The sequence below is a fragment of the Myxine glutinosa genome, chromosome 7 (genome assembly GCF_964187855.1).
Source record: "Myxine glutinosa chromosome 7, kmMyxGlut1.1, whole genome shotgun sequence".
In the NCBI taxonomy this organism is placed as follows: Eukaryota; Metazoa; Chordata; class Myxini; order Myxiniformes; family Myxinidae; genus Myxine; species Myxine glutinosa.
The window spans coordinates 20186547-20258635 of NC_136267.1; the positions used below are offsets into that span (position 1 = coordinate 20186547).

At 50.1% G+C, this 72089-nt stretch overlaps 1 protein-coding gene across 1 annotated transcript; it reads left to right on the forward strand.

Annotated features, from left to right (window-relative positions):
* The first annotated feature begins 3090 nt into the window (after positions 1–3090).
* LOC144893043 (ATP-dependent DNA helicase PIF1-like) lies at positions 3091–9083 on the forward strand. The gene is made up of 2 exons (XM_078782650.1): positions 3091–3816; positions 9069–9083. The coding sequence occupies exons 1-2, from the start codon at positions 3091–3093 to the stop codon at positions 9081–9083; spliced, it is 741 nt and encodes a 246-aa protein (XP_078638776.1).
* Positions 9084–72089: the final 63006 nt, after the last annotated feature.

Here is a 72089-nt window from a genome sequence, read left to right on the forward strand (position 1 = left end):
GGCCGGCTGCGACACCACCGGTGACTATGAACACTTTATTGGTGCACCGGATGGTGCTGACTGTGCGTAATGGGGTGGTGCTTTTGGTGCTTGGACGGGGTGCTCTGCACATTATTAAAGGCCGTAGGGCCACAGGGCACTTGTGGGTTGGTGTATCGATGCTGGCATGCGTGCTCTCTCTCTCTATGCATAACATCTGCATGTGTTCCTCAAAGAACAGGTCCTGGATCGTAGTGTAAATATCAGTCTTGTATAAATGATGTTCCCTACCGGCTGTATGTTTAGTTTGAGGATGCTTTCCGCGATTCGGTTATCCTGTGGGTGTGTTTCTGTTAGGAGAAGGGTGCAACGTCGCAGGGGGACATATTTACTCATTTGTGAACATCTGTAAAACTGTCGCTCTCAGGGTTGAGTTAATAGTAGAGGGAACTACATCTGAGTACCACACTAATGTAGGTAAAAATTTATCGGGTCGGGACGCCCCGAGGTAGAGAAGGGTGCAATGTTGCGGATATGGGATTTGCATCCATCCATATCCGCTTGTAAATATTCCCCTATTTCCTCAATACTTCCCAACTATCCCCAATCCCCCATTCCCTAGTCCCATTTTCTGTAAACAACACTCTGTAGACCCGACCTCCCCCTATTTCCCCCATTAAATGTCGTGCCCAGGTTCACCGCATCTCATGTAAGACAACTATAGGACATCTTGCTAGTTATTCTTAGTCTATGTCAGTTAATGACTCGTTTCCATTAATTCTGACCCTTCGTTGCACCAGAATGTGATTGTATGGCACCGTTAGGAAGTTTAGGACCTCCCAATACCTCCCCGCAGCTCTTCCTCACGGTTCAGCAACAACAACAACAACAACAGCAACGGCGGCGGCGTGCACAGGGAGTGCGCGTCCTCACTCCGGCTTGGTTGGTAGGGGGTGTTGGGAGGGCATGAGGCCTTCCCAGCGAGCCGCCATCGAACATGTGCTCGACGGGGTTACCAAATAGGGGCTCCCTGTCAGCTCCTCGTCAAGGGCGGAGCCCGGTAACCCCCGCACCCAATGGAAGCGGCGGACCGGTCCCATCTGGGACGGAGCCAACCAGCCGAGGGCGTGTCACTCCCCGCTGAGCATGCGCAGGAAGAGGGAGGTGACGTCAGATGCGCGCTGAGCTTGGAGCAAGCAAGACGTACCCTCCGAGCGCTGTAAGGCCTCCCTGCATCTCTTGGACCGTGTTTGATCCTGTCCCCAAGTCAAGGTGCACCTTGTGCTATCGAACTACCTGTCCTTCCCTGCCATCAATCCCTGTGTAAGTCAGCCTTGTTCCGTTTGTCTGTGGTCTGTCTGGGATAAGATAAGACTGTAATTAAGTGCCTATCTCTTCTGTGCCTTTACCTCACTACCTTGTAATCTACCCCTTTTCTCCACCACTGTAATTATATCCTCCTCCGGAGGTCTTGAGAACTGTACCCCTTGCGTCGTTTCATCTATCCCAGTCGTTGTGTCCTTTCCATCATTGATTTAGCATAGCGCGATTTGGTCAACGTCTGGGTGGAATCGGGGTCTAGTCGGGGAATAACTGTTAGGTCGCGGTAATACACCGCCGCTCGGTCGAAATAATATCTAACCGCGATCCGTAACAATATATAACAAAAAATAATAATAAAAATAAAGTTTAGTAAAAATTTAATAAAAATAAAAATAGATAGAACCCAAAAAAAAGTATATATAACAAAAAAATATATATAAAATAAAACAAAGTTTAATAATAAGTAAATAAATAAAAAGATATATATATATATAAATAAATAAATATATATATATATATATATATATATATGTATATATATATATATATATATATATATAAATACATACATATATATATATATATATATATATATATATATATATATATATAACAGTTTGTGTGTGTGTGTGTGTGTAATGTTACCGATAGACTCCTAAACGGAGAGGCTCACATGCTTGATATTTGGCATAGACATGGCCATTGAGCCTGGGAAGGACATGGCCTACCTAAAAATATTTGACGAGATCCATATTTTTTATTCATATTTACCTCAGCGCATTTCAGCGAGGAATATTATACACGGAATCTGAGCTGGTGGCAGAGCAGCGCGCTGATTCGCTCAGAGCGATCACGTGATGTTCCATCCTTGCCGCCATAAACTCACAGTTACGCGTTCGCACGTAATTCAGAGTGAAAAGCGATTGCGTTTTTTCACATTTCAGCGAGGAACATTGCCATTCACACCACATAGGTTTTTTTTTCTTTCATCTTTAGATCCATATTTTTTTTCAGCGAGGAATATTATACACGGAATCTGAGCCGGTGGCAGAGCAGCGTGCTGATTCGCTCAGAGCGATCACGTGATGTTCCATCCTTGCCGCCATAAACTCACAGTTACGCGTTCGCATGTAATTCAGAGCGAAAAGCGATTGCGTTTTTTCACATTTTAGCGAGGAACATTGCCATTCACACCACATTGGTTTTTTTTTCTTTCATCTTTAGATCCATATTTTTTGCCATAACGTAGCGCATTATGGCTCGCTCGAGCTCGAGTTAGCCAATCACCTGGGAGCATGAAGCCACGTTGGCCACGCCCACGACACAACGCAGAGTTGCAATCTTGCGTTTGCGTCGTTTGTTACCACGTGTAAACGTAAAAGTGAAATAAATTGAATTTGTCTACGAGTGAGTGACTGGAAGACTGACTGTGATAAAGGCAATGGCACCGAAGAAAAGAAATTTATCGCGTTCAACCTCCCGAGCAAGGAAATTCGCTGATCGGAGACTCCATGAAACCGATGAAGATACTTTTCACCATCGACAAGCCAATCAAGAACGTGTCTCTAGATTCAGACAGCAAGAGACAGAAGATGAGACAGAGGCACGTCTAAACGCCAATCAACAACGTCTGGCGAGGGCCAGACAGCGAGAGACAGAAGATCCAGAAGAAGACAGAAGAAGTACAGAAGACAGAAGGCAGACAGAAGTCAGACAGAGGACAGAGGTCAGAGACAGAAGGCATCTCCTCTATGGTCAAAAGTGACGAAGTTGAAACTCAGCACAAACATGCGTGTCACCCTTCATGGAGATGTAGCCGCAGGCACCTTTTCAGCGAAGCTGTTACAGATCGGAAACGGAGATTTGGAGACGTGCCCTGAAGATGGACTGGACATCGTACCATGCGGCAACAATGTCACCACGGCTGACGAACTCAAGGCGAACATCTTCCCCAACATCCCTGCCAACTACCGAAATCACTCCTGGCTCTGTGAAAGGGCAATTCTAGCCCCAAAGAACGATGCAGTGGACAAAATCAATTTGGATCTTCTGCAGACTATTCCTGGGGATCTAAGAACTTACCGATCTGTCGACTCAATCCAAAACGACCACGAGACTGTCCATTACCCGGTAGAGTTCCTCAATTCGCTACAGCCTCCGGGTGTGCCTCCCCACATACTCCATCTAAAGGAAGGTGCTCCAATCATGCTCCTGAGAAATATCGATCCACCAAAACTGTGCAACGGCACACGACTGGCTATCAAAAAGTTGATGCCTCACGTAATTGAGGCCAACATACTTACGGGAAACTATAGCGGGGAACAAGTCTTCATTCCGAGGATACCAATCATACCATCTGATCTGCCATTCGAGTTCAAAAGGCTCCAATTCCCCATACGGCTCAGCTTTGCCATGACCATCAACAAGGCGGAAGGACAATCTCTCAAGGTGGTCGGACTGAACCTTGATTCTCCGTGCTTCTCCCATGGCCAACTATACGTAGGATGTAGTCGGGTAGGACAAGAGAACAATCTATACATCCTATCCGAAAAAGGAAAGACAAAGACCCACTTCCGGGTTCGGTTGCGAGAGGACGCTGGCGTTGCATATTCGCCGCTTCTCCGACTGGATGGATGTACAGGGTCTGCTTCTACTTTTCTGACCTGACATCTCACACCTGTCCTGCCTTTTCACACCCGCACGTGCCGCGTGTTCTCCGGCTGGATAACGGAATCTGCTTTTGATGGTACGGAATACGGAATCGAAAGGCCCGCTCCCGTTGTTTGTGGCCGTGGCCTTGTTTGCCGGTGGCCTTGTGGTCTTTGTGGCCTTGTTTGCCGCTGTGGTCTTGATTAGCGGCTGCAGTCGTTTGCCGCTGCGTTTGCCGCTGCGTTTGCCGCTGCGTTTGCCGCTTTGCCTCCTCGACCTTGGCCTCGTACTCGTCCCTTCGCTCCTGCCTGGCATGGCTCTGAAGTACTCCGCCGCAAGGCTTCTTCTGCTCAATACCCGCTCCACCCCATCATGCATCTCTGCCATCAAATCAAATGGACTCCTCCGACGACCCAGGTACATTCACCGTGGCTCCGGTCGCAAGTTTGTTTATTTGCAATCAGGTCACTCCATCCCCGTCCTCTGGTCGGCTCAGCGCACTCTCACTCTTCGTCCCAGCGCACCTGGTCACAGCAACCCACACGATCGCACCTCTTGCCTACGAACCCTGGCTAAATCACCTGAATTCATCCCTGCTGTTCAAAACAACATCAAGCTCACCCTGTTCAACACCCGGTCCCTCAACAATAAATGCCTCATCCTGAACGAATACATCCTGGATAACAAACTGGACTTTCTCTGTCTCACCGAAACCTGGCAACAACCTCTGGACTACTACACACTCAACCTCACCACACCCAATGGATATTCCTACGTCAATAAACCACGCTCGGAGGGCCGAGGTGGTGGAATTGCCGTTATCCACCGTCAAGACATCAAGACCAACCTCATCTCCATCTCATCTGCTCCATCATTTGAACACCTGGCTTTAAAACTCTCTGGTCACACGCAGTCAGTCATGGCTGTCGACTACCGCCCTCCCAAACCCCACCCATCATTCCTGTCTGACTTCTCCTACTTTCTGACCCAGCTATGTTCCCTCTCCCCCTCAATCCTCCTCCTTGGTGATTTCAATATCCACATGGACTCCACTGACTCCACAATAACCACTGACTTCACTGATTTACTCACCTGCTTTAACCTCACTCAACATGTCGACTTTCCTACCCATATCCGTGGTCACATTTTGGACCTTGTCTGCTCCACTGGATTAAATTTGCACCATCTCTATGGCTCCGACCTCACCCTCTCTGACCACTTAGCCATCACTCTGACCATCAACATCCCCGCCCCAACACCAAGGCATTATCGCACAATCAACTTCCGTAAGCTAAACGCTCTTTCACCTACCTCATTCTCATCCACCCTCTCTGAAAAAATGTCCACTTCTCCCTTCATTGACCTCCACACCCCTTCCGACCTCACTGACTACTACAACCACACTCTCTCCTCCTGCCTTGACCAGCTTGCGCCTGTAAAAACCAAAACAGTTTCTTTCACCCATTCTGCTCCCTGGTTTACCCCTGAACTCCACCTGATGAAAACTCGTGCTCGCCAACTTGAAAGACTCCGCAATAAAACGGGTCTCACAGTTCACTCCCAAGCCTACAAGGACCACATACAACACTACAAAGATGCCCTCTCCCGCGCCCGCTCTGCCTACTACTCTCAAATTATCCACTCTGGCTCCGGAAACCCAAAAGCACTCTTCTCGACAATAAACAAACTCCTCCGCCCCCTGAACACCACCACCCAGTCATTCACAGTAGACAACTGCATCTCCTTCCTCTCTTTCTTCCAACGCAAAATTGACAACATCTACAACAGCTTGACCACCGCCGCACCCGCTCCCCCTCCAACCACCTGCCCCCCCTTGTCCTGCCATCCCCTGTCTCGGTTCTCCCCAATCTCTCCTACTGACCTCTCTGAACTCCTCATAGGAATGAAAACTGCCACCTGCACTCTTGACCCCATTCCCTCCAGCTTTGTCAAAGCCTCCCTCCCTGCTCTCTCTCCACTTATCATTGCAACAATAAACTCCTCCCTGTCTACAGGCATCGTCCCACCTTCCCTCAAAATTGCTGCTGTTACCCCCATTCTAAAAAAACCTGGTCTAAACCCTGACACCCTAAACAACTTCAGACCCATCTCCAACCTACCCTTTCTGTCAAAAGTTTTGGAACGCGCTGTAGCCACTCAACTCAAACATCATCTCTCTGCCAATAACTTGTATGAAACATTCCAATCCGGATTCCGCTCCAACCACAGTACTGAAACTGCTCTCCTCAAAATCACCAACGACCTTCTCCTCTCCTCTGACGCTGGCAACCTCAACATTCTCGTCCTCCTCGACCTCAGCGCTGCCTTTGACACCATCGATCACACTATCCTCCTCACCCGACTTGAATCCACCTTTAACGTCACCGGCACTGCCCTCTCTTGGATTAAATCATACCTCTCTGACAGATGCCAGTTCATCTCCATCAATAACTGCAAATCCCCCACTGCTCCCCTCCCCCAAGGTGTCCCCCAAGGTTCAGTTCTTGGCCCCCTCCTCTTCATCCTTTACCTGTCCCCGCTCGGTCACTTAATCCGCCGTCATGGTCTCCAATTCCACTGCTTCGCCGATGACATCCAGCTTTTCATCTCCACCAAGTCCGTCTCCACCGACACCCACTCTATCCTGACAAACTGCATCACTGAAATAAAATCCTGGCTTCAAATCAGCTTCCTCAAGCTTAACTGTGATAAATCTGAAATAATCATCATTGGCCCAAAAACGCTCACAAAATCCACCCATAACTTTGCCCTCAACATCGACGGTATCCCAGTATCCACCTCCCCTCACATCCGGAATCTTGGCGTCATCTTTGACCAAACCCTTTCCTTCGACAAATACACTAAACAGATCACAAAGTCAGCCTTCTTTCACCTGAAAAACATTGCCCGTCTCCGCTCATCCCTCTCCTCCACGGCTGCAGAAACCCTCATCCACGCCTTCATCACCTCCCGTCTGGACTACTGCAATAGCCTCCTCTATGGTTCACCCTCAAAAATCACCAATAAACTCCAATACATTCAGAACTCCGCTGCCCGTCTACTCACTCATTCCCGGACCCGTGACCACATCACCCCCGTCCTTTACAAGCTTCACTGGCTCCCCATCCCCCAGAGAATCCAGTACAAAATCCTCCTCTTGACATACAAAGCCCTCCATAACCTGGCCCCATCCTACCTGGCTGACCTCCTCTCCAGACACACTCCCACCCGCAACCTCCGCTCTGCTGGTACCAACCTCCTGACCCCCTCCATCCGGACCAAATTCAGATCCTGGGGGGACAGGGCCTTCTCCATCGCTGCTCCCACCCTCTGGAACTCACTACCTCACACCATCAGAGACTCCTCCTCACTCACCACATTCAAAACATCACTAAAGACCCACCTGTTCAACGCTGCATTCAACATTCAACCCACAGCATTTAACCCCTGACTATCTCTTCTCCTTCTCCCTCCTTTTGCTTTAAATATTTCCCTATTGATTCTTGTCTTGTCTTTTTGATTCTTGTCTTATATATATGCCGTATATCGCTGCTGTTTGTTTTCTTGATTCTTGTCTTTTTGCAATTGTTGTTTTCATGTATTGTTATGCATTATGTTTTCCACTCTGTCAAAGCGCCTTTGGGCTTCTGGAAAAGCGCTATACAAAATAAATGAATTATTATTATTATTATTAAAGAACATTGTTTACAAGGAAGCACTGCGTAATTAACTACGTGTCTGGTGTGTTGTGATGATTGTGAGAATATCGATTCTGATTCTGATTCTGATCTGATTTTTATGTGTATTTATGTGTATTTTATGTGATTTTATGTATTTATGTGTATTAAAAAAAACACACAAAAAAAGGCCCGAAGGAAAATAGTTAATTACCCCGACACATTTAGCTGCGGTGATTGAAAAATCACCGGACAATTGTTGCTGTTTTGATGCTTTTTACTGCTGTTTTGATGCTTTTACATTGCTGTTTTGATGCTTTTTCACTGCTGTTCTGATGCTTTTTCACTGCTGTTTTGATGCTTTTTCACAGCTGTTCTGATGCTTTTTGCCGTTTTTTTAAATATAAAAATCTCATTTCAAAAAAAAAAAATCAAAAAAAATCTCACAATGATGACATATAATTCACAGAAAACATTGAAGCAACTGCGTAATATTGCGGTGATGTTTAACTCTGAGTGAGAATAGTTCTAAATTTTAAAAACTTTCATCTGATATTTGTGATTTATTTCAAACAAACTGTATTTCCCATCTACACGGCCATGTATTCCTATTAACGTCATGTAAAGTACATAAATTGTGTGGATTACATCATTTGTGGATGTGATCAATTGCCAGTAACCATCGATATCCCTCCCCTCCCCTTCCCTCCTCCCCCTCCCCCCTCCCTCTTCCCCTCCCCCTCCCCTTCCCCCCCTCCCCTTCCCCCTACCCTCTCCCCTTCCCCCTCCCCTCCCCCTCCCTTTCCCCCTACCCCTCCTTTCCCCCCTACCCCTCCTTTCCCCCCTACCCCTTCCTTTCCCCCCTACCCCTTCCCCTTCCTTTCCCCCCTACCCCTTCCCCTTCCCCTTCCCCCTCCCCCTCCCCCTCCCCCCTCCCTTTCTCCCTCCCTTCCCCCTCCCTTCCCCCTCCCCCCTACCCTCTCCCCTTCCCCCTCCCCCTCCCCTCCCCCTCCCCTTCCCCCCTCTCCTCCCCTCCCCCCCGTTCCCCTCCCCTCCCCTTCCCCCTCCCCCTCCCCTCCCCCGCCCGGCAATGCCAGGTACTTCTGCTCGTATATATATATATATATATAACAAAAATAATAAAAATAAAGTTTAGTAAAAATTTAATAAAAATAAAAATAAAAATAGATAGCTATTTCCACAATAAATGGTCATTTTGACGGACCCTACTTTGAAGTGTATTCTTGACTGGATATGTTGGTCGAAGAATGTGAGCTAAATTCTGTTTGAGAGCACATGTAATAAAGTTATAATGGAAATAAAATCATCGCCGAGTAGTGCCTCGTTTCATTTGTGTGGGAGTGTATTGTATGAAAGAGTGCGATACAGAAAGCACTTTTTGTGTACTGTTGTATTGTACATCATGTTCATGTCTCTCAGGTTGGCCCTGTTTGAAATCTGGGTGATAATTATTTTAGTTATTGTTGAACACTACGGTCAGTTCTTTCAATTCAGTTAGGGTTCAATCTATCTCTGTTTCATAGTTTTTTTGGGAGAGACCGCAAAACTTCATTACCCACGTAACGCATGTCCGTCAAAATATTGCGTAAGACAGCAGAGTTGTAAAATAGTCGGAAGATGTACACATTTTATGCTTGCAACAAAATATGCAGGGGTGCTTATACCTTCCGTTCACAAATGTTAAATAAGGCCTACTTTGTAAAGCGCCTGTTCCATCGTCCGTTACGTGGCGAGATTACCGATGCGGTGAGGATGGAAACCGTCTCTTTTCGTAGTATGGGTAGGGATTTTTTAATGAGATGTAGTGAATTATGGAATGCAGCATATTTATCGTGGTTGAAGAGGACTGGTATGAAACGAGAGCAATGTTTTTGGATGTTTTTACCACTTCCCATTTCAATTTAGGCCATCAATAAAACTCAGTAACATTACTCACGTAATTGCTTACCCCATGTAACACATTGGACAGATCGTAGTGCCGAGATTCCCATGGAACTAGCGATTGTTTTGTGATGCTGGTAGTGGGTAAGCGAGGTCTGCTAAGAAACCGTGTTTCAATGGATTGTGCAGCGGTGCTCACCATGCTTACCGATTTGGGAATGACATGATATTACCCACGTAACAATTTGACGGACAACACACTTACGAATTAGTAACATTTTATTCATTAGTATTTACACTCCCACACAAATGAAATGAGGCACTACTCGGCGATGATTTTATTTCCATTATAACTTTATTACATGTGCTCTCAAACATAATTTAGCTCACATTCTTCGACCAACATATCCAGTCAAGAATACACTTCAAAGTAGGGTCCGTCAAAATGACCATTTATTGTGGAAATAGCCAGATATAACCCCCCAAAAAAGTATATATAACAAAATAAATAAATAAAACAAAACAAAGTTTAATAAAAAATAAATAAATAAAAAGATATTTATATATATATATATATAACAAAAATAATAAAAATTAAGTTTAGTAAAAATAAAATAAATAAATAAAGAAATAACATTTAAAAAAAGAACAAAAAATAAAAATAGTTTAATAAAAATTAAATAATTAATTAAACCTCATATATATATATATATAACCAAAAATAAAAAATAATAAAAATAAAGTTTACTAAAAATTTAATTTAAAAAAAGTAAAAATAGATATAACCAAAAAAAAAAGTATATATAATAAAAAAACAAAATAGTTTAATAATAAATAAATGAAAAAATATGTATATATAACAAAAAATATAAAAATTAAGTTTAGTAAAAATAAAATAAATAAATAAATAATATTATTCCAACGTTTAAATTATTTTTAAATAGTTTTATAAAAATCATATAAATAAATAAATAAATAATATAAAAAAATAGAACAAAAATTAGAAAATAATAAAAAGAAAGAAATTAAATAATAAATAAATAAAAATAAAAATTTTATATATAAATATACTTCATATATATAGCAAAAAATAAAAAATAAAAATGAAGTTTAGTAAAAATAAAATTAATAAATATATATATATATATATAACAAAAAATAAATTAAAGTATATATAACAAAAAAAGTTTAATGATAAAAAAATACAACATAAAAAAATATGAAACAAAAAAAAAAAAAAAAAAAGGTTTAGTAAAAATTAAATAAACAAATAATATTATTCCAACGTTTAAATTAAATTTAAATTAAGTTTCATAAAAATAAAATAAATACATATGCAGAATAAAAAATAAAATAAATAAGAAATAATAAAAATAAAGTTTAATAAAACCAAGTTTAAAAAAAGTTCAGTTTAAATTAAAATCAAATTCTCACCTCGCAATTGCATCAGCAGGTCGGTTAGGATGGAGAGGTAGCGAGCACACTTACCTTGGAACGGTGGGATTGGTGCTTCGCAGGCAGGGCATTGCGTCACGAAGTGCACTGTTCCTCGGATGAGAGTTAAGGTAGTTGTCCGGTCTGCTAGCATTAGCTGGTTGCCCACGGTTGCCTTTCCTGCAAGATCAGCGAGTTATCACTGGCATCCTAAACAAATTACAAATTCCTGTCACCTTTAGTCCAACGTTAGGCCTGCCCAGCCGGTTCGTGAAAGACTTGGGCCAAAAAAAAACTCCTCGAAATGGTGGGAATAGTTGAGGCTGTTTAGACAAGTAATAGTGGAATGCTTTGGGAAGATTCTGGGTTAAAAATCGGTTTCCAAAGGTATTTGGGTTAAGGATGGAATTTAGAAAAACAAGTATTCAAGGAATCTCAGACAGAATGAAGTGATTTGGACCATCATTCCAATGTCTTATTCTAATAACTGAATTTGCACATTTATTTGTTATGTCAATTCCTTCATTCCAATGATTTAAATTCACGGTAATACGTCATACGCAAGGGTTAATGAACTTTAGTTCTTACAACAACAGCATTCAAGGACAGGACTAGTTTGGGCAAAAAGGTCACGTGGGTTGTTAACGAACAACTCATTGCAGATCGAGACAGACATTTCCAAACAATAACAACCACGAAAATATAAATAATTACTCACAATAATGTCATAGTTAAATAGAACAACAAAGAAACAACAAAGAAACAACAAAACCGAGTAACCAATATTAAAATGACTGCGAATCAGAACCTGATGAAACGGATTAATGGTTGTGGGGTTTAAACCCCCACAAAGGCAAAGCGGGGTTGTGGTAAGCCTTTCTCTCGAGTACAAGCTGCAGTTACTTGGCACAGGGTCCATGCAAATATTGCTCTGGACAAGCTCCATGCTCCAAGGCCCAAAACCATTGGCTGCTGGACATGCCCCAAGGCCTGAGACCATTGGCTGTTGGACATGATCCAAGCCCTGAGACCATTGGCTGCTTGGCATGCCCCAAGCCCTGAGACCATTGGCTGTTGGACATGATCCAAGCCCTGAGACCATTGACTGCTGGACATGCCCCAGGCCTTGAGCCCATTGGCTGCTGGACATGCTGCAAGCCCTGACACCATTAGCTGCTGGATATTCCCCAAGCCTTGAGCCCATTGGCTGCTGGACATGCTGCAAGCCCTGACACTATTAGCTGCTGGATATTCCCCAAGCCTTGAGCCCATTGGCTGCTGGACATGCTGCAAGCCCTGACACTATTGGCTGCTGGGCATGCCCCAGGCCCTGAGACCATTGGCTGCTGGACATGCTGCAAGCCCTGACACTATTGGCTGCTGGGCATGCTACAGTAGGAGTTTTTCTATTTTTTTGCAAACCAAGTTGTTGACCTTTAGCCTATGCTGACCCTTTGGCCTATGTTGACTTCCAAAAATTGGTGGTTGCATTCATGGCATGATTTGCAAATACTCTTTAAATTTCAAGTCAATCGGATGAAAATTTATGATTTTAGAAATTCGACAAAGTTGTTGACCTTGACTTTTTTTTTTTTGTATACAGAATCGAGGCTAGTATAAGAGCTAACACATTGAACATAAAAACATGCACAGACACATAAAAACATACAATGAAGGGAGCGGGAGACAAGAGAGGAACAGAGAGGGAAGCACACAAGCACAACGACAGAAGAGAACAGGGATGCCAGTAGATCTGTGGAAGGGGGAGGGCTGGGGGAGGATAGAGGGGTACACGGTACAAAGCAAATTAAAACTTCTATGAACCCCAGGAAAGAAGCTGGGGATTCAAAAGAGGCGGATTTAGGGCGTTCAAACGGGGGTAGAAAAGATCAAGGTTTTGGATTTTTTTTTTTTTTTTTTTTTTTTGTATACAAGATCGAGGCTCGTGAAAGAGCGAACATTAATCACACAGAAAGACAAACAGACACATAAAACAAATAACATCGGGAGTGGTAGACAAGATGGGGAGAGAGGGGGAAGGACACAAACACAACATTTGAGAGCAGGAACCGAGAGACATGGAGACATGGAGAGATCTGAGAGAGGGCGAGGGCTTTGGGGGGGGGGGGGGGGCATGGGAAGGGGGTGGTGGGAGAGGTATAAAACATATGGACACTGCCAGGACTTCCAGGAAAGAAGTTGGAATTTCAAACAAGGTGGATCTGGGGTGAATTAGCGGGGGTAGAAAAGATCAAGGTTTTGGATGGGGGAAGATAAGAGATGGTGGTGAACAGCTGTTTTAAAGACCTGGAGGGAGGAGTGGGATTGAAGGGAGTGAGGGAGTTTGTTCCAGAGGAACTTCTTGGAGAGGATTGTTGAGAAAGTAGATGGGAGGGTTGTCCAGTCGATCTTTTCGGAGAGACATAGTAAGAGTGTGAGATTTGTCAGGATTGAAAGACATGTTCCACTTGTTTGACCAGTCTGTGATTTTGTCCAGGTCTTCAGAGAGTGAGGAGGATGCAGACTGCCGATCTGAGGGAAGAGGAATGGAGCGGCAGAGAGTGGAGTCATCAGCAAAGAGATAGAGAGGATTTTCGAGAGAGTCAGAGAGATCATTGATGAAGACCAGAAAAAGCACGGGGCCCAGAACACTGCCTTGGGGAACTCCAGCCTGAACAGGAAGAGGAGATGAGAGAAACCCATTCAGGGCCACACGTTGACGACGACTAGAGAGGAAGTCCGCCAGCCATGCGTGGAGATTTCCATGGATACCAAAGGAGGAGAGTTTGGTGAGCAGAGCGGGGTGCCAGACCGTGTCGAAGGCACGTGATATGTCGAGGGAGACAGCTCTAATTTCCTGTTTGGCATTGAGGACCTCCATCCATTGTTGAGACAGCAGAAGCAGCATGTCCAGAGTAGAGTGACCTGGTCTGAAACCAAATTGATGATCAGAGATCAAGCCATTGGAGAAGAGGAAAGATTTCATATCCGAAGCAATGATGGATTCCATGACTTTGCTGATAATTGGGAGAAGGCTGATTGGTCTGTAGTTGCTAGGATCTGTTTTTGCACCTTTTATGTGCAAAGCGGTGATGTTGGCTGATTTCCAAGCAGATGGCAGTTGACCTTGAGCAAAAGAGAGTGTGAAGAGAACAAAGAGAGGGTGAGATAGAGCAGCAGAGCAGGATTTTAGGACCCGTGGGCTGATGCCGTCGGGTCCAGTTGCAGCATCAGAGTCGAGGGTTGACAGAAACTTTTCCACCTTGTTAGGAGGAAAGGACACAGAGTCCAGGAGCAGCAGGGTACGACTGGGTATGGTGGGTACAGAGAGGGATGGGTTTGGGACACAAGATTTAGAGGCAAACACAGAGTTGAGGCATTCAGCTTTTTCACGTGCGGAGTCAGCTGTGTAGCCGTTTGAGGTAAGGGAGGGGATGGAGGGGGAACAAACACCAGAAACGGATTTGACCAGACGCCACCAGGATTTGGAAGAGGGAGACAGATAAGAGAGTTCGGTCTTGAGAACGGAGAGATATTGTTTCCTGGCTCTCCTGAGGGTGGACACACACTTGTTTCGGGCTTTGTGAAAGGAAATGAGATTTCCTTCCATTGGATTTGCTTTCCAGGAGACGAAGGCAAGTTGTTTCTGGGCAACAGCCTCACCACAAGATTCCGTGTACCATGGATGGGAGGAAGGGTATGACAACTGAAGACGAGATGGGATAAATCTGTGCATGAGAGAGAGCAATTTACTTTGGAAGAATTCCCAGGATGAGTTGATGTCAGAGGTGGTGGAGATGGGAGACCAGTCCAGATGATTGATGGCTGCTTGAAGACCGTGCCAGTTGGCCTGAGTGAAATGCCAGACTCGTCGATGCTGAGCAGGCTCCCTGAGGATGGTCAGAGAGATGTCCACTTTAACAAGGACATGATCAGATGATCCGATTGGAGCAGAAGAAGAGCAGCAGACATTTTCAGGGAAGTTAGTCATAACCAAGTCCAGAAGAGAAGATGTTCCGTTGACTGAGATCCGGGTCGGGAAATTGACAGATTGTGTCAGTCCCAGTGAGTCGCAGAAGTCCTTTGCTGAGGAGCCATGGCTGGTGAGAGAGGTACCCACACCCAGCCAACTGGCATGATGACAGTTGAAATCACCACATATGAGGAAGAGAGAGTTGGGATGAGTAGATAGAAGTTGGTCCATATCATCAGACAGCGAGATGTAGATGGAGTCATCACTGTTTGGTGGACGGTACAACATGTTGTAAAATCAAGATACAACATCGTCCCAAAAGTAGGTTTAATCGAAATTCGTTCTCAACAGCATCTAGAGAGAAACCAATAAACATTGTATTAATATTACAGGTGAATACAGGTGCGTACAGGTGGTATAACTATAAAGGAGCTTATGATATATATAGCAGAATCGTTACCTTTCTATGGAAGCCCAGAGGAGCTATTGAGTTACATTGCGATGATGGATGTACATCTTCTGTCTGCGCTGAAAGGCAGTCTCTTATATATATATAGGAGCCGCGAAGGTGTCGCGTAGCGGCCATGAGGAGAATAACATCAGTGTCGTAACTTGGATGACGATTTCATCACATTCTCCCCGCGCTTAGAACTTAACTAGGCGGTAATGAACAGCAGACACGTACTGATAATTCAGCAGAGGGATACATAGGAATGCAAAGAACGAAATACATCGGAAGGATGTTACTGCCAGTCGAACGTCCAGGGGCCATCAATCCCGATGGCAGGGTTACTGCATTTCAACCTGTTAGCCTGGTTAGCAATCAATCCCCAGATATAGATGTATCGAGGAGGAAATCCCAATCAAGAAGATATCGAACCAAGCAAGCAGTGTTCATCCCAGGGAGAAGACGATGAGCCCGTGGGTAGCAGTAGTCTTCCAGTGGGGTAGTCGGCACAGTAGCTAGATTAGATAATTTGTACCTCGTCGAACAGGGAGGTAGTCGGCGCAGTAGCTAGATGGATAAGGTGTACCTTTGCGATATGCAACTCATTACATAAGGTGTGCCTTGTCGAAGAGCGAATGTCCATTCGTCGCAAGGCAACACATTACAGGAAGATGTGTCGATGTGGAAGATGTGTAAATCAGTAAGCCTCTTTACAGTAAGCTGTAACAGTAAGTAAGATTACATGACAGGAGGCCATGACAGTGTAAGTCAATTACAGTAAGTCTGTACCGGCCTAGGAGTTGTAACAGTAAGGAAGATTACACGACAGGAGGCCCTTATAGTAAGTCCATTACAGTAAGTCTGTACCGGCCTAGGAGTTGTAACAGTAAGGAAGATTACACGACAGGAGGCCCTTATAGTAAGTCCATTACAGTAAGTCTGTACCTGCCTTGGCTCCCAAGGGTACATGGTCGATCCACATTAGATCCATGTCCTGGAATTGCCGAGGGAGAGAACCGACGAGAGCCATAACGAGAGTTACGCGATACCCCGGAGTCCCCCAGTTTTGAAATCACGAGACTCGAGCGCTCTCTGATGGCAGCGCGTATGGATTACAAGCTCCGGCGAATAGTTTCAAGCAAACGTTTGCCACGGGTGCCCTCCGTAGGCTGCCCGAACGAACGGCATGGCTGATTACGACGACGCACAAAACGACCGGAACGCGCCTCCCCAGCGGAGCGTGCCCCGGATGGAAGGATTGTCTCATTCAAAGCGAATTGAATTGTCCCATTCACAAGCCGAGAGAGAGTCCCGGCTGGACAAACCATCCACGGATGTCCGACCGATCCATCCATTCAACGCCTTCATTGCATGGCACGGATCCAGCCGGATCGCGGGTGGATCGACCAGCCACGGACGCAAAGACTCAGAGACCCAAAGACACCCATCGCCCCGGATGGACTGTCCATCCATGCAAGATGTCCCGGATGGATTGACCATCCACGGATGTCCGACCACTCCATCCATTCAACGCCTTCATTGAATGGCTCGGATCGACCATCCATGGACTCAAAGACTCAAAAGACACAAAGACATCCATGGACGTCATCCTGGGCCCCCACGAGGGGCGAGGTGGGAGGCATGATACCGGACGGCATCCGGGGGAGCAACAATAACCTCCAGGGATCCCACCCCCCCCACCCCCCCACCGAGGTCGCAGCAGCGCGCTGCATACCGAACCGAAGTCAGACGACCTTCACAGTCTGGGTCAGTCTGAGCCACAGTCAGTCTGGGGCAGAGGGAAAATGGAATCAGACGAGGCGTCTCGCAGTCTCGAAATGTGCGTGGATACGAGCCAAGAACTCTGTCCGATAAACAACAAGCCCAGAGTCAAGGGCGAGCAGGCAGTACGGTGCCCCCGTTACTTGCGCAGGTGACAAGGGAGTCGGGCGCGACGCTCAATGTCACCATTTCACGAGGTCACCGTGTACTCCCTAAACGGCGCGGGCGCGCGACCTTGAGGTAGCGCCGCGTTACGTGGTTTACGTCGTTTACGTAAAGGACATTTGGTACGTAGATTACCAAGGTACATGGAAATGTAAACGAATCCCCGATGAGATCGCGTGATGCATGCAATTACGTTAATGACGCTGTAAAGCAAACGCGTGATTCAGTCGATGACGTCATCAATTGGTTCGGGCGCGTGCGGGCGGGTTTGACGGCGAGTTCCAGCTGAGCGGTATCCCCAAACGGAGTAAAGTAGCACTCCGAAATCTAAAGTCTCGCGTCCATTGGGCAGCAGCATTCGAGCGGGCTCGAGATCGGTATACGGAATACGAACCCGGCCGACGAGCGAAAGTATTATCTAGGGCGCACCGCGTACGAGGGAAACCGAAAGTTGAGCTCGGCCCATTGAACCAGTGCGGCTCCGCCGAGTCGAGAGGGTGAGCCCGCCGAGTCGAGGGGCGAGCACGCCGAGTCGAGAGGGCGAGCATGCTTGGCAGCGATAGACTGCACGACCTGAAGTAGCGTCTCGTTTGTTTTGCTGTCGGGTCAAAGGAGCGAATACACATCACGCCCTGAAGTAGCGTCTCGTTTGTTAGCTTCCGGGTCAGAGGATCGAATACATATCACGCCTTGAAGTAGCGTCTCGTTTGTTCAGCTTTCGGGCCGTGTTTTGTCCGGAGTTTTAGACATAGGTAGCCATATACAATACACATGGTATACGATCATCTTATAGAATACACATGGTATACGATCATCTATCATAAGCATAAGCCCGAGTGTCGTGAAAGGCTATGAAGGTCCCGCTCGACGTCCTTAGAAACTCATCCGTGCTGCGACGAGTCCTCGCATGGTGCCAAGCGAGCCTCCATTGAGGCGATTCCGGGCAGCGGTGTTCGCCGGCCTCGCTGAGTAGCCATGCGTAGGTGGGATTCCGACCAGCAGCAAACGGGGTCGCCGGCCTCACAGAGTAGGGCCTGCGAGGGGAATCGCATGCGAAGGGGCCCATCCAGCGAAGATGCGGCGCGCGCAACTGGCGCGTCGTGCATAGTAGGGATTCCATCCAGCGATGGTGCAGCGCGTGATTCGCGCGTAAGAGGGGTTCCGACGAGCAGCGATAGGAATCGCCGGCGTCGCAGAGAGTGCCCGCGATGGGTGCCACGTGTGGCTTCGCGTAGGAGGTGATTCCGAGCAGCAATCGGAATCGTGGGCCTCAAAAGAGTAGTGCACGCGATGGGTGCAGCGCGCACGATTCGTGCGTAGGAGGTGATTCCGACGAGCAGCGATAGGAATCGCCGGCCTCGCCGAGTAGGGCCCGCAAAAGGGAGCAACGTGCGGCTTCGCGGCGAGGAGGTGATCGGAATCAGAATGGAATCGCGGGCCTCCCAGAGTATTAGCATGCGATGGGTGCAGTGCACGACGATTCGCGTGGAGGAGGTGATTCCACCGAGCAGCCGGAGTGAGCCGGCCGTGTGAGGCACGGCGTGATTCCGACGAGCAGTGCGTGATTCGCGTGGAGGAGGTGGTTCCACCGAGAAGCGAGTGGTCAGGGTGAGCCGGCCGTGAGAGGCACGGCGTGATTCCGACGAGCAGTGCGCGATTCGCGCGGAGGAGGTGGTTCCACCGAGAAGCGAGTGGTCAGGGTGAGCCGGCCGTGTGAGGCACGGCGTGATCCCGACGAGCAGTGCGCGATTCGTGCAGAGGGGATGGTTCCACCGAGTAGCGAGTGGTCAGGGTGAGCTGGCCGTGTGGAGGCACAGCGTGATCCCGACGAGCAGTGCGCGATTCGCGCGGAGGAGATGGTTCCACCGAGTAGCGAGTGGTCGGAGTGAGCCGGCCGTGTGGAGGCACGACGTGATCCCGACGAGCAGTGCGCGATTCGCGCGGAGGGGATGGTTCCACCGAGTAGCGAGTGGTCAGGGTGAGCCGGCCGTGTGGAGGCACGGCGTGATCCCGACGAGCAGTGCGCGATTCGCGCGGAGGAGATGGTTCCACCGAGTAGCGAGTGGTCGGAGTGAGCCGGCCGTGTGGAGGCACGGCGTGATCCCGACGACCAGTGCGCGATTCGCGCGGAGGAGATGGTTCCACCGAGTAGCGAGTGGTCGGAGTGAGCCGGCCGTGTGGAGGCACGGCGTGATCCCGACGAGCAGTGTGTGATTCGCGCGGAGGAGATGGTTCCACCGAGTAGCGAGTGGTCAGGGTGAGCCGGCCGTGTGGACGCACGGCGTGATCCCGACGAGCAGTGCGCGATTCGCGCGGAGGAGATGGTTCCACCGAGTAGCGAGTGGTCGGAGTGAGCCGGCCGTGTGGAGGCACGACGTGATCCCGAAGAGCAGTGCGCGATTCGCGCGGAGGGGATGGTTCCACCGAGTAGCGAGTGGTCAGGGTGAGCCGGCCGTGTGGAGGCACGGCGTGATCCCGACGAGCAGTGCGTGATTCGCGCGGAGGAGATGGTTCCACCGAGTAGCGAGTGGTCGGAGTGTGCCGGCCGTGTGGAGGCATGGCCGACATGGGAGTCGTGATCACTCGCGTGGGACTCTCATCTCGGGCCGAGGCACACAAGTCGAGGAGGTTCCGTTGAGGCGATTGACGATCGGAATGCCATTAGCGTTTCCCGCAACTGCGGCTAGACTCGTACCTTCGGCTCCAAGCACGTCCGTCGACCCGGCGGGTTTTCTGCCGCAGGTCATTGCTTTGGCGACGTAGTTCCGAAACAAAATGCTTGCGTGGTTCCGATGCATCCGGTCCCTTCTCCGTGGCTTACGCCAGCTCGACGGGTCCTCCGCTGGGCATTCTTCTCCGAGGCGAGCGTTGCAGGAGCGTGGGCATTATCTCGATTCCGAGCGATGTCAGGAGAGGAATTTCGATTAAGTGTTGTAAAATCAAGATACAACATCGTCCCAAAAGTAGGTTTAATCGAAATTCGTTCTCAACAGCATCTAGAGAGAAACCAATAAACATTGTATTAATATTACAGGTGAATACAGGTGCGTACAGGTGGTATAACTATAAAGGAGCTTATGATATATATAGCAGAATCGTTACCTTTCTATGGAAGCCCAGAGGAGCTATTGAGTTACATTGCGATGATGGATGTACATCTTCTGTCTGCGCTGAAAGGCAGTCTCTTATATATATATAGGAGCCGCGAAGGTGTCGCGTAGCGGCCATGAGAAGAATAACATCAGTGTCGTAACTTGGATGACGATTTCATCACACAACACACATATGAACAAGAGGTGGGAGCGAAGGGGAAGCCGTAGCCAGAGGTATTCCTGGGGGTGAGGTGGAGAGAGTGCAGTGCAGGGCGAGTGAGGAAGAGAGTTTTTGATAAAGATAGCAACCCCGTCTCCAGGACGAGGCTCAGGTCTATCATACCGGAGGAGGGAGTAGCCCGGGAGAGATACTAAGGAATCAGAGACATCATAAAGGAGGAAAGTTTCTGTTAAGCAGATCACGTCTGGTTTGACAGAAGCAACCTGTATGGAGAGATCAGTTAAGTTTGAACGAAGGCCCCAGATGTTTGAGGTCCATACCGTTAATGAAGAGGAAGGGGGAGCATCAGATACAGAACAGGGGGGAGGAGGGGTAGGGTAAGATGTGGAAGAGGTGGAAGAGGTAGGGAGAGCTGTTGAAGGTGTGTCAGAGATTTCAGAATAGCTCGGAGAAAGGGAAGGATGGGGCGGACAAAAGGTTTGATGGTGATTGGGTGAGCCACAATGAGGTGTTATTTGAGGAGGGGGAAGAGCGAGGCAGAAGGTTGGGAGAGATGGAGGTGAGAGTTTGAAGGGGGAAGAAGCGGGGAGGACGCTTTGAGGAGGGGGAGTGAGAGGGGGGAAATTGAGAAGCAATGAGGGTTTGGGAGATTTGAAGGGGAGGGGTGAGGGGGGAGTTTGGGAGGGAAGGGACAAGGGGAGGGATTTGAAAGGGATGGGATATGGGGGAGATTTGGAGGGGAGGGGTGAGGCAGGAGTCTAGGAGGGGAGGGGCGAGGGGGCATCTTGGCGGGGAGGGGTGAGGGGGTAGTTTAGGAGGGAGGGGGCAAGGGGGGAGATTTGAAAGGGATGGGTGATGGGGAAGATTTGGAGGGGAGGGGTGATGGGGAAGATTTGGAGGGGAGGGGTTATGGGGAAGATTTGGAGGGGAGGGGTGAGATTGGATTTTAGAAAGTGTACGATTTATGGGAAACGAACATTTATTGCAAAATGAGTTTCTTGTGACCTTCGAGTTAAAAATATGTTTAAGGACGCTGGATGGAGGATGGAGTGCAGGAGAGTTTAGGGAATGTAGAAAAAAGGCACTATAGGAGATGGATATTTTTTTTGGGATGAATTGATTTGGTGAGCAAGTCGAAAGCAGCCTTTTAAAGAAGAAGAAGAAAGTGTTATAAAATATGACGGAATACATAACTTGAGGGGAAAGTGTAAACATTGAAGGTTAATAAGTGAAAACTATCTGGGGAAATGGGGGGAGAAACACGTGGTCGAAGAACGAACGAACGAATAAGACTGAATGAACGAATGAGAACAGAGAAGGAAATGTTTTTTTTTTTTTGTTTTTTTTTGAGTTGAGATTTACACAAGGAAGTAGGCTATGGGTGAAAAGCCTAGGAATACAGAGAACAAAAGTTATTGGATCACAAACGATGGACCGCTGAGAGAAAAACAAAGCCTCAAGGTTGTACAGTGCACACTGTACAAGGCCTCAAGACACGACACGAATTAACACGATTTTCAATACAGGTATGAAAGATTTGCACCGAAAAATCTTCGTCGGGACACAATATACGTACAACACCATAAATAAATACAGTTTTAACGAAAATACAAATGGGAACAATCACTTAACTTCGATTTCAAATCGTTCGCAACGCGGCAAAGGCCTTGCTCGCGACACGGCAAACAGACGATCAATTTATGAAAGATAAACACCGAGAAACAACCAAAGTTGCACACAATAACTTCACACACCGAAAGATAAATACAGTTTCGACAAAATACAATTGTGAACAGACTTAACTTCGAAAAACGTGGAGACCGTGTGGAGCTTCGAAAATCCCTCCCACCGTCTCCGAGATCTCGCGAGATCCACGGGTTGCTGACAGATCTTGTGCGGGTTGCTGACAGATCTTGTGCGGGTTGCTGACAGATCTTGTGCGACCTGAAGGAATATTTGGGGGACAGAGCACAGACAGGGCTGGGGGAGCTAGGCCGGAGAGGAGTCGGTTGAAGACAGAAAGACCACCTACCTGCCTGCGGTTTTTTTTTGGTTTTTTTTGTTGTTTTTTTGTATACAGAATCGAGGCTCGTGAAAGAGCTAACATTTATTTCACAAACAAATCAAACAGACAAACAAAATATATAAAAAGAGGGAGTGGTAGACAAGATGGGGAGAGAAGGGGAAGCACACAAACACAACATTTGAGAGCAGGGACATCGGGAGATGTGTGGGAGGGAGAGGGCTTGGGGGGAGGAGGCGTGGGAAGGGGGGTGGGTGGGAGAAGTACAAAACACAAGGACACCAAGGACTTCCAGGACAGAAGTTGGTATTTCAAAAAAGTGGATTTGGGGTGAAATTAGCAGGGGTATAAAAGATCAAAGTTTTGGATGGGGGAAGATAAGAGATGGTGGTGAACAGCTGTTTTAAAGACCTGGAGGGAGGAGTGGGATTGAAGAGAGTGAGGGAGTTTGTTCCAGAGGCGGGAGAAAAGAGGAATGAAGGAGTGAAGGTGAGCAGAGAGTCTTGATTTTGGCAGTTTAACCATAAGAGGGTTGCAGGCAGATCTTGTGCGACCTGTAGGAATATTTGGGGGAGAGAGCACAGAGAGAGCTGGGGGAGCAAGGCCGGAGAGGAGTCGGTAGAAGACAGAAAGACCACCAACCTGCCTGCGGTGAGTGACTGAAAGGCCCACGGAGTTAGATTCAAACGGAAGATTCCAATGATTCTGAACGCTTTGGTTTCAACAGCGTGAAGACGAGCTAGGTGTGAGGCAGGAGCACCGGCCCAGAGGAGAGAGCAGTATTCCATTGAGCTGCGGATGAAAGCCTTGTATGTGGCGAGGAGCTCAGGTGTGCCAAGGAAGGACTTCGCACGATGGAGGATGCCCAGTCGGCGACTGGCTTTGGAGGCCAGATTTGAAATGTGGTTTTCCCAGGAAAGATCATGGCAGATAGTGAGACCCAAAAGCTTGAGTGACAGAACTTCTTGGAGAGGATTATTCAGAAAGTGGATGGGAGGGTTGTCCAGTCGGTCTTTTCGGAGAGACATCGAAAGAGTGTGACATTTGTCAGGATTGAAAGACATGTTCCACTTGTTTGCCCAGTCTGTGATTTTGTCCAGGTCTGCAGAGAGTGAGGAGGCTGCAGACTGCCTATCTGAGGGATGAGGATTGGAGCGACAGAGAGTAGAGTCATCAGCAAAGAGATAGAGAGGATTTTCAAGAGAGTCAGAGAGATCATTGATGAAGGCCAGAAAAAGCACAGGGCCCAGAACACTGCCTTGGGGAACTCCAGCCTGAACAAGAAGAGGAGATGAGAGAAACCCATTCAGGGCCACACGTTGACTACGACTAGAGAGGAAGTCTGCCAGCCATGCGTGGAGATTTCCATGGATACCAAAGGAGGAGAGTTTGGTGAGCAGAGCGGGGTGCCAGACAATATCGAAGGCACGTGATATGTCAAGGGAGACAGCTCTAATTTCCTGTTTGGCATTGAGGACCTCCATCCATTGTTGAGAAAGCAGAAGCAGCATGTCCAGAGTAGAGTGACCAGGTCTGAAACCAGATTGATGATCAGAGATCAAGCCATCGGAGAAGAGGAAAGATTTCATATCAGAAACAATGATCGATTCCATGACTTTGCTGATAATTGGGAGAAGGCTGATTGGTCTGTCGTTGCTAGGATCTGTTTTTGCACTTTTTTTGTGCAAAGCTGTGATGTTGGCTGATTTCCATGCAGATGGCAGATGACCTTGAGCAAAAGAGAGGGTGAAGAGAACAGAGAGAGGGAGTGAAAGAGCGGAAGAACAGGATTTTAGGACCCGTGGGCTGATGCCGTCAGGTCCAGTTGCAGAATCAGAGTCGAGGGTTGACAGAAACTTTTCCACCTTGTCAGGAGGAAAGGACACGGAGTCCAGGAGCAGCTGGGTACGACTGGGTATGGTGGGTACAGAGAGGGATGGGTTTGGGACACAATATTTAGAGGCAAACACAGAGTTGAGGCATTCAGCTTTTTCACGTGTGGAGTCAGCCGTGTAGCCGTTTGAGGTGAGGGAGGGGATGGAGGGGGAACAAACACCAGAAACAGATTTGACCAGGCGCCACCAGGATTTGGAAGAGGGAGACATATAAGAGAGTTCGGTCTTGAGAACGGAGAGATATTGTTTCCTGGCTCTCCTGAGGGTGGACACACTTGTTTCGGGCTTTGTGAAAGGAAATGAGATTTCCTTCCATTGGATTTGCTTTCCAGGAGACGAAGGCAAGTTATTTCTGGGCAACAGCCTCACCACAAGATTCCATGTACCATGGACGGGAGGAAGGGTGTGACAACTGAAGACGAGATGGGATAAATCTGTGCATGAGAGAGAGCAATTTACTTTGGAAGAATTCCCAGGATGAGTTGATGTCAGAGGCGGTAGAGATGGGAGACCAGTCCAGATGATTGATGGCTGCCGTGCCAGTTGCCAGTTGGCCTGAGTGAAATGCCAGACTCGTCGACGCTGAGGAGGCTCTCTGAGAATGGTCAGAGAGATGTCCACTTTCACAAGCACATGATCAGATGAGCCGATTGGAGCAGAAGAAGAGCAGCAGACCTTTTCAGGGAAGTTAGTCATAACCAAGTCCAGAAGAGAAGATGCTCCGTTGACTGAGATCCGGGTCGGGAAATTGACAGATTGTGTCAGTCCCAGTGAGTCGCAGAAGTCCTTTGCTGAGGAGCCATGGCTGGTGAGAGACGTACCCACACCCAGCCAACTGGCATGGTGACAATTGAAATCACCACATATGAGGAAGAGAGAGTTGGGATGGGTAGATAGAAGTTGGTCCATATTCCAGACAACAAGATGTAGTTGGAGTCATCACTGTTTGGTGGACGGTACAGCACACATATGAACAAGAGGTGGGAGCGAAGGGGAAGCCGTCGCCAGAGGTATTCCTGGGGGTGAGGTGGAGAGAGGGCAGTGCAGGGCGAGTGAGGAAGAGTTTTTTTTATAAAGATAGCGACCCCACCTCCAGGACGAGGCTCAGGTCTATCATACCGGAGGAGGGAGTAACCTGGGAGAGATACCAAGGAATCAGAGACATCATGAAGGAGGAAAGTTTCTGTTAGGCAGATCACGTCTGGTTTGTCAGATGCAGCCTGTATGGATGAGATCAGTCAAGTTTGAGCGAAGGCCCCGGATGCTTGAGGTCCATCCCGTTAATGAAGAGGAAGGGGGAGCATCGGATACAGAACAGGGGGGGGGGGGGGGAGGGGTAGCGTAAGATGTGGAAGAGGAGGAAGTGGTAGGGAGAGCTGTTGAAGGTGTGTCAGAGATTTCAGAATAGCTTGGAGAAAGGGAAGAATGGGGTGGACAAAAGGTTTGATGGTGATTGGGTGAGCCACAGTGAGGTGTTATTTGAGGAGGGGGAAGAGCGAGGCAGAAGGTTGGGGGAGATGAAGGTGAAAGTTGGAAGGGGGAAGAAGCGGGGAGGACGCTTTGAGGAGGAGGGGTGAGAGGGGAGTCTAGGAGGGGAGGAGCAAGGGAGAGTCTTGGAGGGGAGGGGTGTGGGTGGAGTTTAGGAGGGAAGGGGCAAGGGGGGAGATTTGAAAGGGATGGGTGATGGGGAAGATTTGGAGGGGAGGGGCAAGGGGGAAGATTTGAAAGAGATGGGTGATGGGGAAGATTTGGAGGGGAGGGGTGATGGGGAAGTTTTGGAGGGGAGGGGTGATGGGGAAGTTTTGGAGGGAAGGGGTGATGGGGAAGATTTGGAGGGGAGGGGCAAGGGGGAAGATTTGAAAGGGATGGGTGATGGGGAAGATTTGGAGGGGAGGGGCAAGGGGGTAGATTTGGAGGGGAGGGGTGATGGGGAAGTTTTGGAGGGGAGGGGTGATGGGGAAGTTTTGGAGGGAAGGGGTGATGGGGAAGATTTGGAGGGGAGGGGTGATGGGGAAGTTTTGGAGGGAAGGGGTGATGGGGAAGATTTGGGGGGGGAGGGGTGAGATTGGATTTTGAGTGAGCGAGAGAAAGGCCCTCAGAATTAGCTTCATCGCGGGAGATTCAAAACTTTTTGTTGAACGTTAAACATTGTTAAACGTTTGTTGAATGTTTTTATTAAACGGGCTTATGTTGAACTGCGATCCGGATCCGGGTGCCGGTCCGGATGCCGATCCGGATGCCGTTCGGTATAACGCCTCCCACCTCGCCCCTTGTGGGGACCCAGGATGGACAATCCATCCGCGATCCGGATGCCGTTCGGTATAACGCCTCCCACCTCGCCCCTTGTGGGGACCCGGGATGGACAATCCATCCGCGATCCGGATGCCGTTCGGTATAACGCCTCCCACCTCGCCCCTTGTGGGGACCCGGGATGGACAATCCATCCGCGATCCGGATGCCGTTCGGTATAACGACTCCCACCTCGCCCCTTGTGGGGACCCAGGATGACGTCCATGGATGTCTTTGTGTCTTTGAGTGAGTCTTTGAGTCCATGGATGGTCGATCCGAGCCATTCAATGAAGGCGTTGAATGGATGGATCGGTCGGACATCCGTGGATGGACAATCCATCCGGGACATCTAGCATGGATGGACAGTCCATCCGGGGCGATGGCTGTCTTTGGGTCTCTGAGTCTTTGCGTCCGTGGATGGTCGATCCATCCGCGATCCGGCTGGATCCGTGCCATGCAATGAAGGCGTTGAATGGATGGATCGGTCGGACATCTGTGGATGGCCAATCCATCCGGGACATCTAGCATGACAATCATCTCGACATCTAGACAATCCATCCGGGACAACGCTGAGACAAACAAGGTTTGTCCAGCCGGGTCTCTCTCTCTCGGTTTGTGAAGGGGACAATTCAATTCGCTTTGAATGGGACAATCCTTCCATCCGGGGCATCCTCTCGGTAGCCGGTATAGCCGATCTTCTCCGATCCTCCGAGCGCTGTACTGCAGGACGGGATTGCCGTATGCATCGCGGAGGTTCTGCACGCTTCGCTGGGGAGGCGCGTTCCGGTCGTTTTTGTCGTCCATCCGGGACGTTCTCTCGGCAGCCGGTAAAGCCGATCTTCTCCGATCCTCCGAGCGCTGTACTGCAGGACGGGATTGCCGTATGCATCGCGGAGGTTCTGCATGCTTCGCTGGGGAGGCGCGTTCCGGTCGTTTTGTGCGTCGTCGTAATCAGCCATGCCGGTCGTCCAGGCAGCCTTCAGAGGCCGCTCGTGTCTCGTGCGAAGGATCGCTGCCAACGGTAGATTCACGTGCCGAAACAAGAGTTTGTAATGCGTATGAGCTGCCGTCAGAGGACGCTCGAGTCTCGTGATTCAACAGGGCCGCTGCCGGTGTCGAGTAACTCTCGTTATGGCTCTCATCGATTCTCTCCCTCGGCAATTCCATGACATGGACCTAACATGGATCGACCATGTACCCTTGGGAGCCTAGGCAGGTACAGACTGCAATGGACTTACTGTAATGGCCTCCTGTCATGTCATCTTACTTACTGTTACAGCTTACTGTAATTCCATGACATGGACCTAACATGGATCGATCATGTACCCTTGGGAGCTTAGGCCGGTACAGACTGCAATGGACTTACTGTAATGGCCTCCTGTCATGTAACCTTACTTACGGTTACAGCTTACTGTAAAGAGGCTTACTGATTTACACATGTGTTGCATTGCGACGAATGGACATTCGCTCTTCGCCAAGGTACAACGTATCCTATCTAGCTACTGTGCCGACGACCCCGCTGTAAGACTAGACTATTGTGACCCACGTGACCGTCCCTCCCTTTGCCTGATACACCCCTGCCTGAAGCAGTGAAGGCACTGAGGTGCCCCTCCGACACCTGCCTCCAGCGGCTACTCCGAAGCAGGAGGACTCCGGGCTTGGGGATGTCGTACCCGGGAGTTTCCGACCCTGTGTTGGCAGGGTAATTTCGCCATCCTGACCGCTATGGATGGACCGACTGACTTTATAGGGAAATATGTCTTTAACATCCCAATAATAAAATGATGACTTCCTCAATCCATTAATGCTGACGCGCACTCGCTTCCTGCCGAGCGGCAGTATAGTTCTAACGGTGGGGAGAATGTGGTGAAATTGTACCAAAGTTGAACCCAGGTGTGGCGCTCCCTTAAACCGCTGGGCGGTGTCTGTAAGACCTCGGACGTCCGCGACTCGAGGCCACTCCTGCGACATCATTATACAATGCCATGTAGAATTGAATGGTATGTACCCGCCTATATTCTAGGTTTGCTTGCATAGACTGATATATTCAATCTTTCTCATATGATGCCTAGATCCTGACATGTATGTTGCATGATGTACTTTACAGGATGATGTACAGATCTGATTGAGATTAAACCATACATATGGAACACGTTGTGAATCTGGTTGATTTCCACAACAGGGAAGTTTTGGAGGGAAGGGGTGATGGGGAAGATTTGGAGGGGAGGGGCAAGGGGGAAGATTTGAAAGGGATGGGTGATGGGGAAGATTTGGAGGGGAGGGGCAAGGGGGTAGATTTGGAGGGGAGGGGTGATGGGGAAGTTTTGGAGGGAAGGGGTAATGGGGAAGATTTGGGGGGGAGGGGTGAGATTGGATTTTGAGTGAGTGAGAGAAAGGCCCTCAGAATTAGCTTCATCGCAGGAGATTCAAAACTTTTTGTTGAACGTTAAACGTTGTTAAACGTTTGTTGAACGTTTTTATTAAACGGGCTTATGTTGAACTTTTGACCTAAAAATCAATAGGCTTCTTGCTCATGAGCAATTCTATCATTTCGTGAAGTTTTGTGAAGATTGGTTTAAAATTGTGACCTGTAGGTGATTGACATACAGACAAACAAACAAAGAGACGGACAGACAAACAAACAAACAAACAGACAATGAAAATCACTCATAAAGCGACACTTGGTAAAACAGAACAAAGCAGAATGGCAGTCAGTAGCGCATCCTTTTGACCTCACAAATAATTGGTGGTTAAGTTCAGTAAACTGATATGCAAATCGTTTTCAAATTAAGTTATTCAGATGAAAATTGACAATTATTAGAAATTTGGCCTATGTTGACCTTTTGGCATATGTTGACCTCAAAAATAGTTGGTCGTTGAATTCAGTTCGCTGATATGAAAATCCTATTCAAATTTCAAGTCAATCTGATGAAAATTGAGGATTTTAGGAATTTAAAGAAAAGTGGTTGACCTATGGCCTATGTTGACCTTTTGGCCTATGTTGACCTCAAAAATAGTTGGTCGTTGAATTCAGTTCGCTGATATGAAAATCATATTCAAATTTCAAGTCAATCTGATGAAAATTGAGGATTTTAGGAATTTGAATAAAAGTTGTTGACCTTTGGCCTATGTTGACCTTTTGGCCTATGTCGACCTCAAAAACAGTTGGTGGTTGAATTCAATTAATCATTAATAGATATGAAAATCCTATTCAAATTTCAAGTCAATCTGATGAAAATTGAGGATTTTACGAATTTGAAGAAAAGTGGTTGACCTTTGGTCTATGTTGACCTTTTGGCCTATGTTGATCTCAAAAATAGTTGGTGGTTGAATTCATTTCGCTGATGTGTAAATCCTATTCAAATTTCAAGTCAATCTAATGAAAATTGAGGATTTTAGGAATTTGAAGAAAAGTGGTTGACCTTTGGCCTATGTTGACCTTTTGGCCTATGTTGATCTCAAAAATAGTTGGTGGTTGAATTCAGTTCGCTGATATGAAAATCCTATTCAAATTTCTATTCAATCGGATGAAAATTGAGGATTTTAGAAATTTGAAGAAAAGGGGTTTGACCGCTGACCTTTTACCTTTTGACAAAATTATTAATTTGTCTTCTCCATATTCTCATCATAAAGCTTTGTTGAAAATGTGATGGCAATAGCTCAAGTGGAAAAAAAAGAAGTTACGGCCCGGACAGACACACAGACAGACACACAGAGGTGATTGCAAAACCTCGTCTCCGGTCTCCCGCTGCGCGGGGGGCGGGCTAAAAATGACGTCATCCGATGTTCCACAACATTGTGAAGGATGGTTGTGGACGCCTAATACTTGTTATAATTTACCTAACTATACTGGGCCAGCAGAGGTAGCGTTCTTCAACTTACAGGGAGGAAATTAAATATGAGGAAATGCAATCATTTGGAGTCCTGGATCACATCACACAGAAGAGAATTACACTACCTCTGAAACACCGCGATGACACTTTACAGAAGAAGAAGAAGAAGAAGAAAAAACAAGGCAATTATAATTATTTTTAGTACAGCATAACGATTACAATTTGTCCTTGTACTATCTATAACGGTACAAACCCCACCACCCCACGTACGTACGCACCATCTGATGCTCCGCATTCCGTGCGTACGTAATAAATAGATGTACCTTAAATAGCTACTAAATATTGACGTTGATACCGATTCGTTTCTCACGAGATGCCAGCTCAGGTTTTCAACTTGGTTATGTAGATTCCTTGGACCTGGATTGCGAAATTGCCCAGCTGGTCACATCTACATCGACATAATTGGCAAATGTTATGACCGCACTTGCAGTAATTTCATAAACGTTCTTGTTTTCTCGTGTTCAAGAATAGTCCGGGTGTAAAACTGGACTGGCGGGAAGAATCCACTGGAGGGTCATTATTCATGTTCACGACCCCTTTCCCCCAGACGTAAGTGTGGTCGCATGCAAATCACACATTCGGATGTCGAAGCAATATGCTGTATGCCTGTACGCACCCCGATGTACAAATCCCTCACTTGCTATTCTTGTCTTTTCCAACTTACACCACCCGTGCTGATCTCTGTCGACTGGGGCTCTCATCTCCTCTCTTCTCTCTCTTCTCTCTCTTATCTCCTCTCATATATATCTCTCTCTTCTCTTCTCTTCTCTTATCTCTCTCTCTCTCTCTCTCTCTCTCTCTCTCTCTCTCTCTCCTCTCTCTCTCTCTCTCTCTCTCTCTCTCTCTCTCTCCTCCTCTCCTCCTCTCCTCCCCCCCCTCCTCTCTTGTTTGGTCTCTCCCCCTCCATCTGTCTCTCTCTCTCTCTCGCGCCCCCTGCTGGCTGTTTGTGTGTTGGGTGTGGCAAGATGGTGGCTGTGAATGTGTGGTGAGGTGCGAGCTGCTCCGACTTTCGATCTTTATACCACCCCCCTCCTCCTCCCCCTTTTTTGGTCGTTGTTCTCACCTTTCCTTTCCATTTTTGTTTATTTTCACATTGTGTATTCTGTGTCTCCCCCCACCACTCCATTTTCATCAAACCCGGTACCACAACCCTCGTCCTCCCTTCCCATTTTCCCTCCCCCCACCTCCCAGTTCCACGCCCATTCCCCCCGCTCGGTCTTCCCTTCCTCTGACCGTTCCCCTCACCCCCCTCGTCGTCCCCCCTCTAGTTCTCCCCCCCACTCGTTCCCCTCCCCCCCTCCACTCGTTCCCCTCCCCCCCCCCTCTCGTTCCCCTCCCCCCCCTCTCGTTCCCCTCCCCCCCCCCTCTCGTTCCCCTCCCCCCCTCTCGTTCCCCTCCCCCCCCTCTCGTTCCCCTCCCCCCCCTCTCGTTCCCCTCCCCCCCTCTCGTTCCCCTCCCCCCCTCTCGTTCCCCTCCCCCCCCCCACTCGTTCCCCTCCCCCCCCCCACTCGTTCCCTCCCCCCCCCCCACTCGTTCCCCTCCCCCCCCCACTCGTTCCCCTCCCCCCCCCACTCGTTCCCCTCCCCCCCCACTCGTTCCCCTCCCCCCCCCACTCGTTCCCCTCCCCCCCCCCCACTCGTTCCCCTCCCCCCCCCACTCGTTCCCCCCCCCCCCCCCCCACTTCCCCTGAGATACAGAGAGAGAGAGCCCACACCTTTCGGTGAGATCGAGGGGTGAGTCCATTACATGGGCACTCTGACGGGTTGTCGTGGTTTCTCGCCCTTTTCCTGATTGAGCGGTGTGTTTCCTCGCGATAGTTTCGCTCGTGCTGGTGTATGCCGAGTAGCGCTTTCCCCTTTTTTCCTCCCTACTGGTACAGAAAGCTGTCCACCCTCCCCAAATCCATCTCGGCTTAGGCCGAGGGTTTTCCGATCGCCGTAATGTCGGCATGTTCCCGCTACGCTGCCTTTGACTTTGAGGGCTTGACGCGGAAACATGGCGTGGTTTGCTTTCCCCCTAACGAGGTCACCATGGAAGCCATCGTTATTGCGGTGGGTAACACTAACATAATCGGGCTCGAGAAAATCCGTGCAGCTTCACGGATAAACAAACGCCTGGTTATATTCGTAGCTGAAGAGCAGCTCGTACATTAAATTGTGGCGACCGGTTTGTCTACCGAGAATGGACATTTTGTCCTGGTCTCCCCACTGGACACCCCAGCCGTGAAAGTCTTGACATCAAATTGTCCCCCATTCCTGAAAAATGATTTAATTTTAAAAGAGCTTTCTCGGTATGGTACAGTGGTGTCGGAGATCACGATGTTATCTCTGGGGTGTCGGAGATCACGATGTTATCTCTGGGGTGTCGGAGATCACGATGTTATCTCTGGGGTGTCGGAGATCACGATGTTATCTCTGGAGTGTCGGAGATCACGATGTTACCTCTGGGGTGTCGGAGATCACGATGTTATCTCTGGGGTGTCGGAGATCACGATGTTATCTCTGGGGTGTCGGAGATCACGATGTTATCTCTGAGGTGTCGGAGATTACGATGTTATCTCTGGAGTGTCGGAGATCACGATGTTACCTCTGGGGTGTCGGAGATCACGATGTTACCTCTGGGGTGTCGGAGATCACGATGTTATCTCTGGGGTGTCGGAGATCACGATGTTATCTCTGGGGTGTCGGAGATCACGATGTTATCTCTGGGGTGTCGCAACGAGCAGGCTAAATACATCATGTCCTTCCGGCGGCAGGTGTACATTGTGTTTCCTGCATCCAATGTGGACAAGGTGCTCAACGCGGTATTTACGTTTCGTGTGGATAATCAAGAGTACCAGGTATATGCGTCCACGAAAACGTTAAAATGTTTCGGCTGTGGGAACTTTGGGCATCTAAAACGGTTTTGTCCACAAATTGTCCCCGCAATAGCTGAGCAGCCAAAACCCCCTGAAACTGTGACAGAAAACGTACCATCGACATCGAAAACCTCCGAAAATTACAATGTTTGGGATGGTTTTACACTCGTCTCCTCTTTGAGAAAGAGGAAAACACCTTGGAATGTCCCTCCACCCCGTAAGGAAAAGAAGGTGGTGTTAGACTCCGATGCATTGGACTCAGTACCACCTGATAAAACATCGATGAATAAATCGATATGGAGTATTGCTAAATGTGAATGCAGATCCTCTGCCTGCTGCCGATATGGATCCTCAGCCTAATGTGGAGGAGTTGAATGCGCTACCTCCAGATGAGTTTGGAGTGCAAACTACGTTAAATCCTTGTGCGGATTATGACAAGTCCGGTCGAGATTCGACTGGGGGGCAAATAGGGCAAATTTCGACCCCTCAGTGTTCCAACCTCAGTGCACCTGATGGCGACCTTTCAAATCAAATAGTCGTTGTACCGGCCAATTTAGAAAATGTACCTGAGCACAATGATTGTCCTGAGGAAGAACCTCAAATTGTGCAACAGGTTGCAGAATCGCCCCTCACCCCCCACATTACCCGGGGTTCTGGTGGAACCTCTCCCTCGACCTGGTCCTACAGAAACAGGGCAGGATGACACCTGCACACCACAGAGTATTCTGGTGTCTCAAGAGCCAGGGGTCCCAGATAGTGCTTCTGACATGTCTGAGGAGGAATCCTATGACATTGAGGAATTCCCCACATACAGTGATTCCAACGTCTTACCATCGCAAATACACAAGTTTCTGAACCAGACTTTTAGAAAAAGATATATTGAAATAAAGGATCATTTTTCTGATCTCCATGGGTTTATTGAAACGGCAAGGTGTATTATTCGCCCACCCAGTGACCACAATTTCACGGAACCCCAATGCAGTAGGCTTAAGAAACACATTGTTAAGGCAAAAAACGAACTAAAAGGATGATATGCATATTTCCCTTTCCTTACCTCTTTTACATCTCTATGACTATTTTTGGTAGCCTCAATATAAATGGTGGTGCGAGCCAGTCTAGGATGCTCCAAGTGGTCAACCTTGTAAGTCAACGGAAACTAGATGTGGCTTTCTTACAAGAAACCCACTCTACTCCATCATCTCACGCAATATGGAATCGAATGATGAAAAAGGCCGGCTAGTTTAGCGATTCAAGCGCTCGTACAGCAGGAGTTGCCTTTCTCATTAATCCCCATTTTTGCCCGCTCCAACTCTCATTTCAGGAAATAATCCCAGGTCACTTAGCTTCGCTGGATTTTGTTGATGGAGACATAAATTTTACTTTAATAAATGTCTACGCCCCTTCAAAGGGCACAGACCGACGAACCTTCTATAACAGGTTACGACTCCACATGATGCAGGTAGACTTGCATAAGCGCATCATAATGGGGGGTGATTTTAATTGCACCCTGCAACCTGAGTGCGATCGGAATGGTGCAGAACCTCACCCCGGACCAGCCAGACTGTTATCTAAAATAATAAGAGATTTTGGTTTTCAAGATATCTGGCGGACACAAAATCCAGGCACCCATCAATTTACCTGGTGCGAGGTTGCCAATAATCAAGTGGCCCTTGCCAGACTTAATAGATTTTATATAAATTTGCCATTTGTCCACCTCTCCCCCACCACTGGAATTTCCCCGTCTGGTTTCTCTGACCATCACCTCATTACCATGAGTTACCGTGTAGGGTTATCTCCAAATCGCCACTCTTTTTGGAAACTGAACATTTCCATATTAGATAACCCCTCCTTTAGGAATGCCTTTGAGAGGGTGTGGTCCAAACTGAGAGGCTCCAAATCCAGTTTTAAGGACCAGCAATTGTGGTGGGACAACACAAAGGTCCAAATTAGAAGTTTTTGTCAGCAGTTTTGTTTTCTAAACACACAGGTAGAACGCAAAATGAAAGTGGAGCTGGAGAAGGAGATTCTCCAGATTCAAACAAATACAAAAACCCATCCTACCCCCAAAAATAAACTAAGACTATGTGAGAAGAAGTCTCTTCTTAATAATATAATTTCTAATCAAACCGAAGGAGCGCCAACGAGATTACGCTTTCAGCACTTTTACCTCCTGGATTCTCCGACCCGGTTTTTCTTTGATTTTGAAACAAAATTTCCTCATTCCCAAATTACTGCTTTGAAACGTCCTGATAATTCAATCACGACGAACCCTGTGGAAATTAAGAAGGATGCAAGACTCTTCTTCTCTACACTTTACCAGGCAACAGATGTCGATGCAGAACTTGTTCCGAACTTGTTTGATGGTGTCGGTACACTAACTCCAAAGCAAAGAACGGATCTGGAGTCACCGCTCATGCTTGAGGAACTTTCTGTTGCCCTTAAAAGCCTGGACAGAGGGAAATCACCTGGCCTGGATGGTCTGCCAGTGGAGTTCTTCGAGAAATTTTGGGACTTGATTTGCTCTCTCTTCCCTCCTCCCCCCCCCCCCCCTCTCTCTTGTTCAGTCTCTCCCCCTCCATCATTGTCTCTCTGTCTATCTGTCTCCTGTCTTTTTTCTTTCTTTCTCTCTTCTCTTCTCTTCTCTTCTCTTCTCTCTCTCTCTCTCTCTCCCTTTCACGCTTGCCCTCCCTCTTCTCCTCCCTCCCTCTCCCCCTCTACATCTCCGACGGACATTCCCACGGGAGGACCTTTTTGTTTTTGCTCAACATAGCGATTGATAAGTCCTTTAGACCTGTCACATTAATGAGGAGCTTCGTACGGTTGTTCTTTTGTCAATTTTCAGATGTTTAGTCTATTGCTATCTATTTAACTAATCAAATAATTTAATCAGTATGCTCAATGACCGCCGTTGGACAATACACGCAATTCAAACGCAGCCGGAGCCCATCTGTCATGATCTTCACGATGATGTAATCATGTTTGTACACAAACACTCAAATCACTTGAAGCAAAATGAACCCACAATTCTAGCTCATTGCCTCGACGTTCCAAGACAGGTGCCCTCCGTAAGTATTGGAACAGTGAAGTCAAATTTGTTATTATTGCTGAATACTCAAGAAATTTGGATTTGACATCAAAAGATGAATATGAGGCAACAGTACAGAAGATCAGCTTTTATGTATTGGTATTTATAAGCATATACAGTGCATTCAGAAAGTATTCAGACCCCTTCACTTTTTTCACATTTTGTTATGTTGCAGCCTTATACTGAAATCGTTTGAATTAATTTTTTCCCTCATCAATCTACACTCAATACCCCATAATGACCAAGAGAAAACAGGATTTTAGAAAGTTTTGCAAATTTATTAAAAAGAAAAAACTGAAATATCACATTGACATAAGTATTCATACCCTTTGCTATGACACTTTAAATTTAGCTCAGACGGAAGCCTCTCCTCAGTGAAAGACACATGAAAGCCCACTTGGAGTTTGCAAAAAAGGACCTAAAGGACTCTCAGACTGTGAGAAACAAGATTCTGTGGTCTGATGAAACCAATATTGAACTGTTTGGCTTCTGTCTGGCCACTCTGCCATAAAGCCCAGATCGGTGGAGTGTTGCAGTGATGGTTGTCATTCTGGAAGTTTCTCTCATCTCCACACAGGATCTCTGGAGCTCAGCCAGAGTGACCATCGGGTTCTTGGTCACTGATATTACCAAGGCCCTTCTCCCCCGATTGCTCAGTTTGGCCGGGCGGCCAGCTCTAGGAAGAGTCCTGGTTGTTCCAAACTTCTTCCATTTAAGAATTATGGAGGCCACTGTGCTCTTGGGAACCTTCAATGCAGCAGAATTTTTTTTGTCGGCTTCCCCAAATCTGTGCCTCGGCATAATCCTGTCTCTGAGCTCTGCAGGCAGTTCCTTCGACCTCATGGCTTGGTTTTTGCTCTGATATGCTTTGTCAGCTGTGAGACCTTATATAGACAGGTGTGTGCCTGTCCAAATCATGTCCAATCAATTGAATTTAGCACAGGTGGACTCCAATCAAGGTGTAGAAACATCTCAAAGATGATCAAGTGAAATGGGAGGCACCTGAGCTAAATTTCAAGTGTCATAGCAAAGGGTATGAATACTTATGTAAATGTGATATTTCAGTTTTTTCTTTTTAACAAATTTGTAAAACTTTCTAAAATCCTGTTTTCTCTTTGTCATTATGGGGTATTGAGAAAAAGACTGATTTCATGCATTTTGATTCCAGGTGAGAAGGCAACAAAAGGTGAAAATTTTGAAAGTGGGTGTAGACTTTCTATATACTATATATATGTATGTACATATATATATATATATATGTATATATATATATATATATATATTTATATATATATATATATATATATATATATATATATATATATATATATATATATATATATATATATACAGACGGCATTTAATATGGAATTTTTTTTTTTCTTGACTTGGGTTTACTTTCTGAACTCGGTGTATCAATCTGGTGAGTTTCTTTTACGCTTCGGTGATTTCTTTGTTAAAATAACAATGTCACTGATTGTCTGTCGCAGCAAGAAGTCAATCACAGGATTATATCACAGGTGGCGTGACAAAATGTACGGACAGGTACATTTGACGATTGGCTTCACAATCGGGTATATAAGGGTTGTTGCATTTTGTATTAGTGGAAAACAACTGCTGCACGTCTACAAAAGTTATTGCTGCTTCCCCTGGAGATGGTCCGTCAACTCGACAATGCTGTTTGTCATGGAGTGGTGGCTTTACGAAATTACGGCATGAAACAGCGTGCTATTGCTCGGCAGTATGGCATCACTCAAGGTCAGGTGTCAAAGATCCTGAAACGAAATGCTCAGAGGGGTGTCCCTATTCCAATACCGAGGTCAGGACGTCCCCGCAGAACCACAAGGAGGGATGATCGCCAGCTGCACTGGTTAGTCCACAATGGCCGTACCAAGTCAGCTAATCGGCTAAGGGCTGAGTGGCAGCAACTGACAAATGTGCCTGTATCCAGAAGGCTAGTCAAACAATGACTGGTTCAAGCAGGCTATCGTGCCAGGCGTCCCCTGAAAAAGCCACGTCTGATCAGACAACACCGCCAGAGCCGATTGCAGTGGGCCAGAGAGCACCGTCAATGGCAGCCAGGACACTGGAATCACGTGATCTTCAGTGACAAGTCTAGATTTCTTGTCTATCGTCAATATGGCCCACGTCCGAGTGCGCAGACAAGTGCATGAAGCCTACAACGAAGATTGTATAGTGCTAAGAGTCCAAGCTGGAGGTGGTGGGGTGACCGTTTGGGCTGATTTTCATGCAGGGGGCAAAACTGACCTGGTTGTTCTGAATGGAAACCTGAACCAGTTCAAGCACAGGGCCATTCTGGAAGAAACATTGCTTCCATTTGTTCGTGCAGCCTTTCGAGGAAATTTTGTCTTCCAAGATGACAATGCACGGCCTCATCGTGCTCGCATGATCCAACACTTTCTTGCTGACCGTGGTGCAGAGCATATGGAGTGGCCTGCCATGTCCCCGGATATGAAGCCGATAGAGAACTTGTGGGCAGAATTAACGCGCCAAATCGACAACTTGGACCAGCAGCCTGCCTCTGTGCGTGAATTGCAGCAGGCTATTGTAACTGCCTGCATGGCAAGCGATTCCTGTCCAAACCTTGGCAAATCTCGTGAACAGCATGCCTCAACGTGCACGTGCTCTCCTAAATGCTCGTGGGGGTTACACGAAGTACTGAACTGTAATTTTACTGTCCGTAATCCCAGTCGTAATTTAACTTTTGTTTTTGTTAAAAAAAATTTTGGCTAATGTGCAAAATAAAGAGATACTTCTGGAAAACGCACAGAAGTTTAACACAGTACTGTCCGTGAATTGAGTTCGATATCAGTTTACATCACTTTCAAGGATCAATTTATTTGCTTCGAAATGTCAAATGTGGTTATTGTTTCTTTTAAAGGTCACATTAACAAAATCTAGAATAATTTCAACATAATTCCAATGAACTTTTCGTTCTAAGTCATCTTGAAAAGTAAGTTCACCCCCACAAAAAAAATATTCCATATTAAATGCCAAGTCTGTATATATATATATATATACATATATATATACATATATGTACGTATGTATGTATGTATGTATGTATATATATATATACATATATATATACATATATGTACGTATGTATGTATGTATGTATGTATATATATATATATGAATATATATATATATATATATATATATATATATATATATATATATATATATATATATGTATATATATATGTATATAGATGAAGGTCACCCACATTACCCCACCTCTCACTCCCACCATAGTTTCGGTGATTTTGCAATTTGAATGATGTCAAAATGTGTAAATTTTTCCTTGTGTAAATTTTCAGCCTTTCGACACGGGCCTGAAGTGCCAATGCCAGGGGATGGCTTGGCAGTTCATGATCGGTTCATGCAGACATCTGGCTCCAACATTCCGCAAGCGGTCTTTGCTCATCAGGTTGGACCTACAAAGCTTGCAAACACCCAAAGCTGCAGCCCAAGACGAGAGGCGAGCTGGGAGAGGCCATGGGGCGAGATCGAGGTTCTTGGAATTATAATAATGCCACGGCTGAGTGGCAAAGCACCAGGCGACGACCAAAGAGGGAGTTGAAGCCAAGTTTCCATGCAGCACATGCTGCGCCAGTTTCAGGGATGTGCCAGGATGAGAGGCATGTTCATCATGCTGAGGAAAGCTATAAATGGTCGACAGGGTCGTGCAGAGGGAGGGGGGAAGGGGTTATGTGCAGTGCAACACACATTTCAAGGTGGTTTTGGAAGATGGTGTCGGTGATAAAGTTCCATAAAGGGGGGTTTTTAATCGGCTTCAGGCTGCTCTGGCAGGAGGATACAACTAAAGGAGGGTGAAGACCCAGGGTAAAATAGAAGAGGAGAGGAGCTGCTGCGATGCTCCTGACGTCCGCATGAGATTTCTTCTCCCGAACCCATGTCTTCTCACCCATGTTCGGCATATGCATTTTAACCATCTATTACGGCCGCCTCTGGTACAATGAATTCCGATTACGGAAGGAAGCGATTGGTTGGATCCTTGCGGAGGACAGCTCACAATATCTCCATAAGCGCTCCATTAAGTATCGCAAACACGCGGGCCCTGTGGGAGGGGTGGGGGTGGGGGTGGGTTGGGGGTTAGGCTGGCATCTGTTAAAAAGCCCACAGGGCCAACCTCGTGTGCACCTGCACCTGCAGGAAGACGTCAAGTTGTCTGTATCCTCTTCGCTTCATATCACCTCGTATAACGTGTGCAATGACATGTGTGGAACATGACCCAATTACTGTAGGAAACGTGGTAATGATCACGAGCTCTTATCGATATATACGTGTATTGTCTCTTTCAATCGATCTCAGGTCCATCAAAGCACTTGCACATAAGTCACATTTCGGACAAAGATATTCGTAATCAATATATTGTGGCGGGCACAAGGGGTAATAATTCCGCGCACCAGTGGGTGGCGCGAGCGCCCAGGCGGGGACCGATGGTACATGCCCCGCCCTTCGACCGAGCGGCCACGCCCGGGGACTAGGCGTGGCCTCGGCACATATATGCGGGCTCTTAGCTCGAGCCCGCTCAGTGCTGCAGTTCGAGCTTTCGTAATAAAGACTCTTTTGGTTTTAACAAACGCGTTGTGGTCTACCTCTTTGGCAAGCAAGTTGTGTGCGCAGCACCACACTTCACTGGTGACCCCGATTGGTTCAGCCGTTGCTGACCACCGAACGCGCCATGGCCAACAACACCGTCGCAGTAAAACTCCCAGAGTTTTGGGAAGCACAGGCCGATGTGTGGTTCGTACAGGCCGAAGCACAATTTCAGCTTCGAGGCATAACGGCGGACAAGACCCGTTACTACCACGTGGTCGCCGCCCTTGGGCCCGGCACTGCCGCCTGAGTCGTGTCCATCCTGCGGCATCTGCCGGTCGACCACAAGTACGGGGCGCTCAAACGTCTCCTCATCGCCACGTTCGGCCTCACGGAGATCGAATGGGCCGACCGCCTCCTGGACCTTCCCGAACTCGGCGACACACGACCATCCGTGCGGATGGATTATATGCTGTCGCTGCTGGGTGACCAAGCCCCGGATTTCTTATTCCGGGCGCTTTTCCTAGGCCAGCTACCTCTACAGGCATGCCTCGTGCTGGCCGGTTCCAAAATAAGGGAACCCCGCGCCCTGGCCGGAGAGGCCGACAAGTTCTTCGCGGCTTGCGACACGCGGTCGAGTTACGGTGCTGCCGTCGTGGATCCCGAGGCAGATGCTACAGCGTCCCTCGTGGCCGCTGCCGTGCCCCGCCCACCACCACCACCACCACCGCCGCCGAGAAAACCGCGGCCGCCCCCGCCGCCGCAAGCCTGGTGCTATTTCCATGCCAGGTTCGGCCACAAGGCTCGGACGTGTCGCCCGCCATGCTCTTTTCACAAGTCGGGAAACGACCAGGCCGGCGCTCATTAGCGGCCCTGAGCGTCGGCCATTCCGGCAGCCTCCTATTCATTACGGACACCTTGTCCGGGCGCCGTTTCCTCTGCGATACAGGAGCGCAGGTAAGCGTCATCCCCGCCTCCACGTCCGACAAGCGAACCGCGGGCCGGGGCCCCGCGTTGCTTTCCGCCAATGGTACACCCATCCGCACATTCGGGAAGCGCTGCCTCTCCCTGCGGTTCGGAGGGCAGCGCTTTCAATGGTCGTTCGTGACCGCCAGCGTGCCAATGGCATTGCTTGGTGCGGACTTCCTATGTGCGAATGGGTTGTTGGTCGACGTGAAGCGCAGACGGCTCGTCCAGGCCGAAACCTTTAGCTCGCGCGCTTGTTTGCTGAGCGGCTCGTTGAGCGGCTCACTGAGCGGCTCACCGAGCGGCTTGCCAAGCGGCCTGCTGGAGGGTTCCGTCCCGGCGAGTTTAGTTTGCACGCTTCCTGCAGCGGACGACTTTACCCGCCTCCTCGCCAGTTTCCCGGCCCTCACACGGCCCACCTTCTCAGCGGTGGCAGTTAAACATGGGGTGGAGCACCACATCCCCACGGTCGGGCCACCGGTCTATGCCCGGGCACGCCGACTCGAGCCCACGAAGCTCGCGGTGGCGAAAGCGGAGTTTGCCACGCTGGAGCGGCTGGGGATCGTGCGGCGCTCCAACAGCGCTTGGGCTTCTCCGCTGCACATCGTGCCGAAGCCCGGCGGGGGATGGCGGCCGTGCGGGGACTACCGCCGGCTCAACGATGCCACCACCCCCGACCGCTACCCCGTCCCACACATTCAGGACTTTTCCGCCCGGTTGGCCAACACGACCGTGTTTTCTAAGGTGGACCTCATCCGGGGCTACCATCAGGTCCCCGTCCAACCGGACAACGTCCCGAAGACGGCCGTCATCACCCCTTTCGGCCTCTTCGAATTCCTCAGGATGCCCTTCGGGTTGGAGAATGCGGCTCAGGCGTTCCAGCGGCTCATGGATAGCGTCTTGTGCGACTTACCTTTCCTGTTTGTCTACCTGGACGACATCCTAGTCGCGAGCGCGCCCCGGGAGGAGCACCTGCTCCACCTCCGCACGCTTTTCGAACGCCTGGGCCAGCATGGCCTAATCATCAACCCCGCCAAGTGCCGTTTCGGCGTCGCCACCAACGACTTCTTGGGGCACCGCATCACCGAGCACGGGGCCGTCCCTTTACCGGCCAAGGTGGAGGCGGTCAGGGATTTCCCGTGGCCCCGCACGATTAAGGGGCTCCAGGAGTTCCTCGGCATGGTAAACTTTTACCACCGCTTCGTGCCCCACGTCACCCAGCTCCTCCGCCCCTTGCACGAGGCCCTTCGGGGCAAGCCGGGCAAAGGTGACATCGCATGGTCGGAGCCGATGGCCGCGGCGTTCGCGGGCGCAAAGCTGGCTCTGGCCGACGCCACCATGCTGGCGCACCCGGCGCCCGATGCACCGATCGCCCTCACCACTGACGCGTCGGACTACGCGGTGGGCGTGGTGCATGAGCAATGGGTGCGTGGTGCTTGGCAACCGCTGGCGTTTTTCAGCCGGCAGCTTCGCCCGCACGAATGCCGGTACAGCACCTTCGACTGCGAGGTGCTCGGGCTCCACCTGGCGGTCCGACACTTCCGCCATCTGCTGGAGGGCCGCCCGTTCACGGCCTTCGTTGACCACAAGCCCCTTGTGTTCACGATGGCCAAGGTTGCCGAGCCATGGTCGGCACGGCAGCAGCGCCACCTCGCTGCCGTGTCCGAGTACACGACGGACATCCGTCACGTGGCGGGTAAGGACAACCCGGTGGCGGATTGCCTTTCCCGGTCCGTCGTGCACGCGGTCCACCTCGGGGTCGACTATGCCCGGATGGCGGAGGCCCAGACCGCCGACCCCGGCGTCCAGGCCTTGCGGACCGCCGTCACGGGCCTCCGCGTCACCGAGGTGCCGTTCGACGCCGCGGGCACGGCCCTCCTATGTGACGTCTCCCTCGGCCGGCCTCGCCCCATCGTGCCCGCTGGCTGGCAGCGCCCAGTGTTCGACGCCATCCACGGCCTGTCCCACCCTGGCGCGAGGGCATCCCAGAAACTCGTCGGGGCGAAGTTCGTCTGGCATGGCCTCAGGAAGGACGTCCGCGACTGGGCCAGCACGTGCCTCGCGTGCCAGCGCGCAAAGGTCCACCGCCACACCCAGGCACCGTTGGCCCCGTTTACGGTGCCCGAGCGGCGGTTCGACCACGTGCACGTCAACTTGGTGGGACCTCTGCCCCCCTCGCGAGGGTTCACCCACCTCCTCACCATGGTCGACCGCACCACACGGTGGCCAGAGGCCGTCCCATTGGCGGCGACGTCTGCGGCTGAGGTGGTGCAAGCCTTTATCGCCACTTGGGTTGCCCGGTTCGGTGCCCCCTTGGACATCTCGTCCGACCGCGGCCCCCAGTTCACCTCGGAGCTCTGGGCCGCGGTGGCGCAAGGGATCGGGGTGAAGCTACACCACACCACGGCCTAGCACCCCCAGGCCAATGTGCGAGCGCTTTCATCGCTCCATGAAGGCCGCGCTCCGGGCCAGCCTCCGCGACGGCGGCTGGGTCGACAGGCTCCCCTGGGTCCTGCTGGGCCTCAGGACGGCGCCCAAGGACGACCTGCGCGTGTCCTCGGCGGAGCTGGTCTTCGGGCAACCACTGCGGGTACCGGGTGAATTTATCCCCGACTCCACGACTCCTTGGTCCATGGCGCAACAGCGCTCCACCCTTCAGGAGACCGCCCGGAGGTTCGCCCCGGTGCCAACGGCACACCACGGTTGCCCGCCTTGCCACGTCGCCCCGGAGCTTCGCACGGCAAAGTACGTGTTCATCCGGCACGACGCCCACCGGGCACCGCTACGGCCCCCGTACGACGGGCCCTTCCGCGTGCTGGAGACCGGGGTCAAATTTTTCACGGTCGACATCGGCGGTGCCCCGGATCGCATTTCCGTGGACCACCTCAAGCCGGCCCACCTCGATCCGGACCACCCCCCGCCAGCAGCTCTGCCTCCGCATCCGGGCCGCCCCCCGGCGGTCGGACCCCCAGCACCCCCGCCAGCAGCTCTGCCTCCGCGTTGAGGCTGCCCCACGGCGGTTGGACCCCCGGCACCCCCCAGCCTCGCCGGCCCGCTACCCCCCAGCCCTGCACCCATCGTCAGGGGGCGTTTCACCCGGGTCATCCGGCTTCCCCGCAAACGCACCCTTCAGGTGCGCGGGAATTCTGGGGGGGCGCGTGTGGCGGGCACAAGGGGTAATACTTCTGCGCACCAGTGGGTGGTGCGAACGCCCACGCGGGGACCGATGGTACATGCCCCGCCCTTCGACCGAGCGGCCACGCCCGGGGACTAGGCGTGGCCTCGGCACATATATGCGGGCTCTTAGCTCGAGCCCGCTCAGTGCTGCAGTTCGAGCTTTCGTAATAAAGACTCTTTTGGTTTTAACAAACGCGTTGTGGCCTACCTCTTTGGCAAGCAAGTTGTGTGCGCAGCACCACACTTAAATATATATATACATATATATGTATATGTGTGTATATATATATATATATATTGTTGCGGATATGGGACTTGGCCTCCATATCCGCTTGTAAATATTCCCCTATTTCCCCAATACTCCCCAACTATCCCCAATCCCCCATTCCCTAGTCCCATTGTCTGTAAACAACACTCTGTAGAACCGACCTTCCCCTTCTTCCCCCATTAAATGTCGTGCCCAGGTCCACCGCATCTCACGTAGACAACTTTCGGACCTCTTGCTAGTTATTCTTAGTCTATGTCAGTTAAGGACTCGTTTCCATTAATTCTGACTCTTCGTTGCACCAGAATGTGATTGTATGGCACCAGTAGTGAGTTTAGGACCTCCCCATACCTCCTCCCATCTTCCTCCTGAAACAATAACAACAACTACAACCACAGCGGGGGCGGCGCGGCCGCGGTGCGGGGAGTGTGCGTCCTCACACCGGCTTGGTTAGCCGCCATTGCCATGTGCGCCCACGGGGTTACCACGAAGGGGCTGGCTGTCAGCTCCTCGTCAAGAGCGGAGCCCGGTAACCCCCGCACCCAATAAGAAGCAACGGGCCGATTCCATCTGGGGCGGAGCTAACGAGCCGAGGGCGTGTCACTCCCCGCCGGATATACGCAGCGACTTACCGGACGTGACGGGAGATGCGCCTCAGCCACGAAGGAGAACCAGACGCCACCCCCGAGCGCTGTGACACCTCCCTGCATCTACTGGACTGTACTGTATCCTGTCCCTGAGCCAAGAGTGCACCTTGAGCCATCGACTACCTGCCTTCCTTGCCATCAATCCCCGTGTGAGTCAGTCTTGTCCCGTTTATCTGTCGTCTGTCGGGGCTAAGATAAGACCGTGTTTAAGTGCCCACCTTTCTATGCTGTCTCTCTTGTCTTTGTAATCTAACATTCCGCACTATTATAACCTCCTCCGGAGGTCTTGAGAACCGTACCCCTGGTGTCGTGTCATTTTAATCCAGCCGTTGTGTCCTTTCCTTCATTGATTTAGCATAGCGCGACTTAGTCAACGTTCGAGTGTAATCGGGTAACTTGTGCGAACACGGCGGCCATTCCGCTCGGCCCAGCATAACATCTTAATAAGTCGTGTCCGTAACAATTGGTGTCAGGAGTGGGATTCGGACCTGGGACTAAATTTGTTAGGCCCAAATTTTGGAACACCAATTGTACCATTAGGGTACCAATTGGTGTTGGGAAGTAGAATTCGATCCGGAGCGCGTTTCACGCGCTCGAAATTATAACGGCGAAATTTGATTTTGTTTTACGAAAATAAAACCCGAATTTTGAAAGTCGCGCTATGGCGGATCAAGACAGCTGGGTTCCGGTAGAGGAGAGTGAGGCAGGGTCGATCCAGGACCAAATTGAGGGACATGAGGGACAGGAGGAGAGCGAAGCAGTGAGGGCGGCAGGTTCGCAAAATGGCGGCCTCGCACAAATGGTTATTGTGGCGCCAAATTTAGCCGCGCCCGTGACCGTAGAAGCGCCGCCGATGGATTGGGGCCTATTTATGGAACAAATAAAGGCGCTCATGGTCCAGACAAGTGAAGACCTGAGGAATGACTTGGGAAACCAAATGGGGGTAATGGGGAAGCGGATGGATGCTCAGGGTGAGCGATTGGAGGGCCAAATGGGGGTAATGAGGGACGAAGCGAGGAGTACCGGTGAGGGGTTAGACAATAATTTTAAGGGATTAGACAAGAAATTTGGGAAGTTAGACGACAAATTTGAGGGGTTAGACAACGGGATAAAAGAGGTGAAAAATGGGTTAATGGGGGTAGAAAACAGAATGGCCGCTCAAGAGAATCAAATGGAAGGGATGCAAAAGGGGTTAGAGGGGTTAGAAAACAGGATGGAAGGCAAATTGAGGGACATGAGGAACCAAGCGGAAAGGGAAGTTAAACAAATGGGGCAGCAGATAGAGGGGGTCAGAATGGGGGTAGAAACCAAACTGGATGCTCACAGGGAGGAAATGGAGCAGATGAGGGTGGCATCTGGGCAGGAGATGCAAGTGATGGGAGAGGAGATCAGAAGAGGTGTGAGTGAGGAGGTCGGAGGAGTGCGCGAGGAGGTGAGGCACTGTAAGGAGCACATGGAGAAGGAGGTGAGAAAGGGGACTGTAAAATTACAAGGGGGCATAGAGGACCTGACGCAGGAGGTGGAGCAGCTGACGGTGGGACAGACGGAGTTAGTGGAGCAGGTACAAAGGAACACTGCGGTAATAGGAGGGTTAAAAGCGACACAAAATGACCTAAAAAATGACTTGGTAGCGACGAAGAGGGAATGTCAGATGGTACGTGAGGGATTGACAACGAGGTTGGACGAGGTGATAGAGGTAATGGAGACGAAGGACCGGCAGGTGAGGACGCACATGGAAACGGTCAAGGTAGCCTTGGAGGACGAGCTTGAGGAGACGTACCGGGGAATAAAAGAGGTGAAGCAGAAACTAGAAGAAGTGGAAGAAGGGATGAGTGAATTAAGAAGCGACGGAGAGGGGACAAGAAAGAGATAAAAGAGGAGATAAAAGAATTGGTCCGAAGTCTGTGTTTGGATCGTGATGATGTGCTCATTAACCGGATGAGGGATTCGCAGGTGATGGAGGAGAAGCGAAGAGAAAGAGGACCCGGTGTAAGTGGTGACCAATATGGTCGTGCGTATGATGCGCCAGGGGATTTAATAAGCTTGGGGGTCGAGATGGACCCGGGTGTTCGTGAGAGGCCGTTGGTGAAGTGTGCGACAGGTCTGGTGTGCGAAAGAGGAGGTGTGCGAGAAAGTCCGACTCTGGGGTGTGTGAGGAAAAAGTGCGTTCCAAGGAGTGAGGGTGCTGGCGAGAGTGAGTCGGTCGTAGCGCGTGTGCGAGGGAGCACATGGAAGCGCGGTGTGGTAAGTGTTACAGAGGGTGTGACGGGAGAGTGTGCGCAAGAGTGTGCGCGAGAAAGGTGTGTGACGGACAGGTGCATGGGGAAAGAGTGCGCTGTCAAAGGTAAGGAAGAATGCACGCCTGTGGTGAGCGTTACAGAGGGTGTGACGGGAGAGTGTGCGCAAGAGTATGCGCGAGAGAGGTGTGTAACGGACGGGTGCATGAGGAAAGAGTGCGCTGTCAAGAGTAAGGGTGAGTGCGCTGTCAAGAATGGAGGTGAGAGTAGTGAGAGTGACAAGGAGCGTGAGTTGGTTGTGACAGGTGAGAAAGGATGCACACCTGGAATGGTAGAGCGTGAGTGGGAATGCACGCTGGAATTGGTAGTGAGGCACGTAGTTGGGTGTGCGAATGAGAGCACACCTGTGATTGTCACAGAGGAGGTGACAGAGGAGGGGGCGCGAAGAGGTGTGTTGGTGAGGTGTGCAACCAACGAATGTGTGCCAAAGTGTTCGGTGGTCAGGTGTGTGACCAAGGCTGTGAGTGGAATGAGAGTACCGAGGTGTGTAAGGAAAGGTACGAGGAGCATGGAAACGGCTGGATGTGTGAGCAAGGAACGGGCTGCGGGGTGTAAGCGTCCAGGTGAAGCATCGACGGTAACCGGTTTAGAGGTTAGGTCGACTTTTAGCCGAATCGGGCCCTCGGTGCGTGCTGGGCCTCACTTTGAACGGCCGCGTCCGTGCTCCACGAGGCGGAGCGGGCAGCCCGATAGAAAGGGTCGTCATGGCGACCACTTTTTGTTGAGGCAGTCCGGCAGGTCGAGATCGGGACATTGGATGGCTCCACGCCGAGATGGTGCGTGGGATCTCGGCCCGGGTAAGCCCCCGTCCCTGCACCGAGTGCCGGACGCATCCAGCCGCTGGCACAGAACAACCCGCATTCATGGCTTGGCTGTACGAAGCCGAGCTTTAGAAGTAAATTGGCGCACCGAGAGGCATTAGTAAGTAGACGGGTTATGAGGATAGTGTTTTGGCCCCAAAATTAGAGAAAAACAAAATTTGATGATTGGCAAAGGATTGGCAGTAATGATTGGCAGATGATGAGTAGGATTGGCAAATTTTTGATTTGTTGAAATTTGATGTGCAAAATTGGTAGTGAGCGATGGGCCCGGTGGGTAAGGGTGGCATCCCTGCCACCCTTCCCATGGTGGGGCAAAGGAGCAATAGATTATGGGGTGTATGGCAGTGAAAACTAGCCCGGGTGGGTTAGGATATTGATAGGGATCTAGCGAAGATGACATTAGGTGACGTTAAGATTAGTTAGTGACTGATACCTGTAGTGGGGACGCAGGTAGATTAGTGTGGATTATAATGACGAGGGAGCGCAATAGTTTAAAGGGACGACTGGGAAGCGCAAGTTTCAGAGGGGAGTAGTTAGATGAGATGATGCTGTGTGAGAGCTGGAGCAGTGTGGAGCAGTGTATGAGTAGTGAGTGTGTGGATCAGCGCGAATGCGCTTGGGGAGAGAAGGGTGCAGGTGGCACCAGGTGTGAGAGCACAGGTGTGCAAGTACAGGTGTGTGGAGAGAGTTGGAGTAAGTGGTACGGAGTGGTGTGCATGGTGCGAAGGTGTGGATGGGGGAAGAGTGGACCCCTTTCACGAGTACCCGGGGCGGGTAGTGTAAGTGTTAGGTAGAGGGTATAGGTAAATTGTGGTTGGATATTGGCATTTGTGGTGCGGTTGCAGAATGGTATTGTGGATGGGTGCATTAGTGTTGTGGAAATGGCTGGGCGTGTAGCCTGTTAGTGTGTGTAGTTGGTTTGGGCACTCCACCACTGTGAGGATGTCGGCCAGGTGAGGCCGCAGGTGGGCTCTGGGAGCCGGTAGAGTTGTGGATGGGGCCCGAGGATCCGGGGGACGGACCCGGGTAGCCCAGTGCCAGAGAGGGCACCGAGTGGGGAGAGCGCCAGAGGGCCTTCCCCAGGTAGTTAGGTTAGGGTAAGGAGCAGGTAAGCTCAGAGGCAACTGCAGTGGTGGAGGTGTGCAGGTGGGTAGACCCGCTGGGAGAGGTACACGCCACAGCCCAGAAATTGTGCGAGGGCACCGGGGGATGAATCGGGGGAGTGAGACCCCAAATTGAAAAGCACCACAGTTTGGTCAATGGGAATTGGTTTTTAGAACCCATACTGTAAGTTGGCCAATGGATTGGCAGGAGAAAGACCCCGGGTAGTGTAAAGAGTGTTAAAGTCATTTAGGAAATAGTTAGGATTGATGAACCTGTCGCACCATACGCAGCCACTTACCTGTGGTGATGATGACTCCACACCTGTGTTTTCTTTGTTGTGTTGCAGGAAGTAAGGATTGCTGTTGGATTTGTGAGACGCATCACGACGTGGATGAGACATTGGGGTGATTCCATCTCTCCCTCCCTCGGAGGGACTGATGATGAATTGGTGATGGCAAATTATGATGTTGAGTTGGAGATGGCAAATTTTGATGAGAGTTGAAAATGGCAAATTTGATTGGTTAGGAGGGAGAGAAGACGAATTTGGTTTATGGGAGGAACGGGGAAGACAGTAGGGACGTTTGTTGATTTGTAAAGTATATGTTTATGGGTAGTGTTGTGTTTTGTGGATACAGTAAGGGGTAAGGGAGGGGCCATGTAGGTTACCTGGTGGGGGGGGGGGCGTACGGTAGGAACGTACCTGTCTCACCTGGTTCCCATGTGCCCCCAGTGTGCATCATCTTATATTGCATGCACTTTTGCGCCCTTACCACCTTACTCACTTGTCTGCTTCTTTTGTCTTCCACCTCCGAGGATCTGGCTTTGGGGCAGAGAGAGAGGAGAGAGAGGTGCTGGCTCGGCAGTTGTGGGCCTGCACTTTCGCTGCTTGCTGCCTGGATCGATACACCATATGGACCGCAATTTTGGTGGCCACCCACAATGGACCGCAATTCTTTTGCGGCCAAGCACCACCCGTGGATGGACCTATGGGTCAACGTGGCACCTATGCCATACAGGTGAACCACTTATAGTTGGCCCCCTGACGGCCACAAATTAGAAATGGACGCGGTTGGCGCCTTTCTTTATTTTTGAAGGAAGCAAGAAGGCCAAGTGCACCACACGAAGAGCAAGAGACACCTGCAGGGTTAGGGGTTGTTGTTTTTATTTTAATGAACAATGGTGACTGCACCGATTGGTGCTGGGGTGGTGCTTTTGGTGCTTGGATGGGGTGCTCTGCACATTATTAAAGGCCGTAAGGCCACAGAGCACTCGTGGGTTGGTGTATCGATGCTGGCATGCGTGCTCTCTCTATGCATAACATCTGCATGTGTTCCTCCAAAAACAGGTCCTGGATCGTAGTGTAAATATCAGCGTAGTCTTATGTAAATAATGCTCCCTACCGGCTGTATGTTTAGTTTGCGAATTCTTTCCGCGATTCGGTTATCCTGTGGGTGTGTTTCTGTGAGGAGAAGGGTGCAACGTCGCAGGGGGACATATTTACTCATTTGTGAATATCTGTAAAACTGTCGCACTCAGGGTAGAGTTAATAGTAGAGGGAACTACATCTGAGTGCCACACTAAAATAGGTAAAAATTTATCGGGTCGGGACGCCCCGAGGGTAGAGAAGGGTGCAATGTTGCGGATATGGGACTTGGCCTCCATATCCGCTTGTAAATATTCCCCTATTTCCCCAATACTCCCCAACTATCCCCAATCCCCCATTCCCTAGTCCCATTGTCTGTAAACAACACTCTGTAGAACCGACCTTCCCCTTCTTCCCCCATTAAATGTCGTGCCCAGGTCCACCGCATCTCACGTAGACAACTTTCGGACCTCTTGCTAGTTATTCTTAGTCTATGTCAGTTAAGGACTCGTTTCCATTAATTCTGACTCTTCGTTGCACCAGAATGTGATTGTATGGCACCAGTAGTGAGTTTAGGACCTCCCCATACCTCCTCCCATCTTCCTCCTGAAACAATAACAACAACTACAACCACAGCGGGGGCGGCGCGGCCGCGGTGCGGGGAGTGTGCGTCCTCACACCGGCTTGATTAGCCGCCATTGCCATGTGCGCCCACGGGGTTACCACGAAGGGGCTGGCTGTCAGCTCCTCGTCAAGGGCGGAGCCCGGTAACCCCCGCACCCAATAAGAAGCAACGGGCCGATTCCATCTGGGGCGGAGCTAACGAGCCGAGGGCGTGTCACTCCCCGCCGGATATACGTAGCGACTTACCGGACGTGACGGGAGATGCGCCTCAGCCACGAAGGAGAACCAGACGCCACCTCCGAGCGCTGTGACACCTCCCTGCATCTACTGGACCGTACTGTATCCTGTCCCTGAGCCAAGAGTGCACCTTGAGCCATCGACTACCTGCCTTCCTTGCCATCAATCCCCGTGTGAGTCAGTCTTGTCCCGTTTATCTGTCGTCTGTCGGGGCTAAGATAAGACCGTGTTTAAGTGCCCACCTTTCTATGCTGTCTCTCTTGTCTTTGTAATCTAACATTCCGCACTATTATAACCTCCTCCGGAGGTCTTGAGAACCGTACCCCTGGTGTCGTGTCATTTTAATCCAGCCGTTGTGTCCTTTCCTTCATTGATTTAGCATAGCGCGACTTAGTCAACGTTCGAGTGTAATCGGGTAACTTGTGCGAACACGGCGGCCATTCCGCTCGGCCCAGCATAACATCTTAATAAGTCGTGTCCGTAACAATATACATATACATATATATATATTACAGAGAGATTATATACAGAGATTTATTTGGTCCTCATTGGTTAGATTTTTTGCAGTATGCCGTCCTGACGAGGGTTAATAAGCCCGAAATCTGGATTGGCGGGTCTGCTTGATGTTTAGCCAATGGGGACCAATGAATAAATCTCTGTCTGTTGACAGAGTGGCCGGGCTGAAGCCTCCAGAAGACCCTTTGGGTCGGAGGTGACGCTTTGGTCTAGGACTTCGGTCCACAGGAGATCGGACAGCGCTCGTCACGCTGTTATGTTCGTTGATATATATATATATATATATATATATATATATATATATATATATATATATATATATATATATATATATATATATATATATTGTTACAAATCGCGGTTTAGATGTTATTATGACCGAGCGGTGGTGTATTACCGCGACCTAACAGGATCCCCGACTCACCCGATTCCACCCGAACGTTGGCCGGATCGCACCGCAGCTAGTCAATGAGGGAAAAGACGAAAACGACGCAATGCAAAGAGGAAACGAAGGCAAAGAAAGGTTTGGAAATACTACTGAATTTATTGACTATTTACACACAAGCAAAAAGAAAGCAGTCACGTTTATTTACAAGCACATAAGACGCAGGTGACACAGGGAAAATACTAGCTTACCTACAGTCTTAATTAACCCAGGACAGAACAAACAAAAGACAGACTCACGCGGGGAATGACAGGAATGGCAGGAGGTGGATGGCTGGAGGTGAACGCTTGGTGGAGCCAACGCGGAGCTTGGCGGAGCTTTGGTGGAGGTGAACGCTTGGTGGAGCCAACGCGGAGCTTGGTGGAGCCTTGGTGGAGGTGAACGCTTGGTGGAGCCAACGCGGAGCTTGGTGGAGGTGAACGCTTGGTGGAGCCAACGTGGAGCTTGGTGGGGCCTTGGTGGAGGTGAACGCTTGGTGGAGCCAACGCGGAGCTTGGTGGAGCCTTGGTGGAGGTGAACGCTTGGTGGAGCCAACGCGGAGCTTGGCGGGTTGGTGTGACGGGTTCTCTCTCCTTCCCTCACAAGCTTCAGGACTCTTTCTTGACGACCAACTCTTTGTGACCAACTCTTTGTGACCAACTCTTCACGGACCCTCTACTGGCAACCGACTCTCAACCAACTCAGACCAACAACTTCCTCTCTTGCTTAGTCCAACTCAAGGCCTTCCTGTCTTCTGATCTCCTCCCTCCTCGACTCCTCACCGCAACCAACTGACCACCGACTCCACTGCCTGACTCTTCACGACTCTCTCTTGACGACCAACTCTTTGTGACCAACCCACTCCAACTCTTTGTGACCAACTCTTCACGGACCCTCTACTGGCAACCGACTCACTCTTCACTTCCTGCGTGCGCGCCTTTATAACGCCTCCGGCGATTAAGCCGCCGGCCTTCAGGACACGCCCATCGGGGTGCTCACCTCGGCCCTGGTTGGTCATGCGACCCTCTGGCTCCGCCCTTGATGACGACGGGCGGGCACGCCTTTCTTCCCCTCTATGACGAGGTGGAGACACGCCTTTCTTCCCCGACTCGAGCCTCGTGGTCAATGGCGGTTATTGGAGGGGAGGTAATTGAAAATCGAGGGCTCAGCAATGACGAAAGGGGATGTGATAGGAAATGGAGGTTTTGGGGATGGGAATGAAAGGGGATCTATTCTCTTTCACTGGTGCAATGGAGTACTTCAATTAATGGGAGACACAGCCTTACCCTAAAACACAGAATAAGAGATAACTATCAACAGGGGTATTCTATTACTTGGCTGACGTGTATGCTTGTGGACTAATTATGGGATGCCCTTTCACCTTTACACAGCTCCGGAAGTATGGGGGCGCAGAATAAACAATAATAATAATCATACAGCACACAATCAAAAAAATACAGTCCTCATCTCCGCAACACTGCACCCTCCTCCTCTTAGGCACGACCCGGGCCTACAACTTTTATTTTTAGTGTGACACGTAGGTGTAGTTCCCTCTATTGTTAACCTGACCCTGAGTGCGACAGTTTTAAAACATAAATAAATGTGTCCCGCTGCTCCATTGCACCCTGCCTAACAGACTTACGCCCACAGTTAACCGAATCGCGGAATGGTCTTCAAACTATACACTGACGGTGGGAAGCATTATTTACAATTGACGCTACTTTATTTACAAGACTAACCCAGGACCTGTGATTGTTCTTTCTGGGGGGGAGACAGTCTGCTCTGCATCGACGCACCATGAAAGCACCCAAAAACGCACCAAAGCACCCTCAAGCACCAATCGGTGCACAGTCATCACTGTTCATGAATAAAAATAACCAAACAACCCCTAACCCTGCAGGTGATCTCTTGCTCTTCGGCTCCCTCTGCTGGTGATTATTATTTGTTCTTCCAGATGTTGTCATTCTTTTGCTTTGCTTACTGGCGGCCTATTTGTATTAAAACTTGCACCCAATGTGTCCTTTTTATTTATTTTATTTATGGCCCACAGGGCCGACTAGTGTGGTTCACCTGTGGGGCATCAGTGCCCTGTGGCCAAGGTCCGCCAGCAAGATTTCGGGCCCTCATGGCCGGTTCCAGCAGAGGGGCCATGCCCCAACCCATGGGGTCCATAAGTGGTGCTCGGCCACAGACATGTGGTCCATAATGTGGTGCATCGATGCAGACAGCTGGTTCTGGGAATTTCGGGCGCACAATGGCCGACCCACGCACGCTCCCCTCGGCACCCAGTGGCACACAGGTCATGTGGGAGACAAAAGGGGAAAGACAATTGAGCGAGGGGTAAGGTCACAAGGGTACACATCAATAAGGCAATGCAAGGCGAAATGCGTACGGAGGGCGAAGTGAGAAAGCTCGTCCCTACCGTACGTCACCCCCCTGTCACCTACACTACCCTTGCCCTTACCCCATATTTACAAAATCTACCCATTTACAAATTCGTCACTACTGTCACGTCTTCCCCATATTTCCTCTACACCAAATTCGTCACCACAATCCCTCTACTTCGAAATTTGCCATCACCAATTCATCATCAATCCTCATAAGGAGGGAGAGATGGAATTACGCACAATGTCACACCCACGTCATGATGCGTCTCACAATCCAAACATTTGCATCAAAAATAATTAAACATGGCATGGTGCGGAGTACCTGTCACCTCAGGTGAGTGGATGCAGATGGTGTGAGGAGATCCTTCTTCCTAACTATCCTTTAAATGACTTTAACACACTTTACACTACCCGGGGTCTTTCCCTGCCAATCCATTGGCCAACTTACACTATGGGTTCTAAAAACCAATTCCCATTGACCAAACTGTGGTGCTTCTCAATTTGGGGTCTCACTCCCCCGATTCATCTCCCGGTGCCTTCGCACAATTTCTGGGCTGCGACGTGTAGCTCTCCCAGCAGGTCTACCCACCTGCACACCTCCACCACTGCAGTTGCCACCCGAGCTTACCTAGCTCCTCACCCTAACCTAACTAACTGGGGAAGGCCCTCTCCTGGCTCTGTCACCCCTTGGTGCCCTCTGGCACTGGGCTACCCGGGTCCGTCCTCCGGATCCTCGGGCCCCATCCACAACAACTACTACCGGCTCCCAGAGCTCACCTGGCCGACATCCTCACAGTGGTGGAGCGCCCAACCAACTACACACACTAACAGGCTACACGCCCAGCCATTTCCACAACACTAATGCACCCATCCAAAGACCATTCTTTCACCCGCACCACAGATGCCAATATCCAACCACAATTGACCTGTACCCTCTACCTAACACTTACACTACCCGCCCCGGGTATCCGTGATGGGGGTCCACTCTTCCCCCATTCACACCTTTGCACCATCCACTCCACTCCACAATTTCCACCATACTCACTCCACGACCATCCATTCCAATACTCCAGATATTCCACACTACCATTTATTCCACACAGCCACATACACCTGTTGTTGCACACCTGTGCCCTCACACCTGGTGCCACCTGCACCCTCCTTTCTTCCTGGACCATTTGGTCAACACAACACGCAATCACCACTACTCCCTCATACACTGCTCCACACACCTGTTCAGTTGCACACCTGTGCAATCACACCTGTTCAATCACACCTGTTCAATCTTCAAACACACGGCATCATCTCAGCTAACTACTCCCCTCTGAAACTTGCGCTTCCCAGTCGTCCCTTTAAACTATTGCGCTCCCACGTCATTATAATCCACACTAATCTACCTGCGTCCCCACTACAGGTATCAGTCACTAACTAACCTTAACGTCACCTAATGTCATCTTCGCTAGATCCCTACAATATAACCTAACCCACCCGGGCTAGTTTTCACTGCCATACACCCCATAATCTAGTGCGCATTTGCCCCCCCCCCCCCCCCCCCGTCTGTGAGGGATGGTGGATTTGCCATCCCACCACATCAGGGGTCCTACTATCAATTTCGCACACCTAAATCCAACCAATCAAAAATTCTGCCAATCATCGTACTGTTGCGAATATGGAATTTGGCCTCCATATCCGCTTGTAAATATTCCCCTATTTCCCCAATATTCCCCAACTATCCCCAATCCCCCATTCCCTAGTCCCATTGTCTGTAAACAACAATCAGTAGAGCCGACCTCCCCTTTTTCCCCCATTAAATGTCGTGCCCAGGTCCACCGCATCTCACGTAGACAACTTTCGGACATCTTGCTAGTTATTCTTAGTCTATGTCAGTTAAGGACTCCTTTCCATTAATTCTGACTCTTCGTTGCACCAGAATGTGATTATATGGCACCAGTAGTGAGTTTAGGACCTTTCCCATACCTCCTTCCATCTTCTTCCCCAAACAACAACTACAACTACAACTACAACTACAACTACAACAACAATTACAACAACAACGACGCTGCACCGGGGGAGTGTGCGTCATCACACCGGCTCGGTTAGCCGCCATTGACAATGCGCGCCGGACCATGCGCTCCACGGGGTTACCACGAAGGGGCTGGCTGTCAGCTCCTCGTCAAGGGCGGAGCCGGTAACCCCCCCGCACGCACCCAATGAGAAGCAACGAGCCGATTCCATCTGGGGCGGAGCTAACGAGCCGAGGGCGTGTCACTCCCCGCCGGATCTACGCAGCCACTTGCCGGATGTGAGGTGAGATGCGCCCCCAGCTTGAGCAGACAAGACGCCATCCGAGCGCTGCGACCTCCCCGCATCTCTAGACCGGACCGGGTCGATCCTGCCCTGAGCCCAGGTGCACCTGGAGCCATCGATAACCGCTTTCCCTGCCATCAATCCCCGTGTGTGTCAGCCTTGTCCCGTTTATCTGTCGTCTGTTGGGAATAATATAAGATTGTGTTTAAGTGCCCACCTTACTATGCTGTCCCTCTGGTAGTTGTAATCTAACCTTCCGTCACAATATAACCTCCTCCGGAGGGCTTGAGAACTGAACCCTGGGTGTCGTGTCATTTGAAACCCAGCGGTGTGTCCTTTTCCTTTATTGCCTTTATTGACCTAGCGTAGCGCGATTAGTCAACGTTCGAGTATAATCGGGTAACTTGTGCAGACGTGGTCATACCAAAACCGCTCGGTAAATAACATCTAAGCCACGTCTGTAACAATTGGTGTCGAGGAGTGGAATTCGAACCCGGGACTAAATTTATTAGGCCCAAATTTGTAACAAGTAGAATCGATTCGGAGAGCGTTTCCCGCGCGTTATTAGGCCCAAATTTGTAACAATTAGAATCGATTCGGAGCGCGTTTCCCGCGCGAAATTATAACGGCCGAAATTTGTTTTGTTGTATAAAAACCCGAATTTTGAAAGTCGCGCTATGGCGGATCAAGACAGCTGGGGTCCGGTAGGGGAGAGTGAGGCAGGGTCGGTCCAGGACCAAATTGAGGGACATGAGGGACAGGAGGAGAGCGAAGCAGCGAGGGTAGCAGACGCACAAAATAGCGTCGTTGTGCCCGACATTGCGGGAGCGCAAAATGGCGCCTCGCTGATCACCGCGCCCGCGACCGTGGCAGCGCCCCCGGTGGATTGGAACTTGTTTTTCATACAAATGAAGGCCCTTATGGCCCAGAATAGCAAAGAAATGGAAAGCAGAATGATGGGGGTAATGGGGAACCGAATGGATGCTCAGAGTGAGCGATTGGAGGGCCAATTAGGGGTAATGGGAAACGAAATGGGGGTAATGAGGGACGAAGCGAGGGGTACTAGTGAGAAGGTAGACAAAAATTTTGAGGGGTTAGACAATGGGATAAAAGAGGTGAGAAATGGGTTAATGGGGGTAGAAAATAGAATGGCTGCCCAGGAGAATCAGATAGAGGGAGTGAAAACTGGGTTAGAGGGGTTAGAAAACAGAATGGAAGGCAAATTGAGGGACATGAGGGACCAAGCGGAAAGGGAAGTTAACCAAATGGGGCAGCAGATAGAGGGGGTCAGAATGGGGGTAGAAACCAAACTGGATGCTCACAGGGAGGAAATGGAGCAGATGAGGGTGGCATCTGGGCAGGAGATGCAAGTGATGGGAGAGGAGATCAGAAGAGGAGTGAGTGAGGAGGTCGGAGTAGTGCGCGAGGAGGTGAGGCACTGTAAGGAGCACATGGAGAAGGAGGTGAGAAAGGGGACTGTAAAATTGCAAGGGGGCATAGAGGACCTGACGCAGGAGGTGGAGCAGCTGACGGTGGGACAAACGGAGTTAGTGGAGCAGGTTCAAAGGAACACTGCGGTATTAGGAGGGTTAAAAGCGACACAAAACGACATAAAAAACGACTTGATAGCGACAAAGAGGGAATGTCAGATGGTACGTGAGGGACTGACAACGAGGTTGGACGAGGTGATAGAGGTAATGGAGACGAAGGACCGGCAGGTGAGGACGCACATGGAAACGGTCAAGGTAGCCTTGGAGGACGAGCTTGGGGAGACGTACCGGGGAATAAAAGAGGTGAAGCAGAAATTAGAAGAAGTGGAAGAAGGGGTGAGCGAAATTAAGAAGCGACGGAGAGGGGATAAGAAAGAGATAAAAGAGGAGATAAAAGAATTGGTCCAAAGTCTGTGTTTGGATCGTGATGATGTGCTCATTAACCGGATGAGGGATTCGCAGGTGATGGAGGAGAAGCGAAGAGGAAGAGGACCTGGTGTAAGTGGTGACCAATATGGTCGTGCGTATGATGCGCCAGGTGATTTAATAAGCTTGGGGGTCGAGATAGACCCGGGTGTTCGTGAGAGGCAGTTGGTGAAGTGTGCGACAGGTCTGGTGTGCGAAAGAGGAGGTGTGCGAGAAAGTCCGACTCTGGGGTGTGTGAGGAAAAAGTGCGTGCCGAGGAGTGAGTGTGCTGGCGAGAGTGAGTCGGTCGTAGCGAGTGTGCGAGGGAGCACATGGAAGCGCGGTGTGGTAAGTGTTACAGAGGGTGTGACGGGAGAGTGTGCGCAAGGGTGTGCGCGAGAAAGGTGTGTGACGGACAGGTGCATGGGGAAAGAGTGCGCTGTCAAAGGCAAGGAAGAATGCACACCTGTGGTGAGTGTTGCAGAGGGTGTGACGGGAGAGTGTGCGCAAGAGTGTGCGCGAGAAAGGTGTGTGATGGACAGGTGCATGGGGAAAGAGTGCGCTGTCAAAGGCAAGGAAGAATGCACGCCTGTGGTGAGTGTTGCAGAGGGTGTGACGGGAGAGTGTGCGCAAGAGTGTGCGCGAGAAAGGTGTGTGACGGACAGGTGCATGGGGAAAGAGTGCGCTGTCAAAAGTAAGGAAGAATGCACACCTGTGGTGAGTGTTACAGAGGGTGTAACGGGAGAGTGTGCGCGAGAAAGGTGTGTAACGGACAGGTGCATGGGGAAAGAGTGCGCTGTCAAGAGTAAGGGTGAGTGCGTTGTCAAGAGTGGTGGTGAGAGTATTGAGAGTGACAAGGAGAGTGAGTTGGTTGTGACAGGTGAGCGAGGATGTACACCTGGGATGGAAGGATGCACACCTGGAATGGTAGAGCGTGAGTGGGAATGCACGCTGGAGTTGGTAGTGAGGCACGTGAGTGGGTGTGCGAATGAGAGCACACCTGTGATTGTCACAGAGGAGGTGACAGAGGAGGGGGCGCGAAGAGGTGTATTGGTGAGGTGTGCGAGCAACGAATGTGTGCCACAGTGTTCGGTGGTCAGGTGTGTGACCAAGGCTGTGAGTGGAATGAGGGTACCTGGGTGTGTAAGGAAAGGTACGAGGAGCATGGGCACGGCTGGATGTGTGAGCAAGGAACGGGCTGCGGGATGTAAGCATGCAGGTGAAGCATCGACGTTAGACGGGATAGAGTTTAGAACGACTTATAGCCGAATCGGGCCCTCGGTGCGTGCTGGGCCTCGCTTTGAACGGCCGCGTCCGTGCTCCACTAGGCGGAGCGGGCAGCCCGATAGGAAGGGTCGTTATGGCGACCACGTTTTGTTGAGACGTGCCGGCAGGTCGAGATCGGGACATTGGATGGCTCCACGCCGAGGTGGTGCGTGGGATCTCGGCCCGGGTAAGCCCCCGTCCCTGCCCCGAATGCCGGACGCATCCAGCCGCTGGCACAAAACAACCAGCATCCATTGCTTGGCTTTACGAAGCCGGGCTTTGGACAGGGATTGGCGCACCGAGAGGTATTAGTGAGTCGACTGGGTGATGAGGTTAGTGTTTTGGCCCCAAAATTAGAGAAAAACAAAATTTGATGATTGGCAAGGGATTGGCAGTAGTGATTGGCAGATGATGGGCAGTGATTGGCAAATTTTTAATTTGTTGAAATTTGATGTGCAAAATTGGTAGTGAGAGACCCCCGATGTGGTGGGATGGCATCCCTGCCACCCTTCCCATGTGGGGGCAAAGGAGCAATAGCTTATGGGGTGTATGGCAGTGAAAACTAGCCCGGGTGGGTTAGGTTATATTGATAGGGCCCTAGAAGATGACAGTAGGTAACGTTAAGTTTAGTTAGTGACTGATACCTGTAGTGGGGACGCAGGTAGATTAGTATGGATGACAATGACGAGGGAGCGCAATAGTTTAAAGGGACGACTGGGAAGCGCAAGTTTCAGAGGGGAGTAGTTAGCTGAGATGATGCCGTGTGGTTGAGAATTGAACAGGTGTGATTGCACAGGTGTGCAACTGGACAGGTGTGATTGCACAGGTGTGCAACTGGACAGGTGTGTGGAGCAGTGTATGAGTAGTGAGTGTTGTGGATCAGCGCGAATGCGCTTGGGGAGAGAAGGGTGCAGGTGGCACCAGGTGTGAGAGCACAGGTGTGCAAGTACAGGTGTGTGGAGAGAGTTGGAGTAAGTGGTACGGAGTGGTGTGCATGGTGCGAAGGTGTGGATGGGGGAAGAGTGGACCCCTTTCACGAGTACCCGGGGCGGGTAGTGTAAGTGTTAGGTAGAGGGTACAGGTAAATTGTGGTTGGATATTGGCATTTGTGGTGCGGTTACAGAATGGTGTTGTGAATGGGTGCATTAGTGTTGTGGAAATGGCTGGGCGTGTAGCCCGTTAGTGTGTGTAGTTGGTTGGGCACTCCACCACTGTGAGGATGTCGGCCAGGTGAGGCCGCAGGTGGGCTCTGGGAGCCGGTAGAGTTGTGGATGGGGCCCGAGGATCCGGAGGACGGACCCGGGTAGCCCAGTGCCAGAGAGGGCACCGAGTGGGGAGAGTGCCAGAGGGCCTTCCCCAGGTAGTTAGATTAGGGTGAGGAGCAGGTAAGCTCGGAGGCAACTGCAGTGGTGGAGGTGTGCAGGTGGGTAGACCCGCTGGGAGAGGTACACGCCACAGCCCAGAAATTGTGCGAGGGCACCGGGAGATGAATCGGGGGAGTGAGACCCCAAATTGAAAAGCACCACAGTCTGGCCAATGGGAATTGGTTTTTAGAACCCATAGTGTAAGAGGGCCAATGGTTTGGCCGGAGAAAGACCCCGGGTAGTGTAAAGTTGTTAAAGTCATTTAGGAAATAGTTAGGATTGATGAACCTGTCGCACCATACGCAGCCACTTACCTGTGGTGATGATGATGACTCCACACCTGTGTTTTCTTTGTTTTGTTGCAGGAAATGAAATTGCTGTGTGGATTGTGAGACGCATCACGACGTGGATGACACATTGGGGTGATTCCATCTCTCCCTCCTTAGGAGGGACTGATGATGAATTGGTGATGGCAAATTATGATGTTGAGTTGGAGATGGCAAATTTTGATGAAAGTTGAAAATGGCAAATTTGATTGGTTAGGAGGGAGAGAAGACGAATTTGGTTTATGGGAGGAACGGGGAAGACAGTAGGGATGTTTGTTGATTTGTAAAGTAGATGTTTATGGGTAGTGTTGTGTTGTGTGGATACAGTAAGGGGTAAGGGAGGGGCCATGTAGGTTACCTGGTGGGGGGGGGGGGCGTACGATAGAAACGTACCTGTCTCACCTGGTTCCCATGTGCCCCCAGTGTGCATCATCTTGTATTGCGTGCACTTTTGCGCCCTTACCACCTTACTCACTTGTCTGCTTCTTTTGTCTCCCACCTCCGAGGATCTGGCTTTGGGGTAGAGAGAGAGGAGAGAGAGGTGCTGGCTACGTAGTTGTGGGCCTGCACTTTCGCTGCTTGCTGCTGGGATTGATACACCATATGGACCGCAATGTTTGTGGCCACCCACAATGGACCGCAGTTCTTTTGCGGCCAAGCACCACCCGTGGATGGACCTATGGGTCAACGTGGCACCTATGCCATACAGGTGAACCACTTATAGTTGGCCCCCTGACGGCCACAATAAAGAAATGGACGCGGTTGGCGCCTTTCTTTATTTTGTTTAAAAGAAGTAAGAAGGCCAAGTGCACCACATGAAGGCAAGACCAGCGGCAGAACATCGGCCGGCTGCGACACCACCGGTGATTTATAAACACTTTATTGGTGCACCGGATGGTGCTCACTGTGTGATGGGGTGGTGCTTGATGCTTGGAAGGGGTGCTCTGCACATTATTAAAGGCCGTAGGCCACAGAGCACTCGTGGGTTGGTGTATCGATGCTAGCATGCGTACTCTCTCTATGCATAACATCTGCATGTGTTCCTCCAAAAACAGGTCCTGGATCGTAGTGTAAATATCAGCGTAGTCTTGTGTAAATAATGCTCCCTACCGGCTGTATGTTTAGTTTGAGGATTCTTTCCGGATTCGGTTATCCTGTGGGTGTGTTTCTGTGAGGAGAAGGGTGCAACGTCGCAGGGGGACATATTTACTCATTTGTGAATATCTGTAAAACTGTCGCACTCAGGGTAGAGTTAATAGCAGAGGGAACTACATTGCGTGCCACACTAAAGTAGGTAAAAATTTATCGGGTCGGGACGCCCCGAGGGTAGAGAAGGGTGCAATGTTGCGAATATGGAATTTGGCCTCCATATCCGCTTGTAAATATTCCCCTATTTCCCCAATATTCCCCAACTATCCCCAATCCCCCATTCCCTAGTCCCATTGTCTGTAAACAACAATCAGTAGAGCCGACCTTCCCCTTTTTCCCCCATTAAATGTCGTGCCCAGGTCCACCGCATCTCACGTAGACAACTTTCGGACATCTTGCTAGTTATTCTTAGTCTATGTCAGTTAAGGACTCCTTTCCATTAATTCTGACTCTTCGTTGCACCAGAATGTGATTATATGGCACCAGTAGTGAGTTTAGGACCTTTCCCATACCTCCTTCCATCTTCTTCCCCAAACAACAACTACAACTACAACTACAACTACAACTACAACTACAACAACAATTACAACAACAACGACGCTGCACCGGGGGAGTGTGCGTCATCACACCGGCTCGGTTAGCCGCCATTGACAATGCGCGCCGGACCATGCGCTCCACGGGGTTACCACGAAGGGGCTGGCTGTCAGCTCCTCGTCAAGGGCGGAGCCGGTAACCCCCCCGCACGCACCCAATGAGAAGCAACGAGCCGATTCCATCTGGGGCGGAGCTAACGAGCCGAGGGCGTGTCACTCCCCGCCGGATCTACGCAGCCACTTGCCGGATGTGAGGTGAGATGCGCCCCCAGCTTGAGCAGACAAGACGCCATCCGAGCGCTGCGACCTCCCCGCATCTCTAGACCGGACCGGGTCGATCCTGCCCTGAGCCCAGGTGCACCTGGAGCCATCGATAACCGCTTTCCCTGCCATCAATCCCCGTGTGAGTCAGCCTTGTCCCGTTTATCTGTCGTCTGTTGGGAATAATATAAGATTGTGTTTAAGTGCCCACCTTACTATGCTGTCCCTCTGGTAGTTGTAATCTAACCTTCCGTCACATTATAACCTCCTCCGGAGGGCTTGAGAACTGAACCCTGGGTGTCGTGTCATTTGAAACCCAGCGGTGTGTCCTTTTCCTTTATTGCCTTTATTGACCTAGCGTAGCGCGATTAGTCAACGTTCGAGTATAATCGGGTAACTTGTGCAGACGTGGTCATACCAAAACCGCTCGGTAAATAACATCTAAGCCACGTCTGTAACAGTACCAATCATCAAATTTCGCCTTTTTCTAATTTCGTGGCCAAAACACTATCCTCATCACCCGTCTACTTATTAGATCCTCTCGGTGCGCCGTGACATCATTAAACTCGGTTCGTAAAGCCGAGCAATGAATTCGGGTGGTTTGGTCGCCTGCAGGTTGAATCCGTCCGGCTTTCGGTTCAAGGGAGGTGGTTTGGTTGGACCGAGGTTCCACGCACCATCTCGGCGCGGCACCTTGTGGTCCCGGGCCCGATGGCTCAATCTCCCCCGGTCGGAACCCCGTCCCCACGAGGGGGCACCGTTCCGCTTCCTCCCACTCGCCCTCGAACCGGACCGGTCGCCTCGCCCGACAAAGCCCGGACTCGCCCGTGCGGGGCGGGGCCAAGCCCGAATCGGCAACGACGCTTCGAAGAGAAGCGACGCAGCATCGATCCGCGCCGGGCCTCGTACCCAACAAAGCACCCCGCGCCCCGAGTGCTCGCATCGGCTATCCGTCGCCCTAACCACTAACCCGGTTACCGTCGATGCTTTACTTGCATGCTCACACGCATACGCTACCCCTTTCACCCTCACAAAACCCGGCGTTCCAACGCCGTCCGTACATTCCACCAACGCTCTCCCTGTTACACACCACACCTCTCGCGCACACTCTTGCGCACACTTTGGTCCACACCTCTCCTCCGTTACGTCCTCCGTAACACTCACCATGGGCGTGCACTCTTGCATCCACCCACTAACGCGCTCACATGGGCTCTCCCACACCCGCGCCACCACCAATTCAGGTGTGCTTTCTCGCACACGTTCCACCACCACCTTACTCTCTGTGTCACACTCCGTACACCCCGACGTGCATTCTCGCTCGCACTCGGTTTCACACTCGCGCTCCGATGTGCCCTCTCGCACCTGCGCCATCACCAACTCAGTATTCGTGTCACACTCCGTACACCCCGACGTGCATTCTCGCTCGCACTCGGTTTCACACTCGCGCTCCGATGTGCCCTCTCGCACCTGCGCCATCACCAACTCACTATTCGTGTCACACTCCGTACACCCCGACGTGCATTCTCGCTCGCACTCGGTTTCACTCCCACACTTTATAACACACCCACTCGCCGACGCACACTTTTTCCTCCCACGCGTGCCATTTCCACTCACACGGGACCCTTCACCAACGCCCGGATGCTTCCTCGATCCCAAGCGCGCGAAAATTCTTTTGTCGCTAAACATCCTCCTGCAAAATCTACCCGCACAATATACAGCACGACTCACCTGGGGGAGCCTTTTCTCCACGCGAACCTGCAAACTTCCATTCGGGTTAAGCACAGCATCGTGATGTGAGCAGGGACTTTGTACATAATCCATTTCTCCCTGCAATTCCCGGGCTACCTCCGTCATCTCTTCAATTTTAATTCCCAGCACTGCTTTTTCTTTATTTACCTCGACGACCGCTGGCTTTAATAAAACACCCTCTACCTCATCGGTCGCCGGCTTTTCCAAACCCCGTGTCGCGATTTCTACCCCCGTCATTGTACCCGTGCTTTCCTCCGCTTCACTCAACCAGCGCTTTTCGACCCGCTTTACCTCCTCGTGCACCCCTGGGACCCCTTCGCCCAACTTGCGGTCTCTGTCTCCCTGCTCCCTTTCCTTCCTATCGGCCCTCATTCCGTTTATTGTTGCTTCAATTCGCTCACTCCGAGCATCCATCCGGTTCCCCATTACCCCCATTTGGCCCCCCATCTCTCCCATACTGCTTTTCAAACCTCGAATTTGGTCTCCCAATTGCTCACTATTATTTTCCATAAGGGCCTTCATTTGCATCATAAAAAGGTTCAAATCCACTAGCGGCGCTGCTGCGGTCGCGGGCGCGGCAAAACTTGGTGCCGCTCCACCCACGTGCGTGAGGACGCCATTTTGCGCGCCTGATACTCCCTCAACCGCCTCCTCATTGCTCCCCTCCATTTGATCCTGGGTTACTCCTAACCCCTCTATCTCTCCCACCGGCATCCCGTCGCCTTGACCAGCCATGGCGCGATTTCAAAATTCGGGTTTTGCTTTAAAACAAAACAAATTTCGTCCGCTCCAAATTTTGACCAAATTTTTTCTAGATGTTTTTTTTTTTTAAATTTGGTTCGGGCCCCGAATCTCACTCCCAGACACCAATTGTTACAGATCGCGGTTTAGATGTTATGATGACCGAGCGGTGGTGTATTACCGCGACCTAACAGGATCCCCGACTCACCCGATTCCACCCGAACGTTGGCCGGATCGCACCGCAGCTAGTCAATGAGGGAAAAGACGAAAACGACGCAATGCAAAGAGGAAAACGAAGGCAAAGAAAGGTTTGGAAATACTACTGAATTTATTGACTATTTACACACAAGCAAAAAGAAAGCAGTCACGTTTATTTACAAGCACATAAGACGCAGGTGACACAGGGAAAATACTAGCTTACCTACAGTCTTAATTAACCCAGGACAGAACAAACAAAAGACAGACTCACGCGGGGAATGACAGGAATGGCAGGAGGTGGATGGCTGGAGGTGAACGCTTGGTGGAGCCAACGCGGAGCTTGGCGGAGCTTTGGTGGAGGTGAACGCTTGGTGGAGCCAACGCGGAGCTTGGTGGAGCCTTGGTGGAGGTGAACGCTTGGTGGAGCCAACGCGGAGCTTGGTGGAGCCTTGGTGGAGGTGAACGCTTGGTGGAGCCAACGCGGAGCTTGGTGGAGCCTTGGTGGAGGTGAACGCTTGGTGGAGCCAACGCGGAGCTTGGTGGAGCCTTGGTGGAGGTGAACGCTTGGTGGAGCCAACGCGGAGCTTGGTGGAGCCTTGGTGGAGGTGAACGCTTGGTGGAGCCAACGCGGAGCTTGGCGGGTTGGTGTGACGGGTTCTCTCTCCTTCCCTCACAAGCTTCAGGACTCTTTCTTGACGACCAACTCTTTGTGACCAACTCTTTGTGACCAACTCTTCACGGACCCTCTACTGGCAACCGACTCTCAACCAACTCAGACCAACAACTTCCTCTCTTGCTTAGTCCAACTCAAGGCCTTCCTGTCTTCTGATCTCCTCCCTCCTCGACTCCTCACCACAACCAACTGACCACCGACTCCACTGCCTGACTCTTCACGACTCTCTCTTGACGACCAACTCTTTGTGACCAACCCACTCCAACTCTTTGTGACCAACTCTTCACGGACCCTCTACTGGCAACCGACTCACTCTTCACTTCCTGCGTGCGCGCCTTTATAACGCCTCCGGCGATTAAGCCGCCGGCCTTCAGGACACGCCCATCGGGGTGCTCACCTCGGCCCTGGTTGGTCATGCGACCCTCTGGCTCCGCCCTTGATGACGACGGGCGGGCACGCCTTTCTTCCCCTCTATGACGAGGTGGAGACACGCCTTTCTTCCCCGACTCGAGCCTCGTGGTCAATGGCGGTTATTGGAGGGGAGGTAATTGAAAATCGAGGGCTCAGCAATGACGAAAGGGGATGTGATAGGAAATGGAGGTTTTGGGGATGGGAATGAAAGGGGATCTATTCTCTTTCACTGGTGCAATGGAGTACTTCAATTAATGGGAGACACAGCCTTACCCTAAAACACAGAATAAGAGATAACTATCAACAGGGGTATTCTATTACTTGGCTGACGTGTATGCTTGTGGACTAATTATGGGATGCCCTTTCACCTTTACACAGCTCCGGAGGTAGGGGGGCGCAGAATAAACAATAATAATAATCATACAGCACACAATCAAAAAAATACAGTCCTCATCTCCGCAACAATATATATATATATATATATATATATATATATATATATATATATATATATATATATATGTATGTATACATATATGTATATATATAAATATTGTTATGTCGGTGAGGTAGTGACTTTAGACCAGGTAGAATTGTATCGGTAGCATGCTCCAATGGTCGTGTGGAAACCACCATGTAATAAGTACTTGTTAGCCCGGATGTAGGATTAAGTGTATATTTGTCCCTATTATGAGGAATGGGGCATTTTAACTAGTTGTAGGGATTATGATAACTACTACCTTGTTCGTCAAACCTGTGATTTAGCCTTTATCTCTTTTGGCACCGCACCATAGACACTAGTAGGAAGTGCCCATTAAACTGCACTAAATAATAATAATGAACCAACCGGAAGCCAGTTCTGAGCACTGCCGATGGGACACCACCAGCTACATCACCACGAAGGTCAGGCGAGCCATGCCCAGAAGGGCAGTGATTGGGCAGGAGTTGACCAACAGGAAGACCGGAGTAAGAAGGAACTCGCTGGTTGGTGAAGAGAAGGACGAGTAGGAAGCATCACGCTGATTGGCAAGGCACGACAGACGACGTCAGAAGGCGGACTGCGGGCTGATTGGTGGAGAGATGAGCCTGTGGTGTTGGCCTGCGCTGATTGGAGGAGAAGCGCCGATGACGTCAGATCGGGACGTTAAAGGAACTTTCAAACCGGAATTTTCTCTCTTGCCTCTTGCTCTTCCTCTTCCTCTTGCTCTTGGCCCTCTTGTCTTGCCTGCTTCTTGTGCTCCTGCTTCTCTGGTGCCTTCTCGTGCTAGATGTGGAGAGAGACGGTTGTGCGCTGACGATTCTCCCCCCTTGTCTTCATTCTGGACCTCGGTCGTGTGCCGGCATCATCTCCTCGCCCCCCCCCCCCCCCGTTTGTCTGGCGTCTGGGATTGAGAGCTGTCGTTGACGGGAGAGGGGGCGCGTGGACGAGCGGACTGCGGCATTCTTCCCGCCAGGAACACCGCCGGGTCCGGACTGCGCATGGACCTCCGGGGCCTTGGCGATTCCTGATGAGATCCCCCGAGCTGATCAGAGCTAAGTGCACGATAAACCACAAGTTTTTATTTTCTAGTTATCTTTCCCTTTCGTCTGTGTTTTGTGTCTGCTTGTGGGGACGTCCCGTTTAGGAACATTATTTATCATCACGCATTTTATTTTGTATTACCGGCATTTCCGTTTAATAAACCTGTTATTTTTGTATATTTTAAATCTGGTTCGTTTGAGTTATTTTCTGCAGGATTGGGAACAGCTGGCGGAGCACAGGTAAGACCCTTCTCCCTCCCCTTCCCTTTCTTCCTCCGCGTATATATAAAGTCCGGAATTTGAACTGACCGCTTCGGAGTAAAAGCTCGCTTGGCCTTCCATGCTGCCCTACGGTATTCACCAAAGGTAGTCATGTGACAATGTATATATATAATACATAACAAACATATATGTATGTATATATATATATATATAGTTACGGTTTTCAGAACCGGCACTTGTAAATAATAACCCCTTGTAAATAATTCCCTGTAAATATTCCCATCTTCAAAAGGTTAAAGGTCGCACCCTAATTAGTCCATATACAACACGTAGGGCACCATAGGAACTCTAGTTATTTCATTAGTATGTGTTTCAGGTAAGGCTCTGTTTCCAATAGTTTGACTCTGCGTTGCATTAATTAATTAAGATAGGTCCATTTTGCTCTCTCTCTCTCCAAGCTACTCCATCATGCGCACCTACAGGCGGGGTTTGTCTCTCTCTCCAAGCTTCTCCACCATGCGCCCCTACAGGCGGGGGTTGTCTCTCTCATGTTGTTACGCGCCTTAGCGCTTTGCTTGCTAGCAGCGTTCGCTGCATCAAAATGCCATTGCGCACGCGGTCAGGCTGGCGAAGAATGGCGGAGCGTGGGGAGGAGGCGTGGCCCCCCCGTCGACTCATCATCAAAGGTGGAGCCAGCGAGCCCTCGCCGACCAACCAGGGCTGAGGTAAGCTCGCTAATGGGCGTAGCCCTATGAAGGCGGCTTGATTTTCAACGCGCGAGATATAAGCGCGAGCGCGAAGCCCTATAAAAGACTGTGCAAGGGATCATTGAGTGGCGCTGGTTGTACTATTACGGACTGCGCAGGGGAGGGTTGATTGTCACGTTACGGATACGAACTGCGCAGGGAACCATTACGAGATACAAACTGTGCTGGGGAATGCTGATCATTGCGCACTGCGCAGGGAACCAAGCCTTGGATCGGACTGCGCCGGGGACTTCTGATTTAACTGCAGCACGTTATGAACGTTAAGAGAGAGAAAGCCGCATACCTTCCCTGACATATGAACCCCGCTAAGTAAGGTCCGCTCGCGTGCAACAATATAGGAGCAGCGCTATCTGCCGGGTTTCGCCGCGGAGCTGGAACGTGGATCGGGACCGGAGTGTGGAACGTGGATCGGAGCCGGAGCCCACGCCGTCCTTCTGCTTGGACCTTCCTTCCCTGCCACCATTACTACTTTCGTGTAAGTCTGTTGGTGTTGTCCTGGTCGTGCTAATTAAGACTGTATAAGGTTGCCCTGTGTCTGCTTCTTCTTCTTCCTTGTACATTCCCTTCTTTCGTTTCCTCTTCTA

Coding starts and splice junctions, on each gene's coding strand:
- LOC144893043 (XM_078782650.1), top strand. CDS start 3,091: ATGCGTGTCACCCTTCATGGAGATGTAGCCGCAGGCACCTTTTCAGCG.